Source organism: Rhinoderma darwinii, chromosome 4, assembly GCF_050947455.1.
Source record: "Rhinoderma darwinii isolate aRhiDar2 chromosome 4, aRhiDar2.hap1, whole genome shotgun sequence".
NCBI classification, from domain to species: domain Eukaryota; kingdom Metazoa; phylum Chordata; class Amphibia; order Anura; family Rhinodermatidae; genus Rhinoderma; species Rhinoderma darwinii.
This window is the reverse complement of record NC_134690.1, coordinates 365,500,959-365,573,047: the sequence shown is the minus strand read 5'-3', so window position 1 is coordinate 365,573,047 and position 72,089 is coordinate 365,500,959.

The following is a 72,089-nucleotide window of genomic DNA, read 5'->3' as shown; positions in this document are numbered from 1 at the left end:
TGAGCAGGGTGGAATAAATGGGATGCAGCCTCACCGATCAGGTATTAATGGCCTATCCTGTGGTTAGGTCATCAATTTCTTAGGACTGGAAAAACCCTTTAATGAGAGGGTTTCCTAGACTAAACTTGATTGTGGGGGTCCTGCTACTGGGAATGTCATGATCAGTTGTTATCTAAGAGATATAACTAATACAATACTGTTAGGGATCTGCCAGGTACTACGTCTAGGTATACTCCTGGGATTAATCAATCCACACCTGAGGCCAGACCTGTTCGACTGACACCATCTCCCACCAACCAGGGTGGCAGGCTTAGGAGTGGGAGAGCCTATCGCGGCCTGGTCAGTCGGAGTTAGCTCCGCCCCCTGGCCTTTATTACCTGCCTTGTTCTCCTCCTCAGTGCTTGTAATTCTTCTGGATTCCTGGCCCCACTGCTGCTTGCTCCAGCCTGCTTCTGCCGTGCTTCTGCCTTGCTGCAGTTCCGCTTGACCTGCTTTGCTTTGCCTCTGGCTTGCTTCCTCCTCCGTGCTCACTTGGGTATACTCCACTTCATCCTGGTCCGGACTACTCATTCACCGCTCCGTTTCCTCGCGGCGTTCCGTGGGCTACTGCCCCTTCCCTTGCGTGTTCCCTGTTTGTTCTCCCGTGCACTTAGACAGCGTAGGGACCGCCGCCCAGTTGTACCCCGTCGCCTAGGGCGGGTCGTTGCAAGTAGGCAGGGACAGGGCGGTGGGTAGATTAGGGCTCACTTTCCCTTCACCTCCTTCCTGCCATTACAAATACATTACAAATTGATTGGGGGCCATGCTCCTGAATTTGGACTCATTGTTGTGATATGTATATTTAGGCAATACATTAAATCTTCTTACTTAATCTCCGGTCATGGAAATTGACAGCAGCTTAAAATGTTTGTAGATCATCTGTCACCATTTTTTTTGCATGGGAGGATTAAATTCATTGAGGTCCTTTAAATTTTTTAGTCTTCTGTTGAGCTGTTTTTATTTATTTATTTTATTTTTACTTAGTGAATGAGTCTAAGGGGTGTTCCTAGCCCTGAATGAGTTAAGCCTGTTAAAGAGGCTCTGTCACCAGATTTTGCAACCCCTATCTGCTATTGCAGCAGATAGGCGCTGCAATGTAGATTACAGTAACGTTTTTATTTTTAAAAAACGAGCATTTTTGGCCAAGTTATGCCCATTTTTGTATTTATGCAAATGAGGCTTGCAAAAGTACAACTGGGCGTGTTGAAAAGTAAAAGTACAACTGGGGGTGTATTATGTGCGTATATCGGGGCGTTTTTACTACTTTTACTAGCTGGGCGTTCTGATGAGAAGTATCATCCACTTCTCTTCAGAACGCCCAGCTTCTGGCAGTGCAGATCTGTGACGTCACTCACAGGTCCTGCATCGTGTCGGCCACATCGGCACCAGAGGCTACAGTTGATTCTACAGCAGCATCAGCGTTTGCAGGTAAGTAGCTACATCGATTTAAAAAAAAAAAAAAAAAATTTAAATTAAAACTCAAGAATTACTATTTTTTGGTCACTTCATATCCCACAAAAAAATAAAATAAAAAGTGATCAAAAAGTCTTATGTAGCCCAAAATGAAGCCAATAGAAACTACAGCTCGCACCACAAAAAAACCCCTCTTACTGCTCAATCGACGGAAAACTAAAAAAGTTATGGCTCTCAGAATATGGCGACAAAACACACATTTTATTTTTAACAATTAGTTTCTTCCTTGTAAAAGTAGTAAAACATAAAAAAATATATAAATTTGGTATCGCTGTAATCGTATTGACCGGTAGAATAAAGTTAACTTGCCGTTTTTACTGTACGGTAAAAGCGGTAAAAACGAAACCCCTCAAAATATTGAAGAATCACTGTTTTTTTCCTATTCCACACCACAAAGATTTTTTTTCTAGTCTCCCAATACATTACATGGCACAATAAATGGTGCCGTGAAAAACAACAACTCATCCCGCAAAAAACAAGCCCTCATATGGCTTTATCGATGGAAAAATAAAAAAGTAATGGCTTTTGAAAGGTGGGGAGGAAAAAAATGAAAACGAAAATAAATAAATGTCTGTGACGGGAAAAAGTTAATTAAGATACACAGATACAATTTAGGAAGAACACAGTGTGAGTTATATGACTAAAATAACCTCATAATACAAAATATATTTACTGTATGATTCTAGCTTTGGCAGCCGGGCGCCTAACAAAGGACCCCAGGTCTACCATGGCTGTATGCCTAAAAGACTGCCTGTTAGTTTTAGGCTGGGTTCACACGACCTATTTTCAGGTGTAAATGAGGCATTTTACGCCTCGATTTACGCCTGAAAACACGGCTCCAATACGTCGGCAAACATCTGCCCATTCATTTCAATGGGTTTGCCGATGTACTGTGCCGACGACCTGTAATTTTACGCGTCGCTGTCAAAAGACGGCACGTAAAATAACAGCTTCGTCAAAGAAGTGCAGGACACTTCTTGGGACGTATTTGGAGCCGTTTTTCATTGATTCCAATGAAGAACAGCTCCAAATTACGTCCGTAATAGACGCCTCGCAAAACGCCAGTACATGCAATTACGTCTGAAATTACGTACGGAGCTGTTTTCTCCTGAAAACAGCTCCGTAATTTCAGACGTAAATGCAGTTATCGTGTGCACATACCCTTACACTGAAAGCCAGTAATAATTTGGTATACGAAGTATACCGAAGCATTATATCAGTGATCAGAAGATCGCTTTGTGAAATCCCCTAATGAGACTAAAACAAAGCAATTAAAGAAACAAAAATAACGTTTATTAAAAATAAATATAAAAAGTGCGTATTTAAATAAAATATAAAACCATTTTTTCTTTAAATACATATATATAGTATTGGCGCAATCGTAACGACCCCAACAACAAAGTTATCATGTTATTTAAACAGCATGAAAAACTCCATACATAAAAACACCAAAAAAAAAATGCAGAATTGCTTATTTTTTTCCCTGCCACCTACAAAAAAAATTATATAGATTAATCAATAAGTCCCATATACCCCAAAATGGTAGCAAAAAAAACTACATATCGTCCCACAAAAAAAGGGCCTACATATGGCTACATTGAGAGAAAAATCAAAACTTTATTGCTCTTGAAATACAGCAACACAAAGACAATTTATTTTTATTTTAGATGGTTTTTATTGTGCAAAAATAGTAAAACATAAAAAAACCTATTCATATTTAGTATTGTACGGACCCACGGAATAAAGTTAACATATTATTTACACCACATGGTGAGCAGCGTAAATTTAAAATACATAAAACAATGGCGGAATTGATGGTTTTTTTTCCATTCTACCCAGGATTGAATAAAACTAAATCAATAAATTTTATGTATTCCAAAATGGTGCTATTGAAAAATACAATTCATCCCTCAAGAAACAAGCCCTCATAAGTCTATGTTTACGGAATAATAAAAAGTTATGGCTTTCAGAATGTGGCAACACAAAAATCAACAAATTCCTGCAGGCCTTAAAGGCTATGGACACTTTTGCACTGAAATTCTTTTTATTGTTCATTAGCTTCCTAAACACAAAGTTGTTTAACTTTCTAAATAACAAAAACAAAGAAAGGGGTGTCACAGCACCGGAGCAGTAAATATAGAGGATGTAATGGGTGCAAGCCCCATAGGAACCTGATCCAGAATCCCACAGCAGAATCCAAACACGAGAGACAAGGCAGGACTTCCAAAAAGTCAAGGAAATTTATTCACCCAACACTGCAATGCAATTCAACTTTCTAAATAGTCTTCCACATGTCCTACCATTTTGCTGCTGTAAAGTCTGTGCCGGTCAGTAAATAACTGGATGTGCTGCTGCTTTTAACGCAAATCTGTCAGTCCACCTCCCCTGACAGGCTGGCGTAATCTGCTCTCCCCCTTCCCATCTCAGTGTTATAGATAGCATCAGGGAGGGGTGTGGGTTGAACAGGACTGGCTCCAGGTTTATGTGGGCCCTTGGGCGACACAGACTGAGGCCTCGTTTACACGAGCGTGATATACGTGCGTGCGACGCGCGTGCATTTCACGCTTGTCGTACGCACCTATATTAGTCTATGGGGGCATGCAGACAGTCCGTGAGTTTTGCCCAGCGCGAGTCCGCTGAAAAAAACTCACGACATGTCCTATCTTTGTGCGCTGTTCGCGCATCACGCACCCATTGAAGTCCGTGGGAAGCACGTGATTCGCGCAACAGCAGTCAAAATTATGTTTGCAAACACCACGTGCTTTTCTGTTGACAAACATCCAAACGGAGTGTCATCATGTTAAGTGCCTTTTGCGCACGCAAAACGCTGCGGTTTTTGCGTGCGCAAAACGCACACGCTCGTGTAAATGAGCCCTTAGAAGGCCCCTTTGCAGGGTAACTCACGGCGGCAGTAAAATGGCAGAAAACGTCACTTTGTCCCCCCATATAGACGTTAGGCCCTGTTTATGCCCCCATATAGAAGTTAGGCCCCCAGTATGTACCCCCATAAATGTAGTGCCCTTTGTAGATAGTGTCACACATCCCCCCTCCCTGGTAGTGCCACAAAGCCCCCCCATGTAGTGCCACACAGCCCCCCTCCCAGGTAGTGCCACACAGCCCCCCCCTTCCAGGTATTACCACACAGCCTCCACTTCCCAGGTAGTGCCACACAGCCCCCACCTCCCAGGTAGTCCCACAAAGCCCCCCCTCCCAGGTAGTGCCACACAGCCCCCTCCTCCCAGGTAGTGGAACACAGCCCCCTCTTCCCAGGTAGTGCCACAAAGCCCCCCTCCCTGATAGTGCCACACAGCCCCCCTCCCCGGTAGTGCCACACAGCCACCCTCCCTGGTAGTACCACACAGCCTCCCCCCTGTAGGTAGCGATTTGGGGTTCCCTCTAGGAGTGGAATCCCCAGCCAGAGCATCGGCAATTGCGCTTCAGGAGAAGCCCCTAACGTCACTGTCTATATATGGACAGTGTTGTCAGGGGCAACCCCAGAGCCATAGTCCCGGGCAGAGCACTACTAGCACTCTGCCTGGGACTCCTGCTCTGCTCCTGACATCACTATGCATATATGGATAGTGATGTCTGGAGCAGAGCTGAAGTCCTGGGCAGAGCGTTAGTAAAGGCTCTGCTCCGGTACTACAGCTCTGGGGAAGCCCTTGACATCACTGTCCATATACGGCTAGTGATGTCAGATTTAAGCCCAGAACCAAAGTCTAGGGCAGAGTGCTACTAGCACGCTGCTTGGGACAATGCTCTGCTCCTGACAACACTGTCCATATATGGACAGTGATGTCAGGGGCTTCCCCAGAGACGGAGACCCAGGGCAGAGCCACTAGCACTTTGTCTGGGACTCCTTCTTTCCTCTTGACATCACTGTCCATATATGGACAATGATGTCAGGGGCCTCCCCCGAGACGGAGACCCAGAGTATATCCTCTCGTAGCGCTTTGCCTGGGACTCGTCCGGGTTCGCCGGGTGCTGACGCCGGCCCTGGGGTTGAACATGGCAGCTCAGAGAGTGGAGAGGGGGAAAGCTTCCAAGTCTTCAAGGAGGGCAGTTCACATAGGCTGTCTGTATCTGAGTCAGTGGCGTAGCTATAGGGGTCGCAGTGGTCGCAATTGCGATCGGGCCCCGAAGGCAGGGGACCCACGGCCCCTGCACCATGTCTATTAAAAGTTACTAGCGCAGCAGATGTATGGACATCTCTCTGCGCCATGACGATGTGCACCGGAGAGTAAGTACAACATTACTGTCGGCTGGGGCCCTGTATCTAAGCCTACCGTGTGGTAGGCTTACATACAGGGCCCATCAGACAGGATTGCATGGTAAGCTTAGATACATGGTCCATGTGTGATCCTGTCTGATGAGCCCTGTATCTAAGCCTACCACATGGTAGGCTTAGATACAGGGCCCCAGCAGACAGTAATTTTATACTGTATAAGATTACTGTCTGCTGGGCCCTGTATCTAAGCCTACATTGTGGTAGGCTTAGATACCATGCCCATCAGACAGGAACACACGTGGTAGGCTTAGATACATGGCCTATGTGTGATCCTGTCTGCTGGGCCCTGTATCCAAGTCTACCACATGTTTGGCTTAGATACATGGCCATGTGTGATCCTGGCCTATGGGCCCTGTATCTAAGCCTACCACATGGTAGGCTTAGATACAAGGCTTGAGCAGACAGTAATCTTATACTGTATAAGATTACTGTCTGCTGGGCCCTGTATCTAAGCCTTCCTTGTGGTAGGCTTAGATACAGGATACAACAGACAGTATCACACATGGGCCCTGTATCTAAGCCTATCACATGTGTTACTGTTTTAACAGGTTCAGTTTTTGGTCTACATCAGATTTCAGGACTACTTCGATGACGGCTTTGTTTATTTTCAATAAATTGGTTAATGAGGGTTGTGTGTTTTTTTTATTTCAATATTTATTTTATGCATGCGCATGCTTAATTATATTTTGGAATTTGAAAAACGAGATTATAATAAGACCATTGCCCAACTATAAAAGGAAATTGGGGACATTCAAGTGTCTAATTCTCTATCTGAATTTAGTAATTGCGAAAATAAACTTCAAAAGAATATTGAAAAACTACAAGGACAAAAAAAAGAGAGAAAACATCACAAATATATACGAGACCGTAGAGATTTTGACACAGGTCAAGCTTACACTTATAAAGTACGTTCCTATTCTATCTCTAAACGTACAACCATCACCACTGATTTTTCCGAATCTGACGCTTCAGGTACGGATGAATCTAGACAGTCTAACGATAATCCTAGATTAGGTACTAAACATAAAATCAGGAACAATTGATCCAATTCCTCCAAGCGAACTCCTACACAACCTAAGCTAATTACAACAGGTCCGTTAAATCGCACCCAGGCATGTCCATCTACTATCTCCAATTCTAAGTTTACCTCTTCAGTCTCTCTCTCCTTACCTACACCTGGTATCCCGAATATACCAACAACTCCTCAAGGCATGAGCACAAACACAGGCCAAAATGGAGGAAACAGCAGTTGCCCAACGATTACTATGAATACACCAATGGGTCTGCTCAGTGCATTTCCTTTTTTAGGACCACCCAACCTACGATGGGGTCCAAAACAGTAATGACACCTATAATACTGAATGACGACACTAGGGGAGATGAGATGCAGATCTATAATACGTCTTCTTTTCATTTGAACCTTCATCAAGAAACTTTACTACAGAAGGGTCTATCATATACCCGCACTCCAGCCTTCGATGAATTTACCTGGATGAAGGATGTAAATCTTTTTGCCAGGAAACTTGCTTTACACAAATACTTCAAAAGTAATGTACATGATGGGACATATTTTAATCGTGAGGAATCCAGCACCCTCAGGGATCTTAAAGATCTCCTTAATGAAAATGAATTTTGAGTTGTTAGTTCTACCGGCCCTTTTTCAACATTACGACCCAATTCTAAATTAACTCCTCCCTTTTCTCAGTAAGGCCATATTGACATTTTTGTCAAGATGGTCAGTACAGACCTGCGGAAACTTAAATCTGATAAACTCAAGGTTTTTGATAATCTCAGCAAGATGGAAAGTCTAACCTTAGGTGACCTATGTAAAAATGAAGAATTGATTTTAAAACCCTCTGATAAAGGGGGTAATATAGTGGTCATGGATCGTGTGGACTATGTCCACATGGTCCATAGACTACTAGATGACACTACCACATATGTCATCTTAGACAAGAACCCTACAGATTATTTACTGGCAGAGTTGCACCTCCTCTTAACTGAGGCTGAAACAAAATGTAACAAAATGTAATCACATTAGATGAATTTAAACGGATGTTTAATCGTAGCTCATCCTTAGCGACATTCTATGCTTTACCAAAGATCCATAAAGCCTCTCGCCCTGCCCCTGGCAAGGCCCATTGTGTCCGGAAATTACAATCTCACATAGGGAATCCATTTATATGTAGATGAGATGCTCTCATCCTTTGTTACATCACTATCTTCTTTCCTGATACTAAGGACACTGTCACCAGGATCCAGGAGATTAATGTTATCCCTACCACAATGATAGCAAGCACTGATGTTGAATCACTATATACTAACATTCAGCCCAATCTTGGCCTCTCTACTGTCAAACACTTTCTGAGCACAAAAGACACTAAATTCAAAGCACACAATAATTTTGTGTTATCACTTTTACGATTGCCAGCAAAACATGTTTTTTTTTTTTTAATTAAACATTTAGTGTGTAGGTGATTAAACATTGTTCAAATTTTTTTTTTTTTTTTCACGAGTCAGGAAATATTATAAATTAGATTCTAATTTATACAGTAGTAAACACACACAAACACGAATATACATAGAAATCTCTTACCTGCTCCTGCCGCCGCAGCTCCCTCTGGCCCGTCCGCTCCGTCTGCTGCCGCTGGTCCAAGTGCACAAGTCCGGAAGCCGCGACCGGAAGTAGTAATCTTACTGTCCGGCCGCGACTTCCGGTCCACAGGAAAATGGCGCCGGACGGCGCGCATTTCAAATTGGACTGTGTGGGAGCGGCGCATGCGCCATTCCCACACAGACGGCGTACACAGAAGTGGATGGGACGGGCCCCGTTCGCAGTCCCTATGGGACTGTGGCTGCCGTATTCCATGTCTGTATGTGTCGTTAATCGACACATACAGAAATGGAAAAAAAAATGGCAGCCCCCATAGGGAAGAAAAAGTGAAAAAATAGAAAAAAGTAACACACAAACACACAAATAAATAAAAACGTTTTTAATAAAACACTAACATAAAACTGACATGAAAATTTTTTTTGTGGTGACACTGTTCCTTTAATGCACAATTATTTTATCTTTGAAAAAAAATATTATTACCAATTAAAAGGCACCACCATGGGCACTGTTTGTTCACCCACTTGCGTTAATTTATTTATAGGGTGGTGGGAAGACAATGTCCATTGTATTCACTGAAGATTTACTTTTTTTCACTAGTCACATTTTATTTTGGGAGAGATATATCGATGATATTCTTATTCTTTGGAATGGGGATCTTACATTATTTTCTGATTTCATGTCCATACTCAATAACAATTCCATCAGAATATAATTTACCTATGAGTTACACGACAAAGAAATTAGCTTTCTCGATCTTAAAATCTCGCTGGACCCTGGTGGCAGTGTCCATACTGATATATTTCACAAAGCAATGGACACAAATTGTTTTTTACATTGGCAAAGTTTTCATCCACCAGCCTTCAAGAAGGGCATACCGATAGGTCAATATCTTAGATCCATGAGAAATTGCTCCGATAAGCAATCCTTCCAATCCGAATCTGATAGTCTATAGCTTAAATTTGTGGAACAAGGCTACCCCAAAAAATGGCTACATTGGGCATATGTCAGGGCGACTGATAGAAAAGATCTTCTCCTTGATAAGAGTAATAAATCTATCAAGCCCTCTTCCTTCATCCAATGTATCGGTACCTTTGACGCATGTTCTTCCCAGGTCACGGGAATTTTACAAAAATATTGGTCCATTCTTAATGCGGATCCAGACCTTAGTGATGTCATTTCAGCTACCCCCAGTGTCACATATCTCAGAGGCAAAAATATGCGTGAATTTTTGGCACACAGCCACTTTTCTAGGCCATCTATACATGGCTCAAATCTTCAGTTAAAGGATCTCATCCTTGTGGAAGATGTTCTTTCAGGCCCTTTATGAATACTGTAAAGAATTTAAATTATTGCTTTGATGGTAAATCAAATGAGGTTAGACAATTAATTAATTGTAAAGCAGTGAGGCTATATATATAAAACTAAATGCCCATGTCCTAAACTTTACGTTGGCAAGACTGTCCAGGAATTGAGGAGAAGACTCTCCAAACACCTTAGTACAATAAATTAAAAGGAGGGTACACCTCTGTCGAGACACATTCGTACCATACATGATGCCAATATTCGGCTACTTCAATTCTGGAAAATTACTCAAATGAAAATGGGCACGAGGGCTGGAAATCTAGATTGAAAACTCTTACAAGAAGAAGCACGGTGGATTCACCGTTTGAGTACTATAAATCCTAATGGCCTGAATTAAGGATTTACCTTTGTGACCTTTCTCTAACAACAATATTTTTATTTCTACAATATAATCCAAGGAGGGGATATATACTTTTTATATCGTCCCCCTTGTTACCTTTCTTTGCTTTCAGTAACTGTCATCACCCTTATGACAATGATGTTTTCATCATTGTTATCCTACTGTATTGATTTTACATTATATTATAATCATAAATAGAAGTAGTCACATTTGACTTTTATTTGAACCATCCATCCCTGATGGCTATATTCCCCTTTTCTTTTGTTGATCTTCATGATCATTTTACATACAGTCTATTGTTACTATATGTGCTCATTCCATCTGGGATAAGTCGTTTGTATCATATTTTCACTTTCTATATATATGTATGGATATGAAATTAGATACCATCTAGAAATAATTATTTAAATAAACTCTAGGTCTATGCCCATTAACGCAGGCTTCCTATCTATGAAACAGACGCACTTACATACTGTTATATTTCTATATCAATATATCTTATATCTGGCATACCATCGCTATTTGGGACTAAGTCCCTGGGCCTGCGCAATGCATCTTGCCCTGTAAATGTCTAAGTGTCCTTGCTTTTGCGTACTTAAAGAGGCTCTGTCACCAGATTTTGCAACCCCTATCTGCTATTGCAGCAGATAGGCGCTGCAATGTAGATTACAGTAACGTTTTTATTTTTAAAAAACGAGCATTTTTGGCCAAGTTATGACCATTTTCGTATTTATGCAAATGAGGCTTGCAAAAGTACAACTGGGCGTGTATTATGTGCGTACATCGGGGCATGTTTACTACTTTTACTAGCTGGGCGTTGTGTATAGAAGTATCATCCACTTCTCTTCACAACGCCCAGCTTCTGGCAGTGCAGACACAGCCGTGTTCTCAAGAGATCACGCTGTGTCGTCACTCACAGGTCCTGCATCGTGTCAGATGAGCGAGGACACATCGGCACCAGAGGCTACAGATGATTCTGCAGCAGCATCGGCGTTTGCAGGTAAGTCGATGTAGCTACTTACCTACAAATGCTGATTCTGCTGCAGAATCAACTGTAGCCTCTGGTGCCGACACGATGCAGGACCTGTGAGTGACGTCACAGATCTGCACTGCCAGAAGCTGGGCGTTCTGAAGAGAAGTGGATGATACTTCTCATCAGAAAGCCCAGCTAGTAAAAGTAGTAAACACGCCCCGATGTAACACACACAATACACGCCCAGTTGTACTTTTACTTTTCAACACGCCCAGTTGTACTTTTGCAAGCCTCATTTGCATAAATACGAAAATGGTCATAACTTGGCCAAAAATGCTAGTTTTTTAAAAATAAAAACGTTACTGTAATCTACATTGCAGCGCCTATCTGCTGCAATAGCAGATAGGGGTTGCAAAATCTGGTGACAGAGCCTCTTTAAACTCTGGACACCTCTTGTGCATTCAGACACTGCACTTAAACATCATTGGTGATATAATCATTCCCAGACTAAGTTTTTGCCCATGCGCTATAGGCCTGTTTCACACTTGGCTATGTTATTTGGTAAATTTTCGTACTTAGACGTTGTACATCTTCTCTACGCATATATGCGCATGTGCAGACCTCATCTTTTGATAGGCTAGTATACATGGCTTCTGATTCGTCTGCCCTTACGTCTATTTCATCCTAGAAGGGTCGACCCGCTACACTCACTGCTATTGGTCACTTATAGTGACATGCCTAAAGACACGTCATCGGAAGTTCATATAATAGAATTTATTTTATCTCATTTAATCTTATATGGTAGTTGTAAAATAGTGCTTTCTTCGCCTTTGGGCATCTAGTTGTTAGTTAGGGCTCTATAGCTAAGCCTATCATATGTGATAAAGTCTGCTAAGCCACTGTATTTAATCCTATTCAGCTACAGGTTCATAGTGCTATAGATATGCTGTCTCCTATACCGCCATATCAACCCCTTTTAAGCATCTTCTTAGTCTAACTACAGTTCTTTGTTTTCAAGGAATAAAAAGAGGCATGTCCCATGCAACTCCATCACTAGCTAGAACACAATATATTTGCCTCATTATCAGTAGGAGATATATAATATAAAACTTTACAGTAAAAATAAATCACTCACGTGTGTTCTCATATGGTTTGGAGAGCAGATTCTCAAGCATGATCTTGACTAAAGAACATGTGTGTAAGAAATCTCTAGTGATGGCCTTTTAGGGTTTCCTCTGCACATGTCCTAAAATGAAAAACACATTTCTTCTATGAAAATTCTTCACACAACATAACATTAAATGTTCTAAACTAAAATGTGTAGGGCAGATGCAGAGTTCTGCTCTATGTGAAAAGTAGAAAAGGTATAAATGTCTTCTGAAGAATGCGGTGGGGCTACTGGATGGGAGCTTAGAGGAAACAAAGGTTGTCAGCCTACAGCAATCAATGGCTCCCCAGCTACTGTGAAACTACAAGTTCCATAATTTTGTGCCTATAGACTTACGAGATGTAAATCCGGTACTGTATAGGTCCTTTTACATCGGCCGGTAAGCGGACGGAGCAGCGAGCGCTGATCAACGAGACAGGAGCTATGGATGGGGACGAGCGGTCGTTACTCTGATTTCTTACAACAGACATGTCAGGAGAAGGGACAGATCCAATATAGATCCAGTGACTCACAGGTGATGTCTTCTCTGAGGGGAGTAGTTTTCTTTTCTTCTCCATCTGACGCAGACCGTTATGGCAACTTCTCCTGATGAGACATCTTTGCCCATCACTTCTGCAGCCATTTGCAGCCTCTATAGAAACACACAAATTTAGACACCAACGCTCAGGCCCATACATTAAAGGGGTTGTCCGGGCACAGACCGTTTTTTACACTGATGACCTATCGATGTGCCCAGACAACCCCTTTTACTCAGACTAATACATTTGGACCCCAGACTAGATCATAGAATACATACAGACCCAGACCTTCTAAACTATTGCAGTCCCCAGACCAGACCCCTCCTAAACAAATACAGACCGCAGAACAAGCACCCTAAAAAAATACAGACCTCAGACAGGACCCATAATTACAGACCCCAGACACGCCCCTCTACACTAATAATGACCACAAACCTGACTCCCTTAATACAGACCCCAGACAAGACCACGTAAACTAATACAGACCCCTAAATAAAGACCCCTAAACTAATACAGACCCTAGACCAGGCCCCTTAAATACAGACCTCATAAACTAACACAGACCCCAGACCCCTAAATACAGACCTCCTAAATACAGACCCCAGACCTCAAACTAATACAGACCCCCTAAATGCAGACCCCAGACCTGACCCCCTACACTAATAATGACCCCAGACCTAACTCCCTTAAGTAATACAGACCCCAGACCAGACCCCCTAATCTAATACAGACCCCAGACCCCTAAATAAAGACCCCTAAACTAATACAGACCCTTGAGAAGGCCCCCTAAATACAGACCCCATAAACTAATACAGACCCCAGACATCAAACTAATACAGACCCCCTAAATACAGACCCCAGAACCCTTAAACTAACACAGACCCATAAATATACAGACCCTAAACGCCTTAAACTGATACATACCTCAGAGCCCCTAAATACAGACCCCAGACCCCTTAAACTAATACAGACACCAAACTTCCTAAATACAGACCAGACCCCCTAAATACAGTCCCCAAACCAGACCCCCTAAATACAGTCCCTAAACAAGACCCCCTAAATACAGTCCCCTTAAACAAATCCATCCCCTTATACTTACATAGCAGCTCACCTCAGGCTTCTCTGTGGTGTCTTGCTGCTGCTCATGGAGCTGCGGTCATGTGACCAGCAGGTTATTAAATAGTAGTAAGAACTTCAGAGATGAGGTCATGGGACCAGCAGGTCTCTAAACATTAGTAAGAACTGCAGAGATGAGGTCATGTGACAAGCAGGTCTCTAAACAGTAGTAAGAACTTCAGAAATGAGGTCATGTGACCTTATGTCTAAAGGTCCTTTTGCAGGACATATACAATGCGATTTGCGGCCAAATCACGGCAAAAACACGACAAAACTACATTGTACTTTGGACGGCCATGGGTCCCCCGGGAGCCTCGGGCCCCAGGCGGCCGCCCAAAACGCCCTATGATTATCCGCCATTGAATGCCTCCTGTTCATTGATGTGCTAGTTATCGCCACTTGTCGCAAACTGAGTCAGAATTTTTGACGAGAGACCTTGGTATTATCGCTCTGGCAGATGGCTTTGTGTCTAGGCCGAGATGTCGGCACTGTTCAACGTTGCGTGTCCTGGAGGTTGGGAGAACAACAACGAACAGAAATGACAGCAAGAGGTGCCCGGAGGCAAACCTCTGCGTGGACGGATCATCTGATTGGAAGAATGGCGTGTAGTGATCCATTCTGTACGGCAAGTGAAATTGGACATCACATCCCAAGCCTATGGCGGCAACCAGTGTCGACACAAGCCATCAGAAGGTGTTTGCAGGACATTGGGCTTCGAGCGAGACGTCCAGCTACATCTGTTCCATTGACCACATGCCACTGCTCTCAAAGGCTATCATGGTGCATAGCTGGACGGCAATGGAGGCTGGAATGGAGGTTTATCCTCTTCAGGGTTGAGTTACGCTTTTGTCTAGGACACAATGATAACCGAAGATTAGTCTGGAGACCACGTGGGCAACACCATGAAGAGGCCTTCACAAGGGAACCTCACACCGGTCCTACTCCCGGGATTATGGTGTGGGGTGGCATAATAGACAGTAGCCACACCCCTCTAGTCTTCATTTGAGTTACACTAACAGCTCGGTGTTACATTGATTTGGTCATGGAACCAGTGGTACGGCCATTTCTCCAAAGTGTCCCAGAAGCCATTTTTCAACAGGACAACACCAGGCCGCATGTTGCTTATGCTACTGTGAGCAACCTGTGTGGCCTAAACATGCTGCCATGGCCTGCAGGGTCTCTGGACTTGTCTCCCATCAAGCACATCTGGGCATTTATTGGTATTGTATTTTGTCTCCATTTTTTTATCATTAATATATCTATCAATCCTGTGATTTCCACAATTCCAAAATGTTTCCTTCTTTCTGTTGCAATTGCAATGTTGAGGAGTTTATGTTCTAACATTAGATTTAGTTTTGCTTCAAAAAACAAAATCAGGAAATTGATTCTCTGCAACTAATAAGGAGCACTCAGGTCTTCTCAGTTTGTTATCCAAAGACAGTCAATCAGTCGCCTCTGCATGTATTTTTTTTTTTTCCTTGTGCAAATACAAAGGCGGTTTTTACATAAACAGGTGTAAATAGAATTTACCCTCTATGTGGGAAGTATGATGGCCCATCTTCATAACCCTTATTGGTGATAACAATGCCCAGTGTTGTCTTCATACTTGCAGTTATGGCCACAAATAAACTGTGTGCAATGAAAACATTAAATTCAGAAAACAGAAGACACGATGACCAGAATATTGCAGCCAGGCATGTAATGTTCTCTCGTCTTCTCCTAACAGGGACATCAAAAGGTTAGCAATAGCAGGAGTTTGGAAACAGCTATACAGAAAGTAAGCCAAGAACTTTAGATTTTACAAACAAATGATAAATACACTACATCCAACTTCCAGCACTGTGTCCGTGTGGTTTTACATGAGTCAGTTCACGAAGGCTTAAAACATATAGAGGTAAGCATCCGCAAACTATTTTACCATATTAGGCCCTATGATGACAATAAGAGATAAACAAAGCATTTCTTATCTATCCGTTTCTATATACTGGAGAAAAAAGCGTAATATCAAAGAGACAGATTCTATGTTGTAAACTATTGCTCCACTTGCTAACTGCCAAGATTAGAAAGCTGTGCATGGAACGCTCCGGAACTTTATAATGTGCAAAAAACAAATATAATCTACAGAGAAGTTTAGAAGAAAAAGAACTTGCAAACTAAATAATAAAGTAAAGTAAAAATTGAGATATGACAAAATCTCATCTTTGCATTTTGTTTCTACAGCTCCAATGCAGACCTATGTGTCTTTGTGGTTACCGACTACAAACAAACCTTATGTAGTCTGAGCCTGCAGTTTATCCGTAATACATCCGTATTTACGGATCAGCAAAAAGAAGAAAACCACAAATGATATGCAATATCTGAAAACCTGGCGTCACCTAGCAACGCTTCCATAAATACGGATGGCTACGGGTGCACATCCGTAGCCATCCATCCGTAATTACAGAATCGCCCTTAGACTTCTATGGGGAGTCCGTGACGTAATTACGGACAATAAAGGGACATGTTCTATTATTGCTACGGCACGGACACCCATTCGTAAAAATACGGAAAGGTGTCCGTAGCTGAAAGAAATGAATGGGTCCGTAACTACGGTCCGAAATTACGGACCATAATTACGGATGAAAAATACGGACGTGAGCATGGGGCCTAGGTTAACAAGAAATGGGACAGATGAAAGGCTTGAGAACAGATTTTAGATATTCACATACAAGGTTGGCCTACCAGAGAACCGGAGGTACAATAATGAGACTCTATTAGAAAAGGGCCGCAAAGATCCAGCAGAAGACTCCAAAATTTAAAGCTGACTTTGGATACCATCACTAGTCCCTAAGTTCTATTTTTAATGGATTAATTCACAAATAAATGAAAAGCATTTCCAAGATGCCGGATGTGAATTAAGACTTAACCTTTTTTAAGGCTTAATAATAAAAGGCAACATTTTGGCCTCACAGGGCATTTTCAAGCCAATGTCTTATCCGTGGGAAATGACATAAATGTCTGATAGATGCAGGTCCCAGCTCTGCAGAACTCCAGAATGGGGATCACCGCATGTGCGTGGCTATTTACATTGACTTCTATGGAAGTTATGGAAACAGCCGAGCACGCTTGATCGACTATTTCCATAACTTCCATAGAACAGAATGGAGAGAGACTCTCACATGCGCGACCCCCGTTCTGGAGATAGCTGCAGGTCCCAGAGCTGGGACCCATTTCTATCAGACGTTTATGGCATATCCCGTGGATATGCCATAAATTTCTAAAATGGGATAACCCTTTAATCTCTGCTATTCTCCCATAAAGCTAATGTTGTATGCACAGTCTCTCAGATCTCTGCCTTTGAAGATTCTTACTCTTACTGAAGTTTCTTGGTCAACTCCTTCACTAGTTATCTCCTTGAACAGTCCATTAACTTTTAAAAATAGCCTGCTTTAGGTAGGAAAACCCATAATTTGTCCCTTTATAAGAGATTGACATAGCTGTAATACGTTTTCTTGTATCCATTCACAGAGCGATGCTCTTTGTCAAAGAGTTTTTAAAGAGCTACTTCATCTTCTTTTACCATTTTATGACACAGAAAAACTTTCTGAGAAGCAAATACCATTCTGTGATATAAAAAAAAAAAAGTATTTGTGTCACAAAATGCAATTTCATTGCAAAATATATTTTTATGCCCCGGATCACCTTTTTTCATGTTTTCAAAGGCACCCCATATTTTTGCACCCAGAAAGTTCTGGCTGATGGTTTGATTAAAAGTTTCACTATGGCAACACAAAAGGCTTGTCAAATTGGCAAATGTATGCTAAAATTTCAAACAAATTTTGGCCATTTGTAGAAGTCATGGAAAATATTTGCTACTACCATAGCGTTATTTCCTGGTATTGGATCACTACAGACTGCCAGGCACATAACACAACACCTTTGCTGTCTACCCCACCTATAGGGACATGTAAGGTGGGAATTTGTTTACTTTGTAAAGGAATACTTTGCCATGTTTATTATGATGGTGTAATATGGTATTATTTGTTCTCTCACAGCTTCTCTGTTACAATTATTTATTTATTTTGTTTTTGTTTTTTTAAACTCCAATATACTTAGCTTTTCATGCAACAATATGCAAAATATATTAAGCCAGTTTAAAACCATACCATCCAGCGCACAATGCCCTCTCAGTACATTTCTTCCCTCAAGCCTTCTTTTTAATGAAAACTATAAATATGTTCTCATGCTACAGCAGTAAAGTACCATTTACTTAAAAAACTGAGCATGATAATCATTGCCATTCATTTTATTGAACTTTCTATCTTCCTGTTCAAAAGTATCATACATGGATTAGAAGTCAACTGATGGCGAATAACTCCAATAAATATACTGCCTTTAGCCCTCATCTGGTCTTAATTTGAAAAACTTTCAAACCTGATATTTTTGTGCCGTTTTCAGCATAATGTGTTGTATGAAACTTCACTTGGAGATTTCAAGGGACCTGGCAGACACAAGATTGCATATGCATTACTTAAAGGGGTTGTCTGGTTTGGAAAAACGATTTTCAAAAAAGGTAATTCTGCAGTAATATAGAGGAGTCCCTAGTTTGGGATCCTCATCTGCTCGCCAGAGTGGAGAGTGACTACAAAAATCGTCTCTCACTCTGGAGGACCCGGCATGTCTATGCATTACACAGACAGTCTATTGATTTCAATGGGAACTGTGTAATGCTCTATTTCCCCTGTGGTGGTGCTGCTGCAGGGAAACCAAACACTTGCTGCCAGGTTCCTCCCCAGACTAAAGCTGATTGTTTGGAGTTCTAAAGAAAAAAAATTACTTTTTTTTAATTTTTGTATAATGAATAATAAATCCTCTAATAAATAAAATAAAAAAAAAGAAATAATGATTTTGAAAAATACTTCAATATTACGAAACATACAATTTTGTCTGCTGTGAGGCAGACCTGGCTAGTCCCTGATGATGTTGGGAAGCCAGGGGGTCAGAAAGCTGTCGCAATTACATTATATTTAGGATTCTGAGAAGCCGATGAGGAAGTCTCTTGTCTACTCATTACTGAAAGTGGAGCAGACCGTTATCTACTCTATTGTCAGTTATAGTCAGGGGACATAGCTGACTTATGGTTAAAGTCTAAAGGGGGATCTACACTGGGCAATTATCAGGCAAACGATCGTTCATAGAACGCTCGTTGACGATAATTGCCCTGTGTAAACAGGGCAGTGTTCAGCATATGAACGAGCAAACTCTTGTTCACCTGCTGATCGTATCTTTTTTAAAAAGTTAAATATTATCGTTGTCGGCAGCACATCTCCCTGCGTAAACAGGGAGATGCGCTACCGTCATGATAATAATGTATGTGGACGAGCGATCGGAGTAACGGACCGATCATTCGCATACATAGCTCCTTGTGACAGGAGAAAACGAGCGCCGATCAACGATGTCTCGTTGATCGGCGATCGCTGTGCTGCCAAAATCGGCCGGTGTAATAGGACCGTTACTATTAAACTTTAATTTGTGTTGCACTGTTCATGTGGGCTGTATGCCACTTTGGTAGGCAGTGCCCAAATGCTGTAGTGCTCAGTCTACACTGCATGCAAGCCTGAAAACTCCATGTGGATCTTGCATTGATCCAAAGTCACCATGTCACCTTCTAATTAGATACTCTTCATAGAGATCAGTGATAAAATTTAATAGAACTTTAAAACTCTTAAACACTTAGCTCAAGCAATAAGCAATATACAGTAAAACATACATTTTCTACATTGCAACTATCATGAGGGCAATAAAAGCACAATTATCCATTTGTGAACAATTTTCTTTGCTTTTGGTACATCATAATGAGCAGGGCCAAGAGATAGATGTATTTGCCATTAGCCAACATATCCAACAGAGGACAGATTAATGTGATTTCCTTTCAGCAAAAATAATGAACACCTACTGATTATGTGAAGACATGGTTCCAAAAATAAAAACTATACAAGTCAACAGACATTTGTAAAAAGTATCCGCCAGTATCTCCAGGTTTCCATGGAGAGTACAATGTTTCATAGGCTCGTCCATGAACAATTTTTGGGCATGGAAACATCTCTATTTTCTTAGTAAATTATAAAGCGACTGTCCAGTTGTGAGTCCAAAAATTATATGTAAGTCAGTACCTATAGGTGATGCTTATCTGCTCCATCAGGGCAGAGTAGTGATGTGTGACTTCAGTTTAGCTACAGTGCCTACAGGGAGTCTGAGGTGGTCTGAAATGCACCTCTTGTGTCATCATTGGTTCAGGCTGATGCTCTCACCCTCCCACTGCAGTTCTGTCTCTGCTGATTGGCTGCTGTATATAGACACAAGTTCATCACATGATCACCAGGAAGAAATAATTTCCACTACAGCAAGGACAGAATGAGTATAAAGTACAGACTACTAAACCACCAGTGAAAAAAAGAAAATTATCAGATAACTGCCACACACATAGTGAGGCAAATCAGCATTAGTAAGGGGGGTGGGGGACTGGGGAGTTACTTTATATATTTTTAATACATATGTACATAATAGAAAAAAAGGGAACAATTATAAACTGAGATCTAAATAAAATGATGACACTTCATCAGCCTTGCAGCGCTGGGGCCCTGGGTTCAAATCCAACCAAGGACAACATCTGCATGGAGTTTGCGTGGGTTTCCTCCGGGTACTCCGGTTCCCTCCCACACCCCAAAAACGTACCAATAGGGAATTTAGAGTGTGAGCCCTAATGGGGACAGTAAAAGAGGACCTCTGTACAGCGCTGTGTAATATGTTGGCGCTATATAAGTAACTGGAATAAATAAATAAGAGTTTATAACCAGCTGATTTGCAAAAGAATCTAATATACTTATATTCCATATCACTGGTGTAATTGTGTCTGTCCTATGCTTTTTCAATTTCAGATCATAAACATAATCAATGGCTGTAAGTGACTATTAATTAGCAATATGTGACAGTATATTGCATTTTAATGTAAGGGAAAGTGGTTTGCAGCTCCACTAAATTGACAGCTTTGACCTTATGGGTCTTTGCCAGACCTCCAGCTGTAGCATTAAGTATCAGTTCATTCCCCTAGGCAGATAGACTCACTACATGTGAGCATATTTCTGGGTCAAGGGAGTGCCATGTCTCCTCAGCGGGAGGTATGGTATTACAAAATGCTTCTTTTGTGTAAATGTATTGGTAATGCTTCTGACAGAAAGGGAGGGTGTAGAGATATTAAAATGACTTTAACCCATACAAAATAATTAAAGACAAGCTACTGTACATTTCCAACATATTTTGCCGATTTGTGTTGCGGAAGTATACAAATAATTATTTTTCAGTGATCTTCGATTTCCATTAAGAAATGTCATGCAAAATTTTATGCTAAATTTTTGATGCATTTTTGCCTTTTATTCTAGCACTCCTAAATATATATTTTTTAATGTATATTGAGCTACTTCAGTAATATTATAGAAAGTCATTGGATACATGCACATCTCTTTTGCTGTTTCCCTCTCCCCTTTAGTATACAGTATTGCTGAAACTAAAAAGAAAACGAGGAGAAATTTGTTACTGTAGAGAGATCAACCGCCTCCATCTGTTACATGACTCATGAACTTGAGACACAGGTGTTCTGCGAGAAGCTATTTTGTGCACTTAGTGTTATCTACTTTTGCTGTGTCTAAATAAACACCACATAACAGGCCTGCAAAGGTTGTGACAACCAGGAGAACCTAGATAGCAGTGCATTGGAGTAGAGACTCTGAGATAGGTGGCAGTAGAGCATTTTTTGAAGATTTTTAGCAGTAAGGGGCTGGTTTGGACTGGTCCACTAGAGGACCGGAGAATTCTCCATTGTACCTAGTTCTGATATAATAATGAGGCCCAGATGCTACAGGGCCCATGAAGATGGGCATGTATTTAGCAAGTTTTTGGGTTATTTCACAAATAAATTCAGTCTACAATGTATGCAACGATAACAGCTAAATATACAATTGTAGTGGATAAATAAAATGAGTATTCAAAGAGAGTCCTGGCAATAACTTTTATCCTACTTGCGGAGGCCTGAAGTTCACTACCCACAAAACTACATTCTAAGGTGATAGCTGGTTTCTAGGGGCCATGGCAGTGAGATGTCAGATGGCCAAGTTGGTACTAGTTTGAGCAGAATAGAGAAAGTATGGTCATTAGCAAGCATATGTAATAAGTTGGGCCAAGATCAGTACAAGGAGAAAAAACGCTGAAACTATACCAAAGTATGCTGGAGATAAGAGGCCTACGGCAAAAGCTGCAAAATGGGGGTTGAAAAAACACACAGTAGGGTGATGGCAACTTAGATGTGAAAAAAGCCAGGGAGCACTGGGGACCAGGTGGCCAGGAACGTCCATCGAGTAGGGTAGGTGAGAAAAACCAGCGGCAGAGCCATAGCTCATAACAGAAGATGACACCATGTCTACATATGTTGTAACTAGTTTATTGGTTGGTTGACACTTTCCAGCCATGTTTAATTAAATAGAATTTTAATAACAACAGCTGTACGTCCGCAGTAGCAGCATCTGACAAATCTGGCAAAACTTTTCTACATCTTTTCCTGAGTTTATTTTACAACTCAGAGGGAAACACCTTCCCTGAGAGAGTTGTTTTAGTATCTGCTTACTAGTTATGGTGCAGTGATTTCATTCTCTCCACTCTGAATATGAATATAAGACAAACGACAAGAGCTAAATGTGACTCAGCTGACAGGAAAATGAGGCACTCCCAATGCTTGCTTAGAGAAAGGATCTCAGTAACATCTCTTATGTGTGGACCTCTATGTACTAAAAAGTTCCATGCTGTAAGAAGTAGTGGGTTAGATCACTGCATAGTCTGTGCAATCTGAATTACCTTGATCCTTATTGCTAAGTGCAGACCCACCAAGGGGTCAGTTTGAGATTAGTGATGGAAACTTGTTCTTTGGTCTTTTACCATAAATGGTAATCTAGGGTTGAGGAAGGGGAATATAAATGAATTTTAGAGTCACACATCCCATGGAGAAAACCGCTTTGTATATTGATTGAGGGGGAATGCAAGTACATCTTCTACTTTGTCATACTGGGAAGTGGAGCAAAACTGAAAAAAAACAAAAACCTGTAGGAATACAATGGAGTCTTGCATTGATCCTATTTATGAACCTATACTTGGAAAGTGGTTTTTTTTTTTTAAATAAAAATGTCAGTCAGTGTGTTTGGTGCAGCTTTCAAATTAGTTTTTAATAAAAATTACTTTTACCTTTTTAGATACAACTCCTCTTTATCCTGTATACAGAGCAGCTGTATCTTTCGCTAAGACCTGAAACCGTCATTCCCGCGGACCTGAAGGGTCAGTGTCAGTGGGTCCAATACATAAAGTCTTTGTGTACCCAGGACTAATAGACAAATGCGTGTTACCATTCCCATTGTCAAGAGGATGTGTCATTACACAGTGTGATACTGTCAGCGATGGTTAGAGACTGTCAGTATGTAGGGACACAGCCCTTTGACAATGGGAATTGTAACACCCATTTGTCAATACTCACACAAAAATGTGGTGTTCACTATAGACATGGCAGAGCAGCGGTGGGGAAGGTGGCCCAAGTTTGGTGAACTGCCCAGGGCCTATGGTCTACTTAATCCGCAACTGAGCGGATCCTGCGTGTCTCTGACACGCAGGATCCACCTGTAATCTATCACATCTAAGTTATGTATAGAGACACGCAGGACCCGCTTTCACTGAACCCATCAGCCCCGCGGACCTGACGGGTACAGGATTCAGCGATTGATACAGCTGCTCTGTATAGAGGATACAGAACAACTGTATCTCAAAAAGTACAAATAATTTTTAATAAAAACTAATATGAAAGTTGCACCAAACACACTAACTGACATTTTTATTTAAAAAAAAATCACTTTCAAAGGTTTTCATAGCCTTTAAAGAGGTGTCCTATATTGGATAGGTCATCGGTATATGATAGGTGGGGGTCCGACACCCGGACCCTGCACAGATCAGCTGATCCGGCTGCCTCTGGGCACCGGATGTTTTGAACGGTATGCAGTAGTTGGAGTCAGAAGCAGATGGCTCCAACCACTGCATAGCGGCAGTTCGGCAGAACCTCGGCTCTGCTCCTATTTTCTTGAATAGGAGCAGAACTGCAGTAGTGCAGATCGTCCGCTATTTGACGGGAGCCATCTGATTCCGGCAAAATCGTCAGGTGCCCAGAGGCAGCCGCAGCAGCTGATCATTGCGGGGTCCGGGTGTCAAACACCCACCAAATATTATACTGATGACCTATCCGGTGGCTAGGTCATCAGTTGTCAGAATGTGGAAAACCCCTTTAAGGGTCACCGAACACTGCACAGGATAATTTTGATACAGAAAGAAGCAGGATTCATCTAACCATTTTTTTAAACCTTTGAGTTTCCAGCTTAGGTTCTCATGTGAACATAAGATCTACAGTTTCTCATCTCAATTTTGTTTTTGGTGCCAAGAACCAGCAAGTTGTCCATGGTAGGATGGTATCCAACATACCACTGTATTGAGCTATTTGTGGGAGTATTAGAGTTTCAGGTTGATTCTCGTGGGACTCTTTCAATACCAAGCTGTTTTTCTTTTCTTTAATAATTCTAAAATTTTAAAAAAGTATCTTATAATAAGTAAAACATTTTGCACGATTATGTCTTTAAAGCTTATATGCAGTTGTAAGGTGCTCAAGCAAAGGAAATTCTTAATGCATCAACATACACAGATATTCAAGAACATTTTTTTTAACCCAACTTTGTAGCAACAGTTTAGGCAATGCATTTTTTTTTCTGTTATAAAAAAAAAGTCCATAAAAAGTGGTGTAGAAGAATTTGACTAACCTGCACAGTAAGACCCCATTTCATTTTTTGGCCACTCTTTTGTCCTCCTTCCAGCTAATGGACACATCTAGCGCGTATGTTGGGAGCTGTTCCCACATACTCACTAGACGTTGGGAAAAAACGAGGTGTGAATAGTGCCTGATGATGTTTGCGCTAAATTGGAACATCAACTACGAGCTAGACCTTATGGAAAGCATTAGTACTAGACTACATTGACACTCTTGTGGTTGAATAGATCAGTTTTCCTGAGCTTGTGAGCAGAGCCTAACTACTGACATGTCTTCTATACACTGCACACATAGAGATGAAGACATCCTGCTCCCCTATCAGTCTGTAGCGCACACATAGAAGCAGCAGAAGTATGGAGGAGATTATACAGCGGCAGTAATGAGCAGTGTAGTTGTGAATGCAGCACTGGGGTGAGATAGAAACAATTACCAGAAGCTGCAGCAGTGTCTCTTTGTGTTTTTCTTTCTCTCTCACTCTGCTCTTGCTCCCTCCTCCCCTTCCCTCTCCATAGACTTCTATGAGAAGTATTTAACCTGATCCTTAAGTATTAGTCCATCTCGTTTTTAGGAGACAAATTTAGCAGTAAATTCAGAGTGAGTGAGCGGTTAGGAAAGAGGGGTGGGGTGGATAAAGGAGCCTGATAAGTGGAGAAAGAGGCATTTTTCTTGAATAAAATATATTGCAAAGTTTCTTATATTAGCTTCGACTATTGATTTATGCAAAGTTTGTTGAAAAGTTAGTTACCATTTTAGGAAATTAATATTTTTTTTAATTTTTGCTTCCCTACATTCCTGCAGTTATAATGTTTTTTTTTAAATTGTTACATTGGGGCAGATGTATGAGGCTAAACAGGGATTATCAGAGGACAGTCCTGGGGGCCAATGTTAGGCACCAGGCTGCCCATATAAAAACATCAACCCTGACTAACCCCACCCCCCTCCATTACCCTGTATTTGTTTACTACCCATAAGTGCCACAATTTTTAACATCATGGCATCTAAAGTGTTGGGATGATTTGCGGGTGAATTGCGGTCCCATTCATTTCTATGGGCCCATGCATACAACCGTGGTTTCCACAGACTGTGCATTGCCTGGAAGCCTGGACCGCAAAATGTCCTATATGGGCCGCATTTTGCAGTCCGGGCTCATTGAAATGAATGTACACGGCCATGTGCACGGCCCGTGATTTGCGGCCGTCCAAGCAGAAAATCACGGGACGTGCAAACCACTAAGGTCATGTGCATGAGGCCTTAAATGCTGTGAGATTTGACCATACCAGTACATCTTGACGCCTGAATTCCATTTACATATATATTAAGATTCAAATGCGTAAAGAAGTTAAAATGTCTATTCTCCATTGATTCTCCAAGATGAGATACTGTCTGTTTCACTACAAATCCTAAACTAATTCTCTCATTTCTAGCAAAGCACGGAACTCCAAAAGGTCGTATAACACCCTAAGTATCTTCCAGTCATTCTTGATTTCTTACCACATTTGCATGGCAATAATTGATTTATATAACAAAAAGTCATGATAACATGATGATAAGTTACATAACACAAAACTAATAGTGAGACATTTTCTCCAATTGATCATTTTTTCTATATCCCTTTTGGTAAGATAGTAGTGTTTATTACAACTGCTACTTTACACAATGATAACTGATCTGATCCTCTGGAAAACAGGATTAATACTTTTAATCAACTAAGCTGCACTAAAAGGTCAGAATTTGTTGTAGCATATATAGTACTGTACGGGAACACCATTTAGTTCAAACATCCTCTTTATTAATTGTACTTATGTCTTTACTTTTTTTTTAGGAATTTTTTGGGCACTTAAAGCCTATCTCCACTCAAAGTCTTAAATTCAAATGCCTCTGTTCTTAAAATAACAGCACTGTGTCTAGTTAAAGCCAAAGGGGCTGTGGTGCTCCAGTCCTATATTCTCATATTGTAACATCCCAGCAGTCGGACCCCTACCAATCACATAGCTCACTAATTACATTATCGATAGTCATCCTAGTCATTTGCCATCAATCATTAGTTGTACATAACCCTTTCATTGCCAAAGACGTATTTAATATGTCATGACTTGATGGTTAGACTATAGGGACTATGGCTTAGACTTTGGTATTATATTATCGCCCAGAATCTCAGATTTCAGATGATACCATTATTTGAGGTGCAATATTCGGGAAGCAGCACTAGTTTGGAGTCGGGAACAGCATGAAAAGTTGTACTTCCCGGTTCTGTGTCCCTGTAAGGTGAAGCTGCAAGTGAGAGCAGCAAGAAAGATCCTGTCATCTTTCCCCCTGTACAGCCTCCAGCGGCCCCAGGAAAATACTACAGGAACTTTTCTTTATGTTGCCAAACTTCTTACCAATTAGAGAGGATATGGGCTCCCCGATTATCACATTTATGGTGGTCTTTTTTTTCTACTACAGGGGTAAGAAGATGAGCAGATGTTACAGACCACTTGTTGACTCTGTAACTCAGATGTGTACCAACATCTGTATCGCAGAGATTTTTGGTGTATTCAGTTCTGGTAAATATGTGTAGACATGTCCATGTAGGCATAGGCATTAGGAATGCATTAACTGCACATCTTGAACCTTTATTTATAGGAGGTTTTGTGCATCTCATGCTCACTTGGGTTAGATTTTAGACACCAACATGAATTTTTATGCATCTTTTTATGAAACATGATGCTTTGATGCAAAATGGTGCTGTTTGGAATTTTTACAATGTCCTCTTTCAGAAAATATATGTGTATGGGGGTATAATATGGTTTTGTTTTATTTCTATAATTCAAGTTTAATGTGTGCATGTCAAAAGTGTAAAAATTGTAGCGGCAGCCAAACGGTTAATGCTCCAAACCTTTCAAGCCACACTCACAGGGGCCCAGAAGCCAAGCATATGGGGAACTTTCGGACAAAATAATTTTCTGACAAAATGCATAAATAAACTAAGTAAGCATAAGCAAAACCGCTGCGCTTGTGAATTGTTAGAAAGCAGCGATTGTTAAAATGTTCACTGAGTGGAGGATAAGGCAAAAACCTAGGACTGAACACAATTCATGTGCTGATAAACAAATAAATATTAGATGCTGGGTGGAGGGTTGTTAGACTTATACATGCAGCATTATTCACATAAGAGATAATCTGAATAAAGGCGCACTTATACGGGCCAATAATCGATCGAACAAGCGCTTCTACGAACCCTCATTCCCGACGTTTGGTCTATGTCAACATTACAAACGCTTGTTCGTCAACCGATCACGTCATTTGTGCAGTCTAAAAAATAATCATTTTCGGCAGCACATCTTTCCGTGTAAACGGGATGTGCTGCCGACAATGACGCAAACTGATGGGAACCATACAATCGTATTAATGATCTTTCATCCCCATAGAGAAAGCATCGACCCATGTAACAGAGCCTGTTAACGAGCGCCGATCGACTTATATCATTGCTTGTTATGGGCAGGAATATGTAAAGGCGCGTGTAAACCAGCCTTTATAGACCAAGTCAGACCTCAGGCTCTTAACATGGGAATCGTCAAAAGGTATACCCTAATTTTTTTGCCACTAAGTGTATATTATCAAAAACCCATGTATCGTAGACTATCTATTCTGATAGAGCCTAAAAAAACAGTCCAAGTGAGTGTATAAATTTCTGTTGTCCTCTCGGAAAAAATTGTTGAAGGAGCAGCATTATTATTTTTACTACTGAAGTAAACGATTTAAAGGAACAGTGTCATCACCCAAAAATTTTTTCATATGTTCAAGATGTTAGTGCTTTATTAAAAACGTTTATATTTATTTGTGTGTTTGTGTTTTACTTTTTCTTATTTTTACACTTTTTCTTCCCTATGGGGGCTGCCATTTTTTGTTCCATTTCTGTGTGTGTCGATTAACGACACATACAGACATGGAATACGGCAGCCACAGTCCCATAGGGACTGCGAACGGCTCCCGTCCCATTGACTGCAGTGTACGGCGTCTGTGTGGGAACTGCGCATGCGCCGCTCCCACACAGTCCTATTCGAAATTGGCGCCGTCCGGCGCCATTTTCCTGTGGACCGGAAGTCGCGGCCGGACAGTAATATTACTACTTCCGGTCGCGGCTTCCGGATTTGTGCACTTGCACCAGCGGCAGCAAACGGAGCGGACGGGCCGGAGGGAGCCGCGGCGGCAGGAGCAGGTAAGAGATTTCAATGTATGTTCGTGTTTGTGTGTGTTTACTACTGTATGTAAACCTACTACACTGTGGGTTAGCTCAAAAAATGGCGACACACAGTGTAGGAGGTTACATCGTTCAAACCCCTCGTTTATCCCGGCACTAGCCAGGATAAAGGAGGGGGGAATGCTGAGAGCTCACTAGAGCGAGGGCTTTTAACCCAACGTTGCAATGCTGCAATTTTGGGAACAGCTCCATCTAGTGACCAAAAATGGGTAGTATTATAAATTAGAAATAATTTATAATATTTCCTGGACTCGTGCAAAAAAATAAAAAAAATTTGAACAATGTTTAATCACCCACACACTAAATGTTTAATTTTTTTAAAAAAAACATGTTTTTCTGGCAACACATTCCCTTTAAGGTGGTTTCTGACACAAAACTTAGTAAATTTTTCAACTGTTTTATTCATGTAATGATTCAATCTTCATCAACAGCCTGACTGATTTTTGCTTGTGTTTCATGAACGATGGCAAACAGTTCAAAGAGTCCAAGAAATTTCAGTTACTGATTACTGAAGAACCAAGGGCGTACCATGCCATAGAGGAAGATCATGTCGCTGCTATGGGGCTCTTGGAGAGAGGGGCGCAACTTTTTTTGGTCTCATCCCCTTTGCTTTTAGGTGTTGAGAACCTGTGCAAGACTCTCCTCTCTCTGACCATGAGAAACGGGGAACTGGTCCAAAGGTTACAGCAAGAGCGCGGAGGTGGAAACAAAAACCAGGCCTTTTTGTCATTGGTGGGAAAACCCCTGCCCCATAATAAGGGCCCATTATGATCTTTGCTATTGATTGGTTGCTCTGGGCAACCCTTTGCAGTAGTCTTTACACACGACCGCCCATTACTCCTTTTTAGGCTTCATATGACGGTTTTATTGCCATGCCTTTCTATGTATTTATGCAGTTGCATTGAGTCCAATGTTTTATTCTTTGAAATCAGCTTTGTGCTGTGAGCATAAATATAAACACCACATAGAACTATTTAGCAGATGTACTTCAGAGACAGTTAATCACCAGCATTGTATTTATGTCAAAGATCTACTCGCTGTTTAGCTTAGTCCCAAGTGCAGCTGAGAAAACAAATAAGGTAAAGTATGCAAAACTGTAATGCACACTCATATTTAGTGCCCAAGGATTTTACATTGTTATCCAAAATTATGTTGTACTTTCTTTGGCTTTAAAAACAGAAAGCATATTTCTCATTAAGGGTTTGGATTGTAAAAAAAATGTATGGCATTTGAAAATTTATTAGAAACAGCTGACAAAAGTGATTTTTTTTTCCTTCATAAAAATGGCAGATAATTGTTTTATGTTCACACAAAGTATATTCCAAAATGGCCGTGTGCACCATTGGCAGCCAGCCACCAAGTTCATCTAATACTTCTTTCTCGTCCAAATAACAAGAGATGTTGTTTGATACAATGGTTGTAGTGGTTTGTGTTCAAGAATTTTTTTATGCATCTTTGTTCTCGAGTCCTTTGTTAAAGCAGAACAGAATAAAACAATGGCATTGTAGCAAGACAAAAAAAAATCAAAAGCATGGGTAAATTAGCAAATAATTATGTTATGTTTTTAACCACATGAGACAGATCTAGACATCCGTCACTCTGTATGTTTGTTCATTATTATAAAAATACTTCTAGTCAAACTCCAGCCAAAAATAGAAAATTCAGTTTTGGCTGAAGAATAGACCTCCCAGTCCGTTCACTTTTACCAAGTCTGGTTTATTCTCTATGCACTGAGCAGGGCTGCAGAGACATGGTTATAGTACCCATTATATCCTGCCCAGCACACTATAGCTATGAGTCTTCAAATGGGAGGGGGCCTCTGGTAAGGAAGACATGAGGTGTTGGTCAGCAAAGTCAAACAAATATCCAAGGTTTTGTTTGGTAGGAACTACAGCGGTCTACCTTTGTCAATGATGGTTTGTAAAGGTTTTTTGTCTTTTGTAATAACAAATCACTTTCAGGATAGAAGGAAAGTTAAAAATGACCAGGAAGGATGATAGCTAAATCTTCTATATGAAATATCAATATACTTGAGTCTTAAATGGAGGTCATGGTAACATTGAATTTTCTATTATACCTGAATGCTTCACACAATGAAATATCACGCTTGAACCTTCTAGGGACTCTCAAAATGTAAATAACAAAAAAATATATATTTTATTATTTGACAAAAACAAATTAAAAACAATCTATATTATTTACAAGGGGGTACTTTCCACACCACCCATATTTATTGTAACCTTTTACTTTTGTTATTTTGATTGGTGGTTATGAGATCTTAGTGACCAAACAGAAACCAAGTAGGCCTTACCCAAGACGTTCTCATTCCATTAATCAAACGCTACTCTCATAAACCTAGCCAACCAGACATCTAAAACAAAAGGGAGGCCTTCATTTGGCCAAGCCTTCTAAAAAAAATGTTCCACCTAAATTGGGACTAGAATAACTGTTCGAAACGCTTTGCCGAAAATCTGGTTGTTTACATATAACCATGTCCAGCATCACTTCTACAGAATAGCAATTTTTATTCCATAGCAGAAGTTAAATAATATCAGTTATGCCGTGGCTTACTGTCATACATGTTTAGGGTCTAGTAAACGGCAAGCTTGAACATGTGGGCTTTTCATGTTGTATACTGGACAAAAACAAGGAATACATTAAACGCACCACTGAGGATGGTCAAAACATCATGCTGGCAAAACATACTGAGTAATGAAGAAATGATAATAAACATTTTTGCTTGACATTTCCTCATGCAGTGAAAGAAAACAGCAGATAATATAATATAAATACATACGTGACATTCCCATCTGAACAGTTGGGCAGTTCATCATTTCCTCAATATACAACCAACAAGGAGTAAACAAACCAAGTTTTATATACATCATCACTAAAGAATTGTACATTTTGGAGCATTGTGGACCCCTAAAAAATGATAACGTCTCCATCACTGCCGAAAGGAAATGCCTCTCCTGCGAGTCAAAAACTGTAAAAATAAAAATTGAAAGAAATATTGTAAATATTTTCTGAAATGCTACTTTAAGATAAGTAAATTTCAATCTGAGCATTTATTTGCAAAAGGAAATGTGTGTTCTGGGGGAATGAGTACAGTAAACAGAAGCAATTTGCTTACTGAAAGGCAAAAATTGCATTTTTCTAAAGAATTTTAAGTTGAACCATTTGCTGTAATTTTCAGTCATTTAGGTTGAAGGAAAGAGAATAATAATTAATGGTTTAGAATGTTTAGTGTACAGTAAAACATGAGCAGTGTAATTATGATTGGGGGATTGAAACCTATAACACAAGATTGTTGAGCAGATGTAAATAATAAACTTGCAAAACAGGATATTGTTAAAAGGGCATTATCAGTTTTTTCTTTGATTTTTAGTCTTTCATTTATTCCTAAACATAGCAATCCAGGTTTTCCACCACTGAACGTAAACCTTACAAAACCCTATCCAATTCTGTTCCATCCTTTATTTCTTCTATAATTACCAGATACCAAGCTACATGCAACTTCCACTCTGCCAATGAAAACCTCCTCAAACTGTCACATACAAGACTTCTCTTGTGATTCCTCTTTCTTCTGGAACTATCTCCCCTACTCCATCAAACACTTTCCAAAGCTCCTAGCGCTAACTAAAAACTTCAGACAAGCAAATAACCTAGCCTAAAGAGTCCTCCATCTGGTAATCCCAACACTGCCTTGACCTGATATGTCTTCAGCTGCTTACTCTTTTCCCTGACCTCTTGGATATATGACCTATTCCTTATCAATTGTATCTAGTCAACAGTGGCTGAACCACACAATGTTTCAGAAGGGTGTGGGCCTCGTTTTTTTGGGGCTTCTTTACCTGGGCTCCTGACATTAGTATTACCTGTATTGCCTCGTTGGCAGCCTTGCCCGTCCATACATATGATTTAGCAGAACACTTTGAACATACATTCTCGAATCAGCAGAGTGCATATTTGTTTTAATAGGGAGAGGCACCAGATACATTTATGTGTACGTGTCTACTGGGGAGAACAAAGTTTTAGGCATATTGAATATCTAAAATGCCCATTCCATTCCTGGTGAACCCCTACCCCTATTCCTACCTCAAAGAAGATTTGTGTAGGGATGAGTAAAACAGTCTATAATTCTAACTACCCGTGTTTCCCCGATAGTAAGACACCCCCGATTGTAAGACGTATCGGGGGTTTCAGGGGGGTCGGCTAATATAAGCCGTACCCCGAAAGTAAGACATATGTCTTACTTTCGGGGAAACACGGGGGTATTGCCGCCTCCTGCCCACTTCCGCGCCGCCCCCCTCTCCATACGTCACCGGTAGGCGATCAGCGGCAGGAGCACGGCTGTTATACACAGCCTGGCTCCTGCTGCAACTGCCGGAATCGAAGCGCGCGCCGATTCCGGCAGTTTAACCCATTAAATGCCGCTGTCAATAGTGACAGCGGCATTTAATGTGTTTGACAGAGGGGGGAGCTCCCTCTGTCACCCGATCGGCGCCCCCGCAAACAAATCGTGGGTCGCCGTCGGGTTTCCATGACAGCCGGGGGTCTAACAAAGACCCCCAGGTCTGCCTTCAGCATCTGCCTGTTAGGCGATGCCGGAGGCATGACCTAATAGGTTGCCTGTCAGTTTTACACTGACAGGCAATAATGCTTCGGTATACTAAGTATACCAAAGCATTATATATGCGATCGGCACATCGCATAGTGAAGTCCCCTGGTGGGACTAAAAAAAAAAATGTAAAACAGTTAAATAAAGTTTGTGAAAAAAAATAAAATAATAATTCGACAATTTTTTTCCAATATAAGACATACCCCGAAAGTAAGACATAGTGGGGCTTTTGGGGATAAAAAGAAAGTAAGACACTGTCTTACTTTCGGGGAAACACGGTATATTCAGGGTAGGATGTGTTTGGCTGCTTTACAAAACATTTCTAAGCAGGTTGAAATCAGTTTGCCATCTCTGCTGTAAAAATGTCAGGAGTTGCTGTTGCTTTCTGGGCAATGCCTGATCAGTATCTAAGGAATCCTAGTTGGGAAACACTGCCCTACATATTAGATTGTGGGCCAATAACGTAAAAATCAGCCGGTTGGGCTGAGACTTATCTTATGTGTTTGGCCAGTTTAAGTGACTACAGTGCTGTAGATTATGTTTTCATCTTATTAATTATGGAAAATAAATAAATGACATTACTATAATTGACACAAAAAGCCAAATCAGATGTTAATTATTAAGTCTAAATATTTTACTGTACACGTTAGATTTAAAGAACACAGCTTGGTCAAGTAGCAGCAGAAAAGAAATCTAAAAAAGTATTCACATGGAGCAAAAGGATAATTAGAGTTCTTAGAACAGGTGTTGGTGATTGTTTGATAATTACATATAATGAGACAGGAAATAAACAAATAAACTGATGAACCCGGATACATTGTATCAGGATACAAAGTACTGTAAGTAATGAGCGAGAAGGACTTGATAGGACGTGTTTCCTGAGACAGTATGGATTTATTACCAGTAAATGAATGTACATTGTGATGATGAGTTCAACAGTATCAAGAGCAGCTACAAAGATCAAACAGGATAAAGTCTTGGAAAGACTACCTTGAGAATAAGATTCCTAAAAGTCATTAGCTACTGTTTCACTTGAATGAGAACCAGACTGTTGATACTCTGAGCGGATGGAGATTGATCATCTTAGTGAGGGCCTGACTTACAAGGAGTAAATGATGAAATGTGAAGTGATTGGTTGTAAGGTGCTTGCTTATAGTGGAGTGGAGGGTTAACCAAATAGAACAGAAGATTAGAATGAAAAGGAAAAATACAATTATTCTAAAATATTGCATATAGACAGGGGGAAAGAAGAAAAAATATTAATTTCTTAGGTGTTAGCTAACTCAAAGGGGTTGTCGGATGTAGAAGAATCACTTTTCAAACATGGCTACAAAGAAAGACTCTCTTGTTCTCCATTTAGTTGCTTTTGACTGAAGAACTTTTCTTTATGAGTTCGCTGGCTTAATATAAATAGGGTTACAATAAAATAGAAAAATATAATTCTTACACTCAAATTAACTTAAAATTGCTATTGGGGACCACTGTTCCACAGAGGTTATACACTAGCAGCGAGTCCGTGTAAGTGGCTTGATGCATAGGATACAATTAAATCTCTTTATCGAGATATCACACTCATATTTCATTCACAGAACCTTGAATTATATTAAATATGCACACCATAAAATGGAGTTTACCAAAATATTAACTTGGTCAGATATAAATGTATGACCACCATTACAAAATCACTATTATAAGGCCAGTAAAAAAATAAGTGCTCAAAAATGTTCTGATTTTTGGAGAAGCAGTGAAGCCCAAGGCTAGATGTTAACAAAATATAAAATAATAGTTCTAAACTTTTAATATCCACAAAACAAATCCTTTCTTCATCCCAATCTATATCCTTCACTATGTCTTAGGCTACCAGCTATATTGATTTATTTTAAGCCAAAATAGTCTAGTTACTGTGACTCTACTATGACTGATGTCACCATTGACCTATACTTTCCAGCATACCTTGTTTAAAAACCTTGTAAACATAAAAGCTATAAATTAAAGAGCTCTCTTGACACACCCTTTTGACAAGAAAAATGCCACATTTTCAACGTATACACGCATTTGCAGGAGGAATAACAGAGGATTGACATCATGCAGTTCTAAGGAAAAATGCTTTAGCATTGTTATTTCATTGGCAAAACAAGTATTTACTTAAAGGGGTATTCCTAACTTAAACATTTATGGCATATCCACGGGATATACCTTAAATGTCTGATAGACGTGTGTACCGCTCTGAACACCTGACCCCCGCAATGTCTAGTTAAACAGCCACCGCATTCAAATGGGCTCGGCTGTTTCAGTAACTCCCAAAAGAATGATTGGTGAAAGCCGACACATGCACGGCCACCTCTCCATTCATTCTCCCACTGGATATGGCGGTGGTCTCACAACTTAGGATGGGGGTCAGGTGACCCATTGTTCTGCAGATAGGTGCAGGTTCCAGAGCAATGACCCGCACCCATCAGACATTTATAGCATATCCTGTGGATATGTCATCATTGTTGAAAATATCCCTTTAAGTAAATAAATACTTGCATTGCCCATGAAATAACAACTATGGAGCATCTTTCGTTAAAACTAAGCATTATGTCATTCTTGTGTGGCTATGCCATAAAGGCCCTGTTCACACTAAGTTTTTTTGCAGGCAGAAAAATCTGCCTCATCCTCCAGGAATTTTTTGCTGCGACCATTGAGCTGCCACGGGCAGAAAATGCTGCGAGAAACGCTTTTTCTGCCTCCCATTGATTTCAATAGGAGGTCAGAGGAGGAACAACGGCAAGAAAGAGCATTCTGTTTTTTTTTTTCTACTGCGAATGGCTAAAAGCCACCGCGGAAAAAAACACCTCTGCCTCCCACTCAAAACAAAGCCTGAGATGCCCAAGTTCAGCAATGAACATATCTTCACAAAAGATGATTAGGCTCAGAGGGTGTTTAGATATTCAACTGCACATCTTCTTACCCCTTTAGTAGTCAAAAAGACCCCCTGTATGTGACAATGAGAGAGAACATATCCTCTCGCATATGTATTTGATATTGTATTAGAGCAGATGCAGACATAATTAATAGTTACAATTATGCATTTGTAAACAGTTTATTCCACATGTAAATTACAAGCTCGTTGGTGATCTCATGTATTTAAATATTTTCCTATTCGTTCTCTGGAAACAATTTTGAAGTAATACAATCAGATTGTATCTTTTAGTTAAACAAATAAATCTAATTAACTGTAATAATGATACAGATAAGATTCTAATGTAATATTTAAAAGCATTTCAGCTATACTACAACCTTCAACGGCATCAAGTTTGGAAAGCTGTTTCTTCTTTGTTTCCACTGCAACTCTGCCAAGACTGTAATATAAGAATGTTTGGGTGATAGGCTCAATAGCCGACATATAAAACTGTCAAGTAAACCCAGGTTACCATAGTAGCAAAAAGTAGTGAATTTGTAATAGCACGTGTTCACAGACGCAAGAATTTAGTCTTTACTGCTAAGGTGCCACCAAACTGTTTTATTTGTCATTAAAATTCACCTCGTGCTATGAGGTCAATAAGCCATAACATCGATAAGTGCAATGGCTGGAGAACACTGGTTAATCATGTATTAGTCTATGTTATCTTTCTGACTGCAAACTATGTTTCATATAGTACAAAAGGAAGGATTAGATCCAGCGCTGCAATGGTGTGGTTTAAAAAGGAACGTATTCCCAATTTTATTGGTATCCAAAAAACTTGTTTAAAATTCGGTAACAGGCTTGGCATCAAGGCAGTATTTGGTAGGTGTAATGGGCCTACGCGTTTCGAGCACGGCAAGTGCTCTTAATCATGGCATTCATTCAGTGAATGAATGCCATGATTAAGAGCACTTGCCGTGCTCGAAACGCGTAGGCCCATTACACCTACCAAATACTGCCTTGATGCCAAGCCTGTTACCGAATTTTAAACAAGTTTTTTGGATACCAATAAAATTGGGAATACGTTCCTTTTTAAACCACACCATTGCAGCGCTGGATCTAATCCTTCCTTTTGTACTATTGCCTACCGTGGACCGTTGCGGAGATCCGGGCGAAGCAGGACTGTCAGGCGGCGAGCTGGTGAGCTGGAGGTCTCCTCCCCCTTGTTTTATGTTTCATATAGTCAGGGATAGCATCAGCACCAGGAATACCTGGGCAGACCCCAGGGCCCAGTGAGCCAGGGAGACCCCATAGTTATCTTGGTAAACATCATACATTACTTGCCTACTTTTAAGAAGTGACATCAGAGAGATTCAGAGAATCAATGTATTAATTTTTTTTTTTAAATACGTCCCACCCATTTATATACGGCACCCCAACCTAAAGCATTTGAATCACACGTTGAACAAATGGCCTCTTTCTTCACACCCCAAAATAAATACAGACTCCATACCAGACCCTGGTAAAACAAATACAGACCCCAGACACCCTAAACAAATACAGACTCCAACCCCCTAAGTGAATGAGACCCAAGTCCAGACCTCCTAAAATAGTACAGATCCCAGACCAGACTCTGCAGATACTCACCTCTCCTCATTCATGTAGCTTACAGCCCTTTTTACTCTTGGCACCAGCCGCAGCATCAGGACATTGTCTTCTTCAGCGCAATGTGAAGAGAACTGCTGGAATGAGGAGAGGTGAGTGTTCAGTCAGGTCTGGGAGATTTGCCTTCTCTTCTGGGAGGTCTCTCTTTGTTTTGGAGTTTCTCAGACATGATGGGAGAGTAGACAAGTATGGTAAACATGTTCTTCTCTTGTTAAGCTGGAAGGGTGGGAAAACAAGGTGCCCACTGTGACCTTCTAGCCCACATACACCTGAAGCTGTCCTTGAATAAACCAACCAGAAAATGTATCTTATCCCAACATTCATTGTGGTCTGTCTTGATATTCCCCTATTCTTAGTGGCTCAGGGTAAGCCATATTACAATGGAAACACCCTTTAATTTACTTTACTGCCATTCCTAATATTTTCCATTATTTTTTTTTTCTTTAAATTGTTCATACCATTATTTGCCAAGAAAATTATGTATTTGTTCCATATAAGAGATGAAGAATGTGTTTCGCTTTCAGTGTGCGCCCTGCTTTTTTATCTGGAAGTAAACCAAAGCAAATGAGGAGGACAATGCAAGGTAACAATTGGAATTTTGGAATTTTACTTTTGTTCCTTGACGACATCACAGTTGATAAAAACTTCTAGGAGATTTTTAAACAAACATCTGTCTAGTTGAGGTTATTTGACAGCGCTGAAGGATTATGAAATGTTTTTATTTGTTCAAAAACTGATTGCTGACAAGTTATTGAATTATGTCATACAAAAATAATGCTGACACATAAAATGTCCTGTAAATAATATGCACAGCGGTTTCTGATGTTATGGATTATAAACATCAGTGTTCATTAGGGTATCTTTTGGATTGTAAAGCAGAATAAAAGCCATGATAGAATAAAAACAGAAATAATTCAAGGCATGACAGATAGATCCACAGATTTCCATGAGCCACTATGCTCATCATTATGCATCTACTAATATAATCACTAGTATAGTAAAATTGTAAGTGCCATAAAATTCCTTTAAAGAGTACCTATTATTACAAAGCAATCTCAGTACCGTGTGCTGTAGATAAGGATAAGATCAGAAATGCAGTAGATAGATACTCTTAAATAATGGGCAAAACAAACACCTCATAAGACAACCATAGACATCCACAGAAAATGCTTTCCTGATCTAATGGTCCCTCCTGAATCTAGCAACTGGTAAACTCAGTGTATAGGCCTTGACTTCAAACCACAGATGATTAGTGATATCCGGCTTATCCAGTACGGCACAGTACGACGTGGGATAGAATATCTCAGATGGCCAGCTCGATAGTGGTGTCACTTCTGCCTAGGTTCAAAGATTGCTGTTTATTCCTCGAATGCAACTCTGTGTCAACCAGTTGAGAAACCACCACCTGCAACTTTGCCTGAAGAGCATTCAGCGAACGCTCATGCAGATTGCTGTTCAGGTCAGAAATATTTCTTTAGAGATGGATGTTGTCCTGGATTGGGAAGAGGTGAATTCTCTAACTGTATCATCCACAGTCTTTGTTGACACCCAACAGAACCAGCTCAAGCAGTAATGATAACAAGGATGACAACTATTTGGATCACCTTTTGCCCTGGGGACCGATCAGATGTTGGTGCTCGGGAAGAGGAAGATGAAAGTCTTTGGGCACTGGTATACTGTTACCAAAGAAGGATACACTTATGCTTTATGTGTTGCAGTAGAGTCAATGTTCACATCGTTGCCTTTTCTTTCTTTTTTTCCCATGCAATCTCCCGGATTCACAAATTGCTGCCAGGGGCTACCTACACACACTCACAAACAAGCAATGCTGCAATATTTTTGCCTACAATATATCTGTGCTCCTCCTTTATACACTGCTAATTGCAATATTAGTGTCCCAGTCCACAGACATCTTGAAGGAAATAGACCTTTGCACTGGCAAAATTAATTACTCAAATGCATCTACAATAAAAATAAAACAACTTTGGAAATGGTCTTTGAAAAATCCTACTGTTTAGTGTCTACAGCTCCTATGCAGATCTATGTGTCTCCATGGTTACAGACTACAAGCAAACCCAGTGTAGACAGAACCTGTCATCCTACTCTTTTCCAACTGCCTTGTACTTCTTGCCAACATACATTTGGTCGGAAGGAAGAGATGGTGTAGAGCGTCCCCAACCTTTTATACTTTGTGAGCCACCTTCAACTTTGAGTGATGGCCGTAAGCCCCATTTAAGTAAAAAATGTTAACACATTAAACATAGAAAAACATAAAATCAGGAAATTTCAATTTGCACATAAATATTTCAGTTTGAAATGTAATACACTGGTGATCCACCACCCAAATTGGCACTTTTCTGGGATAGGATATGTCTGTAATATTGTTAATGTGTATGTCATATTGTAGCAAGAGCATATGGTCACAACTAAGGGTTCCTATAGCGAGCCACTCAGCAGGGGGTTGCGAGCCACATGTGGCTCTTGAGCTACTCGTTGGGGACCACTGGTGTAGAGTATGACCGAAGGATCAGACTACAAAGGGTTTGTTAGTAGTCTATAACCATGGAAGCACATAGCTCTGCATATGAGCTACAGACACAAAATGATAGGTTATCGTTAATCAGAACTATTGTTACTACTATAATTATTGTCAATACTGTTAAGTTATTTTATATGCATTGGAGTAATTAAAGGCAAGTGATGGCAAGTGTTTATATCCCCCTAGACCACATGTTAAGTATGTAGTGATTTGGTAATTTTTAAATTATAGTAAAATGTATTAATTGCCAAGTGACAAAATTATGTACAGCATAGACTGCAATTATTTTATGTAATGTCCAATGCACCTCAATGAATACTGCCATGTGCTATTCTTGAAAGACATTCAATATGCAATAAGACAATGCATAGAATAATAATAATAGTAATAATAATAATAATAATAATAATAATAATAATAATAATAATAATAATAATAATACCTGCAAACATATATCATTATCTTTGTCCACTTGAAGACCAAGAAAATACTAATAGAATTTCTTTAGCTTTCTCTCTGGAAAACAAAAAGTCTGTAAACAATTTAACAGATTTTTTTTTTATATTGTGTTATTATGAATTTATATTGCAGGACAAGTTCTTTGTTATGACTGCAGTATTTCTCTGGAAATGAAAACCATCTTACTTTTCACATAACATATTTCATGTGTTCTTTTGCCTTGTTCCTGAAAAATGTATATTTGTAGATCGATTTTAATATTCATTCCACTGCCAGTAATTCTTGAATCATATATGAAGTCTAAGGAATTTTGTTAAAAGTTTTTCCTAATGTGCCAAGAAATCATACATTGGCCGGCTTCTACCATTTCCTCCTATTCCTGATTTTTGGTAGACAAAGAACAATGGTAAAATAAGAAAATAAAGTGGATATCAAAAATTTGTGTAATGTCACTAACACTGTGGATTTGCTGCGAATTTAATTTAGATATTGTTAGCATAATTTGTGTTCTTTTATACTCCAGCAGACACATCTACATACATTCTTCATAACCACTCAACCAGAAAAAACATGAATTTAATATTTGCCGCTCAAATAGTTTCAGCTTATCATTAATACCTTACCGTTAAATACAAAACTATTACGTGACATAAATGGGGCTTTCCAAACCTCAATGTTTTATGGGTTATCAATAGTATAGATGATCAAAAGTATAGTATATATAAGGGTATGTGCACACGACCTCTTTTCAAACGTAATGGAGGCGTTTTACGCCTTGAATTACGCCTGAAAATACGGCTCCAAAACATCGGCAAATATCTGCCCATTGCTTGCAATGGGTCTTACGATGTTCTGTGCAGACGAGCTTTCATTTTATGCGTCGGTGTCAAAATATGGCGTGTAAAATGACAGCTCGTCAAAAGAAGGGCAGGACACTTCTTGGGACGTATTTGGAGCGAAAACGCCACGAAAAATGTAGCAAAAAACGCGAGTTGCTCAAAAATGTCTGAAAATCAGGAGCTGTTTTCCCTTGAAAACAGCTCCATATTTTCACACGTATTTTGTTAATCGTGTGAACATACCCTTATAGTAATAGTATAAAAAACATCAATTGGTGAGGTCCCAGTAGCAGTAAAGCCATATAAAATGATTTGACCACATTTAGGCCTTATCCAGACGAATGTTGTATACAAATGTGTACTGTCCGTTAAAACAACGGACAGCACACAGACCTATACAATTTAATGGAGCTATTCAGACATGTGTGATTTTTCACACAGCGTGTTTCCGCTGCGTGAAACTCACTGCATGTCCTATTCTAGTCCGTTTTTGCACACCACGTGAAAATTACAGACAGCACACAGACGCCATCCGTGTACTGTCCGTGTTTTACACAACAGTTGCCAAAGAAAGGCTGAGAAAATTTTTTATAAAAATGTGCACCAACACTGACATAAAAAACTGATGCCACACGGAACTGCAATGCATGAAAAACGCTGCTCTTTTTACGCGCGCAAAACGGATATGTTTGTGTGAATATAGCCTTAAAGTAATTATCCAGCAACAGATATCCTCTTTTCTGTTTCAATATGTCTTTATTAAACAGTTGAGACATCAGAAAATATATGTGAACAGTTCTACTCGCAGGTAGAAGTAAATAGTTAGTCTCAAATAATAATTAAATCGTTAATTCCTATGAGTTTTAACATTTTGAGAAAATGGGATTTAGATAACCTCTTTTTAATGGGAGCTACGGGTCTGGCTCCCAGCACCCCTGACAGACTTCTGCAGGGGAAATGGAGTATTACATGGCAGATTGTCAGATGAATGTCTTGCATGGTCGGCTCGAGTCTGCCAGAGCTCACACGCTTTCTTGGCTCATAAAGAAGGGCTCTGAGCAAGATATGTACGTGTCCTAAACTTTATTGATTTCTGTTTGTCAGGATTCACTGTGTTTTAGCTTTTTTAGATAAGAAAACAGGAATTACTATTTACACAATGTATATTTGTTTTATGTAGGGCATGGTGCTTTTTCTTTTTGTAAAAAAAAAAAACCATAAGCTCCAGGCTGGACATTTTCTGATGTTTTTCCATCCAAAGGCCTCAATAATAAAAATGGCTAGTTTTTTTATGCTTTTGCAATGCATTTTTTTGCAGTGCCTTAAACCCCATCCAAGATTAGAATGAAAGGATTTTTTTCAGTAGTGGCGCCACTCTTGTCCATGGGCTGTATTTGGTATTGCAGCTTATGCACTTGCATGTACAAGAGTGGCGCTGTTTCCACAAAGTAGGAAGATAAACTTTTTACATCAATCACACTACCTACATTTCCTTGTTTTTCAACTCATTGAAAAAAAAATTATAGAAACTTCAGCTATGTAAGGATATTAGAATCAGCTATATATTTAAGTAAAGGCTCTTTTCTAATTTCTGATGAACAAATACAGATTTGGTCACTGATACCAGATAATAATAGTACATACTTAAGACTTAGAGTCGATTAAATCTGTCTCTACACAGTCAAAAGGATAGGAATGTTCTCTTAATGAGACTGGCTACCAGGGACATCTAAGAATGAATGATGGAGGGTCATCTGGTTGACTGGGTGTCACTGTTTGGAGTCCAGTGGCTGAAACGATCAGGCAGGAGGGTGCTAATAGCAAGAGTAGTCAAGTAAGAGTCCAGGCTCCATACACAGATAAGCGGCATAAGGTTGTAGCATGAGGCAGAGACATGGTCACAAAATAGTCCAAGCTCAGCACAAAGATAAGCGAGAACGTTTTGCAGCATGAGACATGGTCAGGAAACAGTGCATGTTCAGTACACAAGCAGGTAGCAACAGTTTGTAGTAATACAAGAAGGCACTAAACTACAGGCAGGAAGCTCAAGAGTCTGGCAAGGAGGAAATGCGTGAGCCAGGCTTATATAGGAGCCAAAGGGGTGATACTAATTAGGCAAGGAATTCAAGCAAATCCGGGCAAGGAATTCAGAGGCAAGAATCAATAGCAGCTAGAGACTGGATTCATCATTGGAGCTGTCCAGCAGCGCCATAAATAGCTCAATGAGATGAGCTACTGCCTGAAACACAGAAGTCTCTGGGATGGAAATGACTGAAGTGGCTGAAAATGCAACCCTGTGAGAGCTAGTATGGTCTTTTTAGACAGCTACTTCCTGTCTACCAATTAAAGCTATAACCTTAGGGTACAAACAGTTGATCCTACAAGATAAAGAATGTCCTCAGGTTAGGCGTTCAATCGAACCCCCACCGATCAGATATTGATGGTCTATCCTGAGGATAGGCCATCAAGTTTTACATAAAAACCTTTGTATTTTCTATAAATTAATTTGCTGCAATTTAATTTTTTCATTCTTATAATAATATATAACTAATAGGAAATAACAAAAGTACTAAAGAAAATATTGGTATGAATAAACATTATAGTTGCTACTACCGTGTTTCCCCGATAGTAAGACACCCCCGATTGTAAGACGTATCGGGGGTTTCAGGGGGGTCGGCTAATATAAGCCGTACCCCGAAAGTAAGACATATGTCTTACTTTCGGGGAAACACGGGGGTATTGCCCACTTCCGCGCCGCCCCCCTCTCCATACGTCACCCCCAGCACTTGTCAATGCCGCCGCCTCCTCCTTAAAACCCGAGCCATAGACTTTTTACGGCTCGGGTTTTAACTTGCTGCCCGCGCGATCGGGCAGCTGAATGTCGGGTCTCCGGCTGTCAGTGACTGCCGGGGACCCTGAGGAGAGGATAGGAGCAGCTTTAGCTGCTTCTGTCTTCTCCGATGTGTTTTTACACAGCGTTCAATGAACGCTGTGTATAGGAATAGAGACAGCAGCAGCGGCGCTGTCTCTATTCCTCCCGGTGATCATGTGACAGGTCACATGATCGCCGGGTCCCGTTAGTGACAGACTGCTGCTGGGTCTAACAAGACCCAGCACAGCCCTATTAGTGACAATCGTCACTATGAGAGGGCTGATTTCCCCTGTAACTGGGGCTGCTGTGCAGCTCCAGTTACAGGGGAAAAGATGGTGTAAAAGAAAGAAAAAAATATATATAAAGTTCCCCAAAGGTCTTTTTTGACCTTTGAGGGACAGACCATAGTAATAAAAAAATAATAAATAATAAAGTAAAGTGCAAAAAATTCGACAATTTTTTTCTAATATAAGACATACCCCGAAAGTAAGACATAGTGGGGCTTTTGGGGATAAAAAGAAAGTAAGACACTGTCTTACTTTCGGGGAAACACGGTAGTTGATGCATTGCTTTTACAAAGTAATCCTTATAATTGTGACCCAACTACAGTGACTTTGTAATTGCAGGAAGGAGGTGAAGGGAAAGTGAGCCCTAATCTACCCACCGCCCTGTCCCTGCCTACTTGCAACGACCCGCCCTAGGCGACGGGGTACAACTGGGCGGCGGTCCCTACGCTGTCTAAGTGCACGGAAGAACAAACAGGGAACACGCAAGGGAAGGGGCAGTAGCCACGGAACGCCGCAAGGAAACGGAGCGGTGAATGAGTAGTCAGGACCAGGATGAAGTGGAGTATACCAAAGTGAGCACGGAGAAGGAAGCAAGCCAGGGGCAAAGCAAAGCAGGTTAAGCGGAACTGCAGCAAGGCAGAAGCACGGCAGAAGCAGGCTGGAGCAAGCAGCAGTGAGGCCAGGAATCCAGAAGAATTACAAGCACTGAGGAAGAGAACACGGCAGGTAATAAAGGACAAGGGGCGGAGCTAACTCCGACTGACCAGGCCGCGATAGGCTCTCCCACTCCTGAGCCTGCCACCCTGGTTGGTGGGAGATGGTGTCAGTCGAACAGGTCTGGCCTCAGGTGTGGATTGATTAATCCCAGGAGTATACCTAGACGTAGTACCTGGCAGATCCCTAACAGTACTCCCCCTTTTATGAGGGGCCACCGGACCCTTACTAAGAGGACCCGGTTTAGTAGGGAAGAGAAGGTGGAACCTCCTGATCAATACCCCAGCGTGAACATCACGGGCAGGTACCTAAGTCCTCTCCTCCGGCCCGTATCCTCTCCAATGGACCAGGTACTGGAGGGAGCCCTGGACCATCCTACTGTCCATAATCTTGGCCACCTCGAATTCCACCCCCTCAGGGGTGAGAACGGGAACAGGAGGTTTCCTCGAGGGGGACCAGGACGGGGAGCAGCGTTTAAGGAGGGAGGCATGGAAGACGTCATGTATGCGAAAGGATGGGGGCAGCTCCAGACGGAAGGATACAGGGTTGAGGACTTCAATGATCTTATAAGGTCCAATAAATCGGGGAGCAAACTTCCTGGACGGGACCTTAAGGCGCAAGTTCCTGGACGACAACCAGACCAAATCCCCGACGACAAACCGGGGGTTAGTAGAACGTCTACTATCCGCCTGAATCTTTTGTGCGCTCTGGGACGCCTCTAGGTTCTTCTGAACCTGGGCCCAGACAGTGCACAGTTCCCGATGAACATCCTCTACCTCAGGATTATTGGAACAACCAGGGGAAACGGAGGAGAACCTTGGGTTAAACCCGAAATTACAGAAAAACGGGGAGACCCCTGACGAGTTACTGACCCGGTTATTCAGGGAAAATTCAGCAAGGGGAAGGAATGAGACCCAATCGAATTGACAGTCAGAGATGAAACACCTTAAATATTGTTCCAGGGATTGGTTAGTCCTTTCCGTTTGGCCATTAGTTTCGGGATGGAAGGCGGAGGAGAAGGACAGATCAATCTCCAACTTTTTACAAAAAGCTCTCCAAAATAAGGAAACAAATTGTACCCCTCTGTCAGAAACTATATTGACTGGGGCCCCATGGAGACGCAGGATATGTTTCACAAACAAAGAAGCTAACGTCTTGGCGTTAGGTAGCTTCTTAAGGGGCACAAAGTGGCACATCTTGCTGAAGCAGTCTACTACCACCCACACCACCGACTTGCCCTGAGATGGAGGCAAATCGGTGATAAAATCCATGGAGATATGGGTCCAAGGTCTCTGGGGAATGGGCAAGGAACGTAATAGGCCCGCAGGTCGGGACCTAGGGGTTTTGGACCTAGCACAAACCTCACAAGCGGCGACGTAAGCCCTAACGTCTTTAGGCAACCCAGGCCACCAATAGTTTCTGGTAATGAGGTGTTTGGTGCCCAAGATGCCAGGATGACCAGATAGAGCGGAGTCATGGTTTTCCCTGAGTACCCTTAGCCGGTATTGCAGGGGAACAAACAGTTTGTCCCCAGGGACGTTCCCGGGAGCTGCACCCTGATCAGCCGCGATATCAGAAGCTAAATTAGAATCCGTGGCAGAAACGATTATACCATGGGGTAAAATACAAGCAGGATCCTTCCCGGAAGGAGGATTGGCCATGAAACTACGTGACAGGACATCAGCCTTAATATTCTTGGACCCAGCCCTATAGGTAACCAAGAAATTAAATCTGGTAAAGAATAGTGCCCACCGAGCTTGTCTAGGATTAAGCCTCCGGGCCGATTCTAGGAAAACCAGATTCTTGTGATCCGTAAGGACCGTTACCTGGTGTCTGGCCCCCTCCAGGAAGTGCCGCCACTCTTCAAAAGCCCATTTAATGGCTAGAAGTTTGCGGTTGCCAATATCATAGTTACTCTCCGTGGGCGAAAACTTCCTAGAGAAGTAAGCACAGGGGCGGAGATGGGTGAGGGAGCTGGTACCCTGGGACAAGACGGCCCCCACTCCCACCTCGGATGCGTCAACCTCCACAATAAATGGTTCCTCTTGGTTGGGCTGAATCAGCACGGGGGCCGAGATAAAGCACTTCTTGAGGGTCTCAAAGGCCTGGACGGCCTCAGGGGGCCAATGGAGGACATCAGCACCCTTGCGAGTAAGGTCCGTAAGAGGCTTAGCGACGACCGAGAAGTTGGCAATAAATCTCCTGTAATAGTTGGCGAACCCTAAAAAACACTGTAACGCCTTAAGGGAGGCAGGTTGGACCCATTCCGCCACAGCCTGAACCTTGGCAGGGTCCATGCGGAATTCATGAGGAGTGAGGATTTGCCCTAAAAATGGTATCTCCTGTACCCCAAAGACACATTTTTCAGTCTTAGCAAACAGATTATTCTCCCGAAGGACCTGGAGCACCTTCCTGACATACTCCACGTGGGAGGACCAGTCCTTGGAAAACACCAGTATGTCATCAAGCTACACAACAAGAAAATTACCCAGGTAATCTCTCAGGATTTCATTAATAAAATTCTGGAAGACAGCAGGGGCATTACACAACCCAAAGGGCATGACCAGGTATTCGAAATGACCCTCGGGTGTGTTGAACGCAGTTTTCCACTCATCCCCCTCTTTGATGCGGATAAGGTTATATGCCCACCGTAGATCGAACTTAGAAAACCATTGGGCTCCCTGAACCTGATTAAAAAGATACGGAATCAAAGGAAGTGGTTACTGGTTCCTTACGGTGACCTTATTCAGGTTACGATAATCAATGCACGGCCTAAGACCACCATCCTTCTTCCCCACGAAGAAGAAGCCAGCACCTACAGGAGAAGTCGAGGGGCGAATGAAACCCTTGGCCAGGCATTCTTGGATATACACCCTCATAGCTTCACGTTCAGGACATGAAAGATTAAATATCCTACCCTTAGGAAGCTTGGCACCAGGCACCAAATCGATGGCGCAATCGTAATCTCTATGGGGGGGCAACACCTCGGAGGCCTCCTTAGAAAACACATCGGCGAAGTCCTGAACAAACTCAGGAAGCGTGTTTACCTCCTCCCGGGGAGAAATAGAGTTAACAGAAAGACATGACATAAGACATTCATTACCCCATTTGGTAAGCTCCCCAGTATTCCAATCAAATGTGGGATTATGCAACTGCAACCAGGGAAGACCTAATACCAGATCAGACGATAATCCCTGCATCACCAGTACAGAGCACTGCTCCAAATGCATGGAGCCAACCAGGAGTTCAAAAACAGGAGTATGCTGAGTAAAATAACCATTAGCAAGGGGAGTTGAGTCGATACCTACTACAGGGATAGGATAAGGTAAATCAATAAAAGGCATCTTTAGAGACATAGCAAATTCCACAGACATGATATTAGCAGATGAGCCAGAATCCACGAAAGCACTGCCCGTGGCAGACCGGCCAGCAAACGAGACCTGAAAGGGAAGCAAAATTTTATTGCGTTTCACATTAACGGGAAATACCTGTGCGCCCAAGTGACCTCCCCGATGATCACTTAGGCGCGGAAGTTTTCCGGCTTCTTATTCTTGCGCCTGGGACAGGTGTTCAGTAGATGCTTGTCGTCCCCACAGTAGAAGCAGAGACCATTCATTCTGCGAAACTCCCTACGTTGTCGAGGGGACATGGAGGCCCCGGGTTGCATAGGTACCTCCGAGTCCTCCTTGGAAGAGCGAGGAGACGGGACCTCGGGGGGGATCGCAGAAAAGTCAGAGGGGAGCACATTGAAGCGTTCAAGCTGACGTTCCCTGAGACGTCGGTCAAGTCGTACTGCTAGGACCATAACCTGGTCAAGGGAGTCAGAAGAGGGGTAGCTAACCAGCAGATCCTTCAGGGCGTCAGATAATCCTAACCTAAACTGGCACCTTAGGGCCGGATCATTCCACCGAGAAGCTACGCACCACTTTCTAAAATCAGAACAGTATTCCTCAACCGGTCTCCTACCCTGACGTAAGGTCACCAGCTGACTCTCGGCTAAAGCAGTCCTGTCAGTCTCCTCATAAATGAGTCCGAGGGCAGAGAAAAAACGATCAACAGAGGAAAGTTCAGGGGCGTCAGGAGCCAAGGAGAAGGCCCACTCTTGGGGCCCTTCCTGGAGTCGGGATATGATGATACCCACCCGCTGGTTCTCGGAACCTGAGGAGTGGGGTTTTAGGCAGAAATACAGTCTGCAACTCTCCCGGAAGGAGAGAAACGTCTTACGGTCCCCTGAGAACCGGTCAGGTAACTTGAGGTCGGGTTCTAGAGGTGAGGTGAGGGGTACTACTAAGGCAGCGTCACCCTGGTTGACTCTCTGGGCCAGGGCCTGGACCTGTAGGGAGAGGCCCTGCATCTGCTGGGTCAGGGTTTCAAGGGGGTCCATGATAGCGTAGCGTAGGAGAAATGGTAGACTAGGTATGGGCTTGTAATTATGTAATTGCAGGAAGGAGGTGAAGGGAAAGTGAGCCCTAATCTACCCACGCCCTGTCCCTGCCTACTTGCAACGACCCGCCCTAGGCGACGGGGTACAACTGGGCGGCGGTCCCTACGCTGTCTAAGTGCACGGGAGAACAAACAGGGAACACGCAAGGGAAGGGGCAGTAGCCACGGAACGCCGCGAGGAAACGGAGCGGTGAATGAGTAGTCAGGACCAGGATGAAGTGGAGTATACCAAAGTGAGCACGGAGAAGGAAGCAAGCCAGGGGCAAAGCAAAGCAGGTTAAGCGGTACTGCAGCAAGGCAGAAGCACGGCAGAAGCAGGCTGGAGCAAGCAGCAGTGAGGCCAGGAATCCAGAAGAATTACAAGCACTGAGGAAGAGAACACGGCAGGTAATAAAGGACAGGGGGCGGAGCTAACTCCGACTGACCAGGCCGCGATAGGCTCTCCCACTCCTGAGCCTGCCACCCTGGTTGGTGGGAGATGGTGTCAGTCGAACAGGTCTGGCCTCAGGTGTGGATTGATTAATCCCAGGAGTATACCTAGACGTAGTACCTGGCAGATCCCTAACAGACTTAGTATTGGCATCCCTTACTCACCTGGCATACATACAAATATATACACTTGTGTTTACAGTTGTTGCAGGTCATTATGGCATGTGCCAGTAGTAAACCTTACTCCCAGAAAAATATAACATATAAGCTCAGTGCACAGCTCCTCTCCCTTGACGAACATTTAAAAAATCCTTTGATCAATTGTGATGGTAGCATGGATAGGGCTATACTTTCTTTCATCTGCCAATCTGAGACAGTTTCTCTTAAAAACGTATGAACAGAGATCCCTTTAACCGAATCCACCTGCCACATCAGGATTCATTTCACGCTTGTCAGATTTCTGCTTGTGCCACAAATCAGCCGCAGCTTCCAAACTCTCAAAGCATTCAGAGAAGATCAATGAAAAAAATACACTGTATAAAAACTTATGCATAGGAAAGTTTAAAAGTTTCTCATTTATCAAAAGTTAGAGTGTTTGCATTGGGCAATGCCACTGTTTGAACCTGCTTAAGAATTATATATCTCCCCCACGGTGGGCACATCCAGCACCCACTAATCTTTGTATGCTTACATTCATGTCTACAAGCTTTAATGAAGGCTCTGATCCCATTACTGTACGCTTGTGCCACAGAGTGTCACCTGCCAGTAGCGAGCTGCCTATGTCATTGTGCTTGTATCAGGATGATAATGGCACGCTTTTTAATAAGATTATGAATGTAAAGGCGGATCCTTGGCAGCTGGTGCTCCATACGGATCAGTGGGACAATGGCATTGAAGAACGGAATGAATAGCAAAGAAATATTGTCCAGTGCTTTAGACATTTATGAATAACAGGATTAAGCAGCCTGCTTGAAAATAAATGATCCCACGTTTGTGTCTTCATGTTTCTAAATATTTCTTAGCATGTACCCATTGTGATCATCCAATGTGGCTTCCATAAAGCAAGTTAGCCCATATTCATTTACATATTTTATATTCGTGGTTAAAAAGAAGATTTTAAAATAGGATTGTGGTCACCATCTTCACAATTTTATGTGATTATAACCTTCAAGGATTTCATTATTCATTTCACCAGATATTTTTTTTTGGGCCATGTTCCAGACTTCCTGTAGCCAATATTCTCTGCCCTGACAGCCACAGATTGACGACCACTGATTCAGGTCAAACCAGCTACAGTGCTTTGATATACACTTGGAGGGTATAAGTCTGGCACTAGATGATGGAGAACAACATATACAGGGTCACTTAGTAGCAACATTATTCAAACAACATATATCCATGAAGTAATTGTTGGGCATACACATGTATAGAGCTGAGGAGATGTAGGGAACAAGTAAACATTCAATCCAATATCGTACATGATTTATACCTAGTATAGGTATAATTCAGAAAGGTCATGCCCCCCTGTGTAATAAAAAAAATAATTCCTGGCGGAGGGAGGATTAGAACTAGTGGTAGCTCTTTCATATTTATCATTAGAGGGGATGTCCAGTTGGTCATAAACACAACATAGAAAAGTGTTCAAGCTCAGAACTCCCTCTATCAGCCAGGGGTGGAGATGCTGCAAAAAGCAGAGTTGACTCTAGAGATCTATGTGCAACCATATTTTTTATATTTTTCATGGTTGTCCCATTCATGTGGGCCCCATGTAATAGTAAATTGCAGTCACTTGCAAAGTTTTGGAACTAGGTATATCACTAGGGAGGGGCTGTCTTTCGAGAAGGTATTGTCTAGTTGGGACAACCTTTTTAAGTACTGCCTGCCCTCAAAGTTAGTACTGAAGTTGCACTGAGGGGTTGGGTTTCTGGATGTCACATGTAAACATGTATTTAATCTTTGTATTCAATATCAAGTAGCTCCAAATGAAGCAAGCCCTTCATATTCCCCTTAGATGGCTCAATCATTGGATTAGGTCATACATTGATGCGATGAATGGAGGGTTTGATTTACCTGTAGGCACAATAGGCCAGTGCCTATACACAGCCCTTCTGAAAAGGGCTTCTGCTAAAGGGAACATTTACATATAAATATACTGAACATTTACATATAAATACACTGTGTATTCATATGCAGTGTTGAACTGGCCCACCAAAGAACCAGAGGATCCTCCGATGGACCCAGGCACTAACACAGTAAAGCGCCTTAAAGGTCCAGCAGAAGACAACCTCATTTGGAGCTCTTCTGAGTCAATCACTTGCCACTCTGCTCTATTTCTTACGGGATGATTCACAAATTACCTTATTAGACCTTATTGATGATATATCCTATGTGTACAATGATAACAACAAGGACTATGATGAAATTAAAAGTGGACACGTACATGTTCTAAATAGATGGAGGGCTCCAAGAATCATCTCCTCTGGTGGAAACAAGGAACCCCAGTTCATATATACATATGTGTTCATATGTATATGTAAATTTGTTGGATTTATATGTTAATCACGCCTTCAAGTTGCTGTGGGAATGAGGGGAAGACATATAAGGAGGGACAAGGGGAAGGCGGCAAAGAGTGCTAGATGTACATACATGACTTAAGGTGTGTCCTACTTGGTGGACGCAGGCTAAGGTGCCAGATACTCTGTACCTACAGACTCCTGAGGTGTAAATCAGGTCTTGCAGTGAACATATGGCCAGCTGTAGGTCTAAGGTAACTGCCTCCTTGATTGACAGGCGCACGTCTTTCCTGATTGTTTTATATGGTGAATTCCTCAATAGCACAGGGAACACACAGCAATACAAGGAATTTCGCTGGGAGGAGGGAGCGTGATGAATAATGTTAGCTAATAGTGGAAACGAAAAAAGAAAGTATATTTTTTCTGTTAGGATTTTCTAAACTTTATAAGTTGGTTGGATTCTAAAAAGTGTCAGAAGCTGTGTTCTTTTCCTTTTTGGCAATACACAATTAGACTGCGGTAAACGTCAGCATAAAACATACAGGAAAGTTGCTAAGGGAGGACCACCAGGGAGGAAGAAATGTCGAACCTGTCCAAAATGACATTCTGTTTTAATAAGTTATAAAGAAACCAATTTTACCTACTAGCAGAGATACTAAATTCTACTTCTAGAGAGAAAGTAACTGGCTACATAGAAATTAATCCCTACATCATATTCTGGTTACTTTAAGAGATACATCAATCAGTTCTTCCATCTAAGTGAAGTTATTTCTTGAAACGGCTGGAACCAATTTGCATGCTTTCAAGTTGTCTAGACTTTAATAAGTTCTTGAAGGCAGTTCTACGCCAGTATCAAGCTAAATCCAATTCAGAAGAAGGGATCGTTACAACTGCCTTTTTGCACATATTTTAAACATATAAAAAGGTGACATTTTTACGACAATGATAGAAAATCCTGGAAAGTTCACAAGTAAAATGTTTAGTGTGCAATCCTCTGTACAGAAGAATAGTCATGAATATTTTTAGATGGTGAGTTAAATTAAATATCATAACATTTCATAATGTCTTCCAAACTAATGAATGGATGATTTTGTTATGATAGTCCTCGCCTCAGTTAGGGGTTAACTTATTTGGAAAACCCATTTTCAAATACCCTTTCATAAAGTTCTGAGTTAATAGAGAACATGGAGAGGTATAAACAAGATCCCTACTGGCATAAAATGTAAAAACAACAAACATGGTAGCCACGATGACGTGCCGTACACACTGGCATGAGTACTGCGGCCAGTGATTGGCTGCAGCTGTCTCGGGCTGGTACGGCACATTATCACTTCTGCCTTGTAAACAAGGACCTGTGGGGGACCACAAGTGCATTGTTGCTGGAGCAGTAGGGGATTTAACAGATCAGTATTGTCATTTTGGTCATTTTAACACATATTTTGTTGATTTACTTTTATTTTTTTTACTCCAGGACCACCCCTATAATATGCTTATCATTGTGATTCCCTCCCACTTCAGTGCTGCAGCTATCTGGGTGACCTACTGTGAGAGAAAAACTAAGTTTTCCCAGCACATCCATATAAAAATATAGCTTTTGATTTGCAACTAATTAGAAAAGAAAAAAAGTGAACAGAGTGCAGGTAATTTGTGTGACGCTTACTCGTTTTGAATGGAGCTGTTCGTAATCATAGCACTTACTGTACCTGTCCTTAGTCTGTGGTAATTTATGATGACATGTAGTCCATACTGATGACTTCCAATGTAACTGTTCCAATGCGGCAATTCCTAATACGCAACGGTAACGTTACTATAGACAACACATCATTACATCCAGCCATGATTGGCCATCACGGTCAGGTAACGTTTTGTCAATATGGACAACATGTCACTTCAGAGTTCAAAGAAGACCAGCTGTGACCCAGAGAAAGGCCGCAGAGGAACATAAAAAAATCATAACAGTGAATATATTAAAAAAATGTGTAATCCCACCGTGTTTTAGAACCCAGAAAACCCCTTTAAGGTCATGTTCTTAATACGATTGTTTTGGCACAACGTTTTCTGATCACAATGGACTTGATAAATGATACAAGAAATTAACTAGTTATCCAATCCATCATGATCAGGGCACAAGCATCAAATTATTTCAATAAAACAGTCTTCCTATCTTTTGTAATTATGCCACTGGCTGTAAGACAGATTTGTTTTGTACAGAGCTGTGATAGGGCTCCCATTCTAGTGACGTTATTGTACCTCTGTATGTGATGCGTTTCATATGAATCCATGAGAAACAAATTGTGGCAGACTACAGAATTGCTTCTAGGAGAGGATAGCTACATACACAAGACAGCAAACGGAGCCGGTATGGCAGCACACGGAGGCCGTACGGCTCCAGACCATAGCTCTGCGATCTGCCATTCAGGCTCTGTACGTTTGGCTCCTCCATGTGCATGGGGCCTTAATCATTGTAAAGCAATTTAATATGTAGGTGAAAAAAATCCATGTTCTACTGTCACCAAAAAAACAATTACATTCTAAATAGGAAGCATATAGTACACTCAAAATTTCCAGACACTAAGTTTGACATAAAGATAAATCAAGCATCCTTGGATAAATACAGTAGGATGACTTAAAGGGGTTGTCCGAGATACATTTTTATTTAAAAGTTAAACACACAATACACACATTAAATATTCCCTAATATACTTACCTGTGCAATCTTGCTTCTGTTCTCCGTTCTGGCAGCTCTTTTCTTCCGATCACCTGTCTTCTGACGTCACGTTTTCTTCCTCCTCCACTGTCGTGTCGTGTCCCGATCACATGGTCTCGCCCCAGCGAGACCTCGGATGGGACACGACACGTCACTGGAGACGTGTCGTTTCTGCGGGTGCCCGCCCAGCCTATGCAGCTTTTTTTCACTGTGAGCGCGCCTATGCGTGTTCACAGTGAAAAAAGTGAAGAGGGACGGCACCTGCGGGAATGTCGGGTCTCCGGCTGTCAGTGACTGCTGGGGACCCGGAGGAGAAGATAGAAGCAGCTTTCGCTGCTTCTGTCTTCTCCGATGTCTTCTTACACAGCGTTCAATGAACGCTGTGTATAGGAATAGAGACAGCAGCAGCGGCGCTGTCTCTATTCCTCCCGGTGATCATGTGACTGGTCACATGATCACCGGGTACCGTTAGTGGCAGGCTGCTGCTGGGTCTAACTAGACCCAGCACAGCCCTATTAGTGACAATCGTCACTATGAGAGGGCTGATTTCCCCTGTAACTGGGGCTGCTGTGCATCTCCAGTTACAGTGGAAAACATGGTGTAAAAGAAAGAAAAAATATATATAATGTTCCCCAAAGGTCTTTTTTGACCTTTGAGGGACAGACAATAATAATAAAAAAATAGTAAAGTACAAAAAAAAAATTAAATAATAAATACACATAAAATACCCACCCCAAAAAAATACCATTCCCCCCGCCAATCATTGTTGTAACGCTAGCGTTGACCCAATTACCCTAATATAGACATGTAATATATAGAAATTTACGGTAAACAATGACGATCACAAATAAAAGGTCTATTTTAGGGTAAAACTATGTTATTACCAAAAAAAATAGCTGAAACGTAAAAAAACTTATTTTTTTACTATTTTCAAACTTTATGAATGAAAATTCTAAAATGGCAAAAAAGGTGGGTACATAAATGATAAAAAAATAAACCTCCATTGTCTACGGAAAAAACGTCGCAAAAATCACGTCGTTAGCCCAACAAATAAAAAAGTTATAGCCATTTAACTAACACGTGCTAAAAATGGCTAAACGGTGTCTGGTCCTGAACTAGATAAGATCTTCTGGGGTCCTGTATCTAAGCCTACATTGTTAGGCTTAGATACAGGGTCTAACAAACAGTGTCACACATGGAGCCTGTATCTAAGCCTAACACAATGTAGGCTTAAATACAGGACCCCAGATGACATTCTTTTTATTCCTGTATAAGGGTATGTTCACACGGCCTATTTACGGACGTAATTCGGGCGTATTAACCCCCGAATTACGTCCGAAATTACGGCTTGAAATCGTTGGCAAACATCTGCCCATTGAAAGCAATGGGCAGACGTTTGTCTGTTCACACGAGGCGTATATTTACGCGTCGCTGTCAAAAGACGGCACGTAAATAGACGCCCGCGCCAAAGAAGTGTCATGTCACTTCTTCAGACGTAAATGGAGCCGTTTTCCATGGACTACATGGAAAACCAGCTACAGTTACGTCCTTAATGGACGCGGCGTTCAAGCGCCTGCACATGCCGTTACGGCTGAAACGATAGGGCTGTTTTCTCCTGAAAACAGTACCTTAATTTCGGCCGTTACGGACGCTGCCGTGTGAAGATACCCTAAGATTAGTGTTTTGGGGCCCTGTATCTAAGCCTAACATGTGGTATTCTTAGATACATGGCCCATGTGTGACACTGTCTGCTTGGGTAATGTTACTAAGGCTACCTTGTGGTAGGCTTAGATACATGGTCTAAGGGTATGTTCACACGTAGTCAACCAAAACGTCTGAAAATCCAGAGCTGTTTTCAAGGGAAAACAGACCCTGCTTTTCAGACGTTTTTTTACCAACTCGCATTTTTCGCGGCGTTTTTCGCGCCGTTTTCGCTGCGTTTTTTACGTCCGTTTTTGGAGCTGTTTTCATTGGAGTCTATGAGAAAACAGCTCCAAAAACGTCTGAAAGAAGTGTCCTGCACTTCTTTTGACGAGGCTGTATTTTTACGAGTCGTCGTTTGACAGCTGTCAAACGACGATGCGTAAATAACAGGTCGTCTGCACAGTACGTCGGCAAACCCATTCAAATGAATGGGCAGATGTTTGCCGACGTATTGGAGCCGTATTTTCAGACGTAAAACGAGGCATAATACGCCTCGTATACGTCTGAAATTTGGCCGTGTGAACATACCCTAAGGGTATGTTCACACGGCGGGGGTCCGTAACGGCTGAAATTACGGGGATGTTTCAGCCTGAAAACATCCCCGTAATTTCAGCCGTACCGGCATGTGCAGGCGCTTGAACGCCGCGTCAATTACGGCCGTAATTAGCGCTGCTATTCATTGGAGTCAATGAATAGCGGCTCCAATTACGGCCAAAGAAGTGACAGGTCACTTCTTTGACGCGGGCGTCTATTTACGCGCCGTCATTTGACAGCGGCGCGTAAATATACGCCTCGTGTGAACAGACAAACGTCTGCCCATTGCTTTCAATGGGCAGATGTTTGTCAGCGCTATTGAGGCGCTATTTTCAGACGTAATTCGGGGCCAAAACGCCCGAATTACGTCCGTAAATAGGCCGTGTGAACATACCCTAACAGTATAACACATGAGCAGTGTATCTAAGCATCCCTCTTCTTTTTTTTTTTCTTAGTTATTAGGTGTTTTTTACAGGTTGGGTCCTTGGTACTACATCAAGTTCAAGGACTACTTCAATGACACCTTTTTTATTTTTAATAAAATCGTTAACCAGTGTTGTGTGTGTTATTTTATTACAATATTTTTTCTATGTCCTTCTCATTTATTTAAAAATGTATTACTAGTGCATTATTAATGGCCACTGTCTAACAGCGTCCATTAGTAAGGCTTCATGCACACTAGCGTGTGTATTTTCCGCGCGTGAAAAACTTGCGTCAATCCCATCCGTGTGTTTGCGTTAGGGCGGATTAACACGAACGTGCTATACGTCCGTGCAACCCACGTGGTATTCACGCGGGTCGCACAGACCTATGCAAGTCTATGGGGCAGTGCAGACAGTCCGTGAATTTTACGCAGCGTGAGTCCGCTGCGTAAACTCGCGACATGTTCTATATTTCTGCGTTTTTCGAGCATCACGCACCCATTGAAGTCAATAGGTGCGTGAAAATCAGGCGCATCCCATTGAAGCACTTCCGTGGGACGAGCGTGATTCGCGCAACAGCAGTAAAATAATGAATGTAAACAGAAAAGCACCACGTGCTACAAACATCCAGAGTGTCATAATGATGGCGGCTGAGCGAAAACCACAGCCGCGCATCCGTATGAACATGACACGGAGCTGTCAAGTGCATTTTGCGCACGCAAAACGCCACCGTATTTGTGTGCGCAAAACGCACGCGCTCGTTTAAATCCGCCCTTATGCATCAGTGTGCTTTTCGATTGTCATGTGTTATTCACGCACTCACAAAGCCAGCCCATTTTTTTCTTCTTTTTTACAACAAATTGCTGTGTAAATCACGCACCAAACACGTGTGTGCTGTTTGTGGTTTTCACGCATGCATTGACTTCAATGTGAGTGTAGGTGCATGATAACGCACCAATAGAGGACATGCAGTATGTTTCACGCAGCGGACTCTCGCTGCGTGAAAAGTCACACATGTGTCAACGGCCCCATTGAAATAAATGGGTTGCGTGTGTTCTGCGTTTTTTCAAAGCACAGCACACAGACTTGATTCACGCTAGTGTAAATCGCGCATAAGGCCCCATTCACACCACGTCGAAACCCCGCACAGCACACGCGACCCATTTATTTCAATGGGGCCGTTTTCACGCAGCGAGAGTCCGCTGCGTGAAACATACTGCATGTCTTCTATTGGTGCGTTATCATGCACCTACACTCAAGTAGATGCATGCGTGAAAACCATGCACCAAACAAGCGTGTTTGGTGCGTGATTTATGCTGCAATTTGTTGTAACAAGCATTAAAATCGAGCATTAAAACTGCCTTGCGGGAAAAAGAAGCAACATGCTCCATCTTCGGGCGTTTACGCCTCTGACCTCCCATTGACTTCAATGGGAGGCAGAGAAAGCGTATTTCGCGTTGTTTTATGCCCGCGTCGCTCAATTGCCGCGGGCGAAAAACGCCACGGAAAACGACGCAAAAAACGCAGCAAAAAAAGCCACAAACAACGCCGCAAAAAACAGACGCAAAAAAAAAAACGCAGACAAGGCTACGATAAATGCCGCGAAAAACATCACAAATAAAGCCGCGAAAAAAAGCCCCAAACAAAGAGGCAAAGAACGCCACGAAAAACGACAGGGAAAACTACACGAAAGACGCAATGAAAAACGCAGAAAAAAAAACGCAAAAAAAAGACGCAAAAAACGACGCAAAAAAGGCTACGATAAACGCCACGGAAAAAGCTGCGAAAAACATTGCGGAAAAAGACGCGAGAAACGCCGCAAACAGAGGCAAAGAACGCAGCGAAAATCAACTGGGAAAACGCCACGAAAGACGCAACGAAAAACGCAGCAAAAATAGGCGCAAACAACGGCGCAAAAAAAGAAATGATAAACGACGTGAAAAAGGCTACGATAAACGCAATGGAAAACACAGCAAAAAAACATTGCAAAAAAAAAGACGCAAACAAACAAGCAAAAAACGCCAAGATAAACTAAGCGAAAAACGCCCCGAACAAAGCGGCAAACAAATACGCAAACAAAGCCACAAACAGCGCACAAAAAACGCCGGGAAAAACGACGCAAAAAGACGCAGGGAGAGGTAAATCTGCCGCAAACTTCAAGACGGAATTTTGAGGCAGATATTCCTCTTGCAAAAAAACTCTGTGTGAACATGGCCTTAGTGGAGAGAGACATGAGATAGAGGTGGGTGGACGAGGGTGAGGGGAGACACGAAGAGGTTTATAGACCTGAAAAGAGAAAGAAAACATAAATGTGAAAAACATAATGGGGGGAGAACGGTCATCATCCTTCAAGAATGTCAGCAAGGAGACAAGTCCAGTGAAGGAGGTCAGCGGGAGGAGCAAGGACAGCTCACGTGAACTCTTGGAAGGTACGTGCACGCTCATTGCAGCCTGCAATGAGCGTGCACGGGAAAAAAGTTTCATAACAAGGAAAGATCAACAAACCAGAGCTGAACTGCATGTAAACAAGCTGTGCTAAATTCAAAGAAGAAATGTGCTAAGTGGAATTTTTTTTTAAAATAATGCTTTATTTAGGTTGTCTGTATAAGGGGTAATGTATGACACAGTTTTTGAAAAAATGTTGGTATCTCGGACAACCCCTTTAAAATAGAAAAAAACTTTACCGTCCCAAATATGGTGCCTATACTATTTCTCAACGTTTAGTTCCCTATAGAGATACGTGCTAAAGATTGCACACTCCTAGATCTCTTACAAATCACAATAACAGATGGAGTAGACTTGGGCCTGTTATTTAGCATGATGTGCCATAAGGAGATGTGTTATCAGTGTTTTCCCATGGGGTTGCAGGTAAATCTAGTTATGTTGCACAAAATCAAGTGTTAGATGACAAATTTAGCTCGGTACTTAAGAAAAAAAATATTTACCTACAAAGCCATGGTCTAGCAGTTTGGACCAGTATCTGTCTTCTTTCCTTTGTCATCAGTCTATGGATGTCCATGGGACCCAGGCCCTAAAGAAGAAAAAAAACATGACAATACAGCACCTGACAGAAAGAAGAAGGGGACATTTAATAAACATTGGCTACGGGCTTGTTAATTCGAGGGATGACAGCATAAGGGTTAAATATTAAAGACCTGTTTTCACATTTTTTATGTATGTTGCTTTTTTTTTGTGTTTTTTTTTCTTCTGTTAGTAGTCATTTAAGGCAGCTCCAAGTTAGAGGTTCATTCTTTATGTAACCGTGTTACTTGTGAGGGTTGTGATACCCATCAGCACATTTTCACAGCCCCTCTGCTCTCTCCATTCCGCAAATAAAGGCAGTAGTAAAAGTTAATTATTATGACATCTGAGGTCTTGTGACCGCTCAATATTTATAAATGGCTATAAACCACCACAATAGTAAGTGACACCATAGCACCTTACACAATAAGTACAGCCTGACACCTGGACGTAGCATTGTTTCCAAAGGGTAGATTTGATTGCGCTCATTGTATGTTTATTGGTTCCATCCTATATATATTTTTGTTTCTCTTTTTTTTTGTCCTTCTTTTGATCCACGCTGGAGGTCCATTAATGTGCAGCAAAGCACTCCCTTCCTGGTTCTGAAAATATAATTGTTTGCAAGTTTCCTGTTATAAGTAATATGTTCATTGACACCAAGCAATTAATATCATTGCCAGGCTGTTAAAGGGACATGACACAGGAGATTAACAGAAACCTCTAGGATGACCTCTTAGAGAAACCCCCTTGGACCATATCAAGTAACACACAGGCACTGTTCTCTCACAGGGAATCCGAGTCATTAAGTCAATACTTATTAAGAACGAAAAGCTACTAAGTCAGAGCAAAGCCTAACGTTCTGTACAGGTTTCCAGCTACATGATTCAGACTTCCATCTTTTAAATAAATCATTGTTTTTGACACATAGTATGGGGATAGAATAGATATGGAAATGTTTGACTTTTTTGACCAGCTACCCACCAAAATTTTACTTTCATTACAATACGTTTCAAACCTCAAGTTTCCCTCTTCAAAATTTCAATAAAAACAACACTTGACTTACCCACATAGGAAAGTTGTGCCTTATTGATTTGCATTTATAATACAATATCGGATTTCCAGCATATCCAATTGCTTTTTTTAAACTTATTTTAACAGGTTGTGATGGTTTAAAAAAAAATTGTATATTACTAAATTAACTATGGGCATATGCACACAAGCATGTAGGGTGCACGGACCCTGTATGGAGGCATACACAGTCCCTACGAGTGCATATTACGGGGCTGTAGGGACTACACTTGTCACCATATGGTGCTTCTGGGAGGAACCGCATTCTTTCCTCGCAGATTTTGCATAAAAACATGGCTCTTTGTGCCTCTATAAAAAAAAATAACAGGTCCACGGAGGTAGAGTATGAGCTCATAGCAGTCTACAACACAGATAAATAATATGGTCTTGTAGATGAGCACCAAGATCTATGAAAAACTATTCCTATGAAAAGATTTAACTTCATTCCAATGAACAATCTGCCTGAATTTCAGTCCAAGCTGTAGGCAATAAGATCTATTTGTGCGGGTAACCAAGGAGATTACAATGAATTAAAACCCGGGATTAATGGTGGGTGAGTTTAGCAGTATTCCTCTACCAGAGTTTTTGGCTTGTTTCAAGATTATCCAGTAGAGTTTCATCAGGTGTTTTTTTTAGTGATGGTTCTCATTTTAGGGCACCAGACGTGCCAAAAGCTGAGCAATTTTCCAATATCAGTGGCAATGCTGTGAATGTCATTACATCAATCTATGGGTCCCACCCAGTTGAGCTAAACTTTGGCCTCTCACCCAGAGAAAATGTATTATTTAAAAGCTCTAAGTGTGGAACCTGACTCCAATTCCAGAAAATAACCATTGCTGTGACTCTATAGAACAAGCATACGTGAAGATTTAGATGCTGTTTTATGCACTTTTTATACAGAGTTCTACATTATATGCCCATGCACTTGGCCATATTAGAGATCCTTGTTGTATGGTTCTGTAGATTGTTATGGGCTCATACTGTACCTTTGTGTGCCTCTGAATTTATATGGAGACACATGGAAGTCTTTTCTTCATGAAACAGTGAGAAAAAGAAATTGTGCCATGGCCATCGCTTGACGTATTATGCACGTATTTTTCCCTAAAAGCATTGCTTCCAGGGAAGAATAAGGTGGCAGGTGGAAGATGGCACACAGGGTGCCTACACTTATGTAGGGACTTTGGACTCTATTTGCTTTAACCAAGTGCATGAGCCCTAACAAAGGTTTTTTTTTGCCATCATAAATATATATATAAGTTTTTTAATGCAGCAGAACTGAGTGTGAAATTTGGCAAAATTTATTGTGACATCAAGGTGTGTTATAATAGTGGGTGTGAATATTGGTTTTATGTAAGACTGCATTTTCTTTACTCAAATAGTTACACAAAAGAAAGTTACATTAACAACTCTGCTATATCAGATAATATGTAGAGCGGACACAGCCTTTTCTAGCATTATTACATTAAGTTATTACATTAAGTATTACTAACAAATTTTTTTCCGGATTTATCTGCAGAGATATCATCTACACCCTGGGCTATAGTGTTCATAAAATGTTCATGCTGTCATTTGCAAAGACTTTTTTCGTCACAAGCCATACCCATTTACTAGGATTACTGATGTGTTAAATGGGTGGTAAATAATTTAAGAGATATTAGTTACAAAGATTGAAAATAGCACATTTGTTTTCAATAAGTACTTCTCAGCTTGAAATTGTACAGATCAATGATACACTTAAGACTATACAAGGCTGACCCTCAGCAGGAGGTATAATTAATAATTGTGTCAAGAACACTCTATTCCGTACAGCCCACCATATGTGTTGCTTCATACATGTCTGAAACAATTTATTTTGTGAGGTTTTCATATTTTATTTAAATATTCATTCACTGTGGTTGATACCAGACCCTCCTGCTTAAAGCAAATCCCTAGATAGAGAGTATGTAGTCACTGTATAAATAGCCAATAAAATCATTGTAGGAAACCATTGGGTTACAAAACTATGTTAACTATATATCTAACTATTAATGCCTATAATTGCATAAGTGTGAAATGCCTTAATCTGGATTTGATCACTGAAGTCATGATGCTCTGCCGGATCTATCTTGCAATGGATCCAAACGGCATACGACGATTTTAAAATCTACATCCAGGGGCATAACCATGGAGGGCCGGGTCTCCTTGCCAGCCACAACCACACCCCCTTATCAGACGTATTAAAAAAAAAAAGAAGGAGCTTTACACACCACTCCTTTCCCTTTCCTAGATCCCCTCAGACTCCTACATTAGTCCCGTATGTGCCGCTTCACATACAACGTCCTGACGCAGGACAACATTTAGCATAAGGATGGTGTGTGCTGCATCGCATAAACTGAGCTGACTCTGGTATAGCGTCCCTGCAACCACGATCGTTTCGCCACTGTCTGCATCATGTTCATTACTGCCGCGGATTCAGCGCTGAAAGTCCATAGATTGATTCTATTGAATAACAATTGGGGTTAATCCGTGTGTGTATCCGCTGACCAATTGTCATCATAAATCTAAATGTCAGCTGTAGATTTCTTTTACTGATTTTTCTTTTTTTAAATTGTGAACATATCCTTATAATTTAGTCCGTTGAAGTTCTATCAAGGTCTTTTTCATTTTGACAGCACTAAAAAGTCTCCCAACCACAGTGCGAACAGAGTTTAACCAATGAAAAAGGGAATCCTCAATTGTAGCTAGTGTACGTTCACGTTGAATAAAGGGAAAAATTGGATGCGTATTTCAAAGGGGCTAATCTGCTTGTGGGAATCCACTGGCTTTTTAATGCTGTACAGATAAACAAATTTCCTATTCAAATAAATAGAAGGCGAATTTCATGGGGATTTAATGCGCATTTTGGTTCAAAATGCATGTATCGGTGGGAAGAAAAAATAATGGGAACATTTTTATAAAGATTTTACCTAATAATCTTTATTTATTTAGCACCAACATATTCCACAGCACTTTACAATTCAGAGGGAACATGTCCAGTCAGGTTCTGGGACCTAATGTAGTAGGTGGGTGGGGGAGAGGTAAAGGAAAGGAGTCGGATTAGGAAATGTGATAGGCCTGCCTAAAAAGATATGTTTTCAGGGCACACTTAAAACTGTGGATGTTGGGAATTATTATGATTGTCCTGTGGTTGCTCATTCCAGAGGACTGGTGCAGCACGAGAAAAGTCTTGGAGACAGGAGTGGGAGGTTCGGATTATAGAGGACATTAGTCTGGAATATATTCCATCAATTACTGATTGACCATTGAGATTTCTAATTTCTAAAGATATTGTACTGTGGCTACTAATGGTAATCGACCAACACATTTATAATCTGGAGAGACGTGATCCTCTACTTATGCCATATAAATGTTCATTGTCCGCATAGATTTCACTTAAAGAGGCTCTGTCACCAGATTTTGCAACCCCTATCTGCTATTGCAGCAGATAGGCGCTGCAATGTAGATTACAGTAACGTTTTTATTTTTAAAAAACGAGCATTTTTGGCCAAGTTATGACCATTTTTGTAATTATGCAAATGAGGCTTGCAAAAGTCCAAGTGGGTGTGTTTAAAAGTAAAAGTCCAAGTGGGCGTGTATTAGGTGCGTACATCGGGGCGTTTTTAATACTTTTACTAGCTGGGCGCTGTGAAGAGAAGTAACATCCTCTTCTCTTCAGAACGCCCAGCTTGTGACAGTGCAGATCTGTGACGTCACTCACAGGTCCTGCATCGTGACGGCCACATCGGCAGCAGAGGCTACAGTTGATTCTGCAGCAGCATCAGCGTTTGCAGGTAAGATCGACTTACCTGCAAACGCTGATGCTGCTGCAGAATCAACTGTAGCCTCTGGTGCCGATGTGGCCGTCACGATGCAGGACCTGTGAGTGACGTCACAGATCTGCACTGTCACAAGCTGGGCGTTCTGAAGAGAAGAGGATGTTACTTCTCATCAGAGCGCCCAGCTAGTGAAAGTATTAAAAACGCCCCGATGTACGCACATAATACACACCCACTTGGACTTTTACTTTTAAACACACCCACTTGGACTTTTGCAAGCCTCATTTGCATAACTACAAAAATGGTCATAACTTGGCCAAAAATGCTCGTTTTTTTAAAATAAAAACGTTACTGTAATCTACATTGCAGCGCCTATCTGCTGCAATAGCAGATAGGGGTTGCAAAATCTGGTGACAGAGCCTCTTTAACACTTAAAGAATGTTAGAGTAGAACTGTGGGAGGTGTGATGGCTGTGGTTAGTGACCAGTGTGACCAGCTGCTTATTAAGTACATTCCATGTTAAATTTATTCCAGTGAATGTATGAGGGTTATTTAGTTAACCTTGGGTCAAACAAGATTCAGCAATGTGGACAACAATTATCATGATGGATACAACGGTGTGAATCTTGTCACTGTTTCTGCATTGCAAACAAACCTGCGTGTTGTGAATGTTCCCATAAAACAGAAATGAGTTTGCTTTCCCTACCTATGTAAACATGAGAAAGCATCCACCTGTCCTTGTGTTTGTTGTCCAATCACCTCAAGACCTCCTGTACATTTCTGTCAGCAGGTCACATAGCCAAACCATGGCTGTTAGCAGAGGGTTAAATGAAAGTCAAATATCCCGAGGATGCAGATACAATTGAATGTGGAGGTCGCTGGGGATCTGGGGTACCGGGCCAAGAATCCGGGTTTCTGCGCCGGATGCCTGGTGCTAGCGACTCCACTGGTCCGGTCAACTTGCGTCCATAATCCGGGTACGGACCACAGTTCGCCAGTTGAGGATCACTGGTATTGGCTATATAGAACGTCTATCCTAGGCATAGTACAGAATATATGGAATGTCTATCCGAGTCATATTACAGGCTATATAGAATGTCTATCCTAGTCATAGTACAGGTTATATAGAATGTCTATCATAGTCTTAGTACAGGCTATATAGAACGTCTACCTAGTCATAGTATAGACTATATAGAATGTCTTTCCAAGTCTTAGTACGGGCTATATAAAAAGTCTATCCTAGTCATAGTACAAAATATATAGAAAATCTATCCTAGTCATAGTACAGGCTATATAGAACATCTATCCTAGTCTTAGTACAGGCTGTCATGGAATCACTACTTGAGCAAGTCTCCAGAGTGAAAGTTTATGGAATTGCTATACGAGCAATCCCCCAAAGGCAGTTGGAGGCTGTCTGTATCAAGCATACAAGTAAATCAGCTACCTCAAGTCCGTCACCACTCTGGTCAGAAGAGTCTAAGGCTACTCTATGGTCTTCACCAGAGCCTGCCGCAAGGCATGTTGGATTTGGCCTCATAGAACCCAGGTTTTTTTGCAGAATAAGGTGTTGTACAGGAGGTGCACTTGCAGGCAATACCAGAACGGATAACCAGAAAGCCAGAGGGGTAGATCGAAATACAAAGTTGAAGTGCAGTTCAAAGAGTCCAAGTAGTCAAGGGGATTCAAGGTGTAACCAGGAGCTTGATCAGACACATGCATTCACAGGAAAAATCACAAGCAACAAACAAAATACTGAACAGACTCAAATACTCCTCCCTTGGCCCTGATAGGTTGTAGCCAGAGAAAGAAGATTGGCTTTGCATTTCAAACCAGGGCCACCCAGAAGCTTTGCTAGTAGTCATGACAACCTAAACATTACGGACGTTTACTAACACATGCTATATAGAACGTCTATCCTAGTCATAGTACAGAATATATAGAATGTCTATCCTAGTCATAGTACAGGCTATATAGAATGTCTATCCTAGTCTTAGTACAGACTATATAGAATGTCTATCCTAGTCATAGTACAGGCTATGTCGAAGGTCTATCCTAGTCATAGTACAGAATATGTAGAATGTTTATCCTAGTCATAGTATATGCTATATAGAACGTCTCTCCTAGTCATAGTACAGGCTATATAGAATGTCTATCCTAGTCTTAGTACAGGTTATATAGAATGTCTATCATAGTCTTAGTACAGGCTATATAGAACGTCTACCTAGTCATAGTATAGACTATATAGAATGTCTTTCCAAGTCTTAGTACGGGCTATATAAAAAGTCTATCCTAGTCATAGTACAAAATATATAGAAAATCTATCCTAGTCATAGTACAGGCTATATAGAACATCTATCCTAGTCTTAGTACAGGCTGTCATGGAATCACTACTTGAGCAAGTCTCCAGAGTGAAAGTTTATGGAATTGCTATACGAGCAATCCCCCAAAGGCAGTTGGAGGCTGTCTGTATCAAGCATACAAGTAAATCAGCTACCTCAAGTCCGTCACCTCTCTGGTCAGAAGAGTCTAAGGCTACTCTATGGTCTTCACCAGAGCCTGCCGCAAGGCATGTTGGATTTGGCCTCATAGAACCCAGGTTTTTTTGCAGAATAAGGTGTTGTACAGGAGGTGCACTTGCAGGCAATACCAGAACGGATAACCAGAAAGCCAGAGGGGTAGATCGAAATACAAAGTTGAAGTGCAGTTCAAAGAGTCCAAGTAGTCAAGGGGATTCAAGGTGTAACCAGGAGCTTGATCAGACACATGCATTCACAGGAAAAATCACAAGCAACAAACAAAATACTGAACAGACTCAAATACTCCTCCCTTGGCCCTGATAGGTTGTAGCCAGAGAAAGAAGATTGGCTTTGCATTTCAAACCAGGGCCACCCAGAAGCTTTGCTAGTAGTCATGACAACCTAAACATTACAGACGTTTACTAACACATGCTATATAGAACGTCTATCCTAGTCATAGTACAGAATATATAGAATGTCTATCCTAGTCATAGTACAGGCTATATAGAATGTCTATCCTAGTCTTAGTACAGACTATATAGAATGTCTATCCTAGTCATAGTACAGGCTATGTCGAAGGTCTATCCTAGTCATAGTACAGAATATGTAGAATGTTTATCCTAGTCATAGTATATGCTATATAGAACGTCTCTCCTAGTCATAGTACAGGCTATATAGAATGTCTATCCTAGTCTTAGTACAGGCTATATAGAACGTCTATCCTAGTCAAAGTACAGGCTATACAGAACATCTATCCTAGTCAAAATACAGGCTATATAGAATGTCTATCCTAGTCATAGTACAGAATATATTGGATGTATATCCTAGTAATAGTACAGGCTATATAGAAAGTCTATCCTAATCATAGTACAGGCTATACAGATTGTCTATCCAAGTCATAGTACAGGCTGTATAGAACATCTATCCTAGTCATAGTACAGAATATATAGAATGTCTATCCTAGTCATATTACAGACTATATAGAACGTCTATCCTATTCATAGTACAGGCTATATAGAACATCTATCCTATTCATATTACAGGCTATATAGAACATCTATCCTAGCCATCGTGTAGACTATATAGAAAGTCTATCCTAGCCTTAGTACAGGCTATATAGAATGTCTATCATTGTCATAGTACAGGCTATAAGGAATGTCTATCCTAGTCATAGTACAGGCTATATAGAACATCTACCCTAGTAATAGTACAAGTTAAAGCCTGTTCACATCTGCATTGGACGCTCCATTAGGGGCCTCTGTCACAGATACGGCTGAAAAATCTGTGACAAATCATGCTGTGCTATTGTTTACGGTAAAATCACGGACACCAATATGGAAACTCAATGGAACACATTAAAGACAATGGGTTCCATCAGGCGCCGATGCAACTGAACCGGCGCTACCGGTATTTTTGTTGTTCCGGCTCCTTTGATAGAGCAGAACAACAGAACCATAGATGCAGGTGTGAACAGTCCCTTATATTGAACTTCTATGCTAGTCATAGTACAGACTATATAGAACATCTATCCTAGTCATAGTACAGGCTATATAGAACATCTATGCTAGTCATAGTACAGACTATATAGAACGTCTATCCAAGTCATAGTACAGACTATATAGAACTTCTATGCTACTCACACAGCAGGGCTACATAGAAATTATTTCCTAGTGATACAGGACTATATTGAACTTTTATCCTAGTCATACAGCAGGACTATATAGAACTTCTTTCCTAGTAACAGTACAGGTCTATAAGGAACTTATTTTGCTAGTTATACAGCAGGACTATGTAGAACTTCTTTCCTAGTCAGAGTACAGACCTATATATATACTTCTTTCCTAGTCATACAGCTGAACTATATGGAACTTCTGTCTTATACAGTAGAACTATGTACTGTATGTACCACCCTCATTATTCCTTTATCTATTGCTGTCAGTTTGTTGTTCCGGCTCTGTTGTTGTTGCAATTTATCTTTATGAAAATTACGTCTAAAGGTACTATAACACGGGGCCGACATGGGCCGTGTAAACGAGCGCCGATCAACGAGACAGCTCATTGATCAGCGCTTGTTTGCTCCTGTCACACGGAGAAATGATTGGATATGTATAGGGACGAGCGCTCGTTACTATGACTGCTCGTCCCTATATATTTTCATCATGTCGGGAGCGTATCTCCCTGATGACACAAGGAGATGTGATGCCGACAACAATGATTTTTAATTCTGCATAAAAGAGGAGATCAGCCAATGAACGAGTGTTTGCTCGTTCATCGGCTGATCGTTGCCCTTATTACACAGGGTAATGATAGGAACGAGCCTTCATATGAACCCTCATTGGCCCGTGCAATAAGGCCTTAATAGGATCATTTTTGATAAGTTGAGATAACAGAAAGATAAAAAATAGTGGCTCCTAATTTAATTTGCTTGACTTTAGTAAAATAGTCACATTTTGGATGACGGCTATTTCCATCTTGAGACCTGAGGCGGTCTTAGATCTCTGTGAAATTCTGCACTTTTGTTTCCTAATGTATAATTTTCAACTGCTTTTTATTCAAGACTCATGTAAACACATCTTAAAGAATTTTCTTGAAACCCTCAGTCCTTCAGCCAAGACCAGAGGGACACATAGCCCTTTTCTTTGGGTTGTATGCTTTCCAATGAATCAGGACTGCTGCTTTGTGGCAGGGGTCTGTAATCCCTAATGCTCAGACAAACAGCCTGCCTATCAGGGCCTATTGAATCTATTGCCATGGATGCGGGGCTTGCGGCAGGGAAATCAGTCACTCAACTCTGAAGTAAATCAATTAGAAAAGCAAGCATGCAGTCAATATTCATTGCATCAAGCAAAGATTGTGCCAACAATGAAATCATAATCAGCAGGTTTACAAAGGCGGCACGTTTAATGATATGTTTTAAAAGAGCTACAGCACTTGTGATGTGTGGATGTGACTGGCAAACATGCATGGGGCATATGGGGGTTCTGTCTTTGGGATTTGGCCTCATCTCCCACCATCTGTGCAGGGGGCAGAAGGCTCACT